The 60259-nt window shown below is 41.4% G+C and overlaps 5 protein-coding genes across 7 annotated transcripts; 1 reads left to right on the top strand and 4 right to left on the bottom strand.

The window, feature by feature from the left end:
* Nucleotides 1–2750: 2750 nt before the first annotated feature.
* rap1gapl (RAP1 GTPase activating protein-like) lies at nucleotides 2751–13205 on the bottom strand. The gene is made up of 19 exons (XM_072679174.1): nucleotides 13141–13205; nucleotides 12992–13024; nucleotides 12678–12771; nucleotides 12455–12490; nucleotides 12299–12346; nucleotides 11044–11241; nucleotides 10392–10489; nucleotides 9750–9828; nucleotides 9594–9647; nucleotides 9420–9503; nucleotides 8276–8376; nucleotides 8074–8203; nucleotides 6670–6840; nucleotides 6099–6170; nucleotides 5704–5790; nucleotides 5277–5432; nucleotides 3665–3748; nucleotides 2997–3007; nucleotides 2751–2850 (listed from the first exon to the last, which is right to left on the bottom strand). The coding sequence occupies exons 1-19, from the start codon at nucleotides 13203–13205 to the stop codon at nucleotides 2751–2753; spliced, it is 1701 nt and encodes a 566-aa protein (XP_072535275.1).
* Nucleotides 13206–15455: 2250 nt separating this feature from the next.
* LOC140555599 (uncharacterized) lies at nucleotides 15456–19776 on the bottom strand. The gene is made up of 2 exons (XM_072678876.1): nucleotides 19486–19776; nucleotides 15456–19214 (listed from the first exon to the last, which is right to left on the bottom strand). The coding sequence occupies exons 1-2, from the start codon at nucleotides 19605–19607 to the stop codon at nucleotides 17546–17548; spliced, it is 1791 nt and encodes a 596-aa protein (XP_072534977.1). The 5' UTR covers nucleotides 19608–19776; the 3' UTR covers nucleotides 15456–17545.
* A 585-nt stretch (nucleotides 19777–20361) lies between these two features.
* On the top strand, nucleotides 20362–34175 carry phc1 (polyhomeotic homolog 1). The gene is made up of 15 exons (XM_072679910.1): nucleotides 20362–20553; nucleotides 21632–21752; nucleotides 23258–23368; nucleotides 23768–23845; nucleotides 24483–24626; nucleotides 24975–25157; nucleotides 25333–25414; nucleotides 26090–27051; nucleotides 27159–27300; nucleotides 27395–27564; nucleotides 28999–29083; nucleotides 29186–29273; nucleotides 29521–29692; nucleotides 30033–30273; nucleotides 32021–34175. The coding sequence occupies exons 2-15, from the start codon at nucleotides 21633–21635 to the stop codon at nucleotides 32170–32172; spliced, it is 2730 nt and encodes a 909-aa protein (XP_072536011.1). The 5' UTR covers nucleotides 20362–20553; nucleotide 21632; the 3' UTR covers nucleotides 32173–34175.
* Nucleotides 34176–35365: 1190 nt separating this feature from the next.
* Nucleotides 35366–46734, bottom strand: styk1b (serine/threonine/tyrosine kinase 1b). 2 transcript variants are annotated; one of them, XM_072679908.1, is made up of 10 exons: nucleotides 46225–46734; nucleotides 40123–40181; nucleotides 39174–39362; nucleotides 38755–39090; nucleotides 37696–37877; nucleotides 37521–37598; nucleotides 37046–37254; nucleotides 36426–36466; nucleotides 36206–36302; nucleotides 35366–36084 (listed from the first exon to the last, which is right to left on the bottom strand). In XM_072679908.1, the coding sequence occupies exons 2-10, from the start codon at nucleotides 40178–40180 to the stop codon at nucleotides 35889–35891; spliced, it is 1386 nt and encodes a 461-aa protein (XP_072536009.1). In that variant the 5' UTR covers nucleotide 40181; nucleotides 46225–46734; the 3' UTR covers nucleotides 35366–35888. The 2 variants fall into 2 exon arrangements, with proteins under 2 accessions (XP_072536009.1, XP_072536008.1); XM_072679907.1 differs by having other exon boundaries at nucleotides 46249–46734.
* A 125-nt stretch (nucleotides 46735–46859) lies between these two features.
* On the bottom strand, nucleotides 46860–54668 carry gstk1 (glutathione S-transferase kappa 1). Of its 2 annotated transcripts, XR_011979720.1 has the most exons (9): nucleotides 54416–54668; nucleotides 54250–54321; nucleotides 53495–53576; nucleotides 51053–51181; nucleotides 49933–50072; nucleotides 47706–47822; nucleotides 47501–47594; nucleotides 47119–47220; nucleotides 46860–46962 (listed from the first exon to the last, which is right to left on the bottom strand). XR_011979720.1 is itself a non-coding variant. In XM_072679909.1 (8 exons), exons 2-8 carry the CDS (start codon nucleotides 54319–54321, stop codon nucleotides 47171–47173), a joined length of 684 nt encoding a protein of 227 aa, XP_072536010.1. In that variant the 5' UTR covers nucleotides 54416–54668; the 3' UTR covers nucleotides 47112–47170. The 2 variants fall into 2 exon arrangements, 1 of the variants encoding a protein (XP_072536010.1); XM_072679909.1 differs by lacking the exon at nucleotides 46860–46962 and having other exon boundaries at nucleotides 47112–47220.
* Between the last annotated feature and the right edge of the window lie 5591 nt (nucleotides 54669–60259).

Below are 60259 nucleotides of genomic sequence, written 5' to 3'. Positions count from 1 at the left end.
CACTTCAACTATGAGAGAAAGTCCAGAAAATCACATTGTAGGATTTTTTTTTTTTAAAGAATGTAATTTATGGTGGAAAATGTATTCATAAGCAAGATTTCTGAGTCTCAGACCTGTAACTTGTTGAGGAAGCTCTTCTGTATAAAAAGGATTGGTAGAATGTGGTCAGATGAAACCAAAATAGGACTTTTTGGTAAAAACTCAACTTGTGTTTGGAGGATGAATGTTGAGCTACATCCTGAGAACGCCATACCTACTGTGAAGCATGGGGGTGGAAACATAATGCCTTGAGGCTAATTTTCTGTAAAGGGGGCAGGATGACTGATCAGTGTTAAGGAAAGAATGAACTGGGTCATGTATTGAGATTTAAAGCCAAAACCTCCATCAGTGAGAGCATTTAAGATGGAATGTGGCTGGGTCTTCCAGCATGACTATGATCCCAAACGCACTGCTCGGGCTACAAAGGAGTGGCTCTGTAAAAGGCTTTTAAAGGTCCTGGAGTGGCCTAGCCAATCTCCAGACCTCAACCCCATAGGAAAATTGTGTTGCCCCCAACATCACTGCTCTAGAGGAGATCTGCATGGAGGAATGGGCCAAAATACCAGCTACAGTGTCTGTAAAGACTTGCAGGAAACGTTTGACCCGTCATTGCCAGTAAAGGTTGTGTTACAAAGTATTGAGCTGAACACCTACAATGTAATTTCCTGGATTTTTTTTCTCATTTTGTCTCTCATAGTTGAAGTGTACCTATGATGAAAATGACAGACCTTTTTCATCTTTCTAAGTAGGAGAACTTGCACAATCAGTGGCTGACAATACTTTTTTTTTTTGCCCCACTGTAGCTCTTACTAGGAAGAGACAGTAGGGGGTGCCCATTCCTGGATGTTGACCTCCAAGAGTACAGCTGTAACACAATACATGTGAAGTTGTCTCCTATAGATTAAGCATGATTGCTCCCAGGCTTTATTATGGTCAGCCCTGCTGAACCTAAATATGACCTCCACAGCAGAGTAAAGTAGGCTAGAAAACCTCCACAAGAAGCAAACTATGGGGAAATCCGACTATAAAAATGGTGTCTAGTGGAGAGCTTGAAGGCAAAAAACACTGCTAACACAAAGGACATATAGCATCATCTCATTTATTTCCAAAAATAAAAGCCTTAATGACCATGACTCTTTCTGGAATAATGTTCTTCTGACATCTGCCATAAAGCTATCACAGATTTCACAAAACAGAACAGCATACTATCATGGTACTACCATCACATCATGGTGGTGCTCCTGTGATGGTAAAGGGCTGCTTTCCTTAACTACATTTGTGGTAGTGGTAAAATGTTTCTTCTCAGTAAACCCCATGCCTTTAAATGTGGCAAGCAATAATATAACTATATTAAACAGTAATTCAGTGAAATATTGGCCCTTGACTCACCCTGTGCCTCTGTTATGAATGAATGAAAGAGTAAAAACTAATCAATACCATCTGAAAATCAAAGTTTTCCATACATTTACGTTAAAAGCCTGAACAAAATAAAAAGATATAAGAAATATATATTTACTTGTTTTATTTATTTATAGGTATTAGGTAGGTGTTAGTAGATAAGTAAGTGTGTTGGTTTGGGGGGGGGGGGTGTCTGCTGAAGGAGATAATTCTGAAGGAGAATCCCGCAGGACCTGGAAACGGATAATTTGGAGTGCCATTATTGTGACTCCAATAATGCCTCTCAACCAATCACACGGACACTGGTTAGAACTAACCAGAGTCATAATGGACTATTATGGACCAATAAAGATAATGTTACTGAAATGTGAATCACTGCTCGTGAGTTTTCATTGTCAATCATGGACCGCAAACTAAAACAGAGGATCTTCTCTAGAAATAATATTTTCTAAAAGAATGGATGGGGAGTCGGTTAGGGTGAAAAGACTGTAAACGTCCATGGAAGGGTGAATGAATGAATTTTGACTGGAAATACAGCTAAAGGAAGTTCATGCAAACAATGAAAACTCAGCAGCTAGCAGCTGAACCCTTTGTTACAAACATGCATACTCCCACACAACATTCCCACAGTAGTTGAAAATCTAAATGACTTGCTGATGGAAGAACTTTGAGGTGCATTTTAGGCCAGCTAGTTTTAAATTAGCCTAGCCTTGTGTCACAGGGATTCCAAACGGTGGTATATGGTAGTATGGTAGTATGAAGAGAACAGAGCATGAGTACCTAAGAAAAAACATGGAACCAAAGTTTATAGACATCTGCTTATCCACTGTTTTCTCTAAAATCAAAAGCACAAATAATAGTATGTCCTGATTTGCTGCAACAACAGCCTGAGCTTTAGTGAGGTCAGGTACTGATGTTGAATGATCATTTCTGGATCACAAACATTACTCCACCAAGGGTTTGCTGGTGTGCATCACTCCACAGAATGACATTCCACAGCTCCACAGTCCAGTGGTAAGTAGGGGGGCCCTTTTTTTTCATTAGAAGGGATATCTACATACTTGTGTGTACACCATGGTTTATTTATGTCCAGGGACAAAAAATTGTGTCTTACTATGCTGGATCTGCCTGTCTAGATTTTCAGCTCAATATATTTTATTATTTTGTACTGAGCTACAGCTACAAAACAATGGAGTCTCTATGATTCTGACTGTGCTTCGCAGATATGCATACTCCTCTTTTGGTGAGTTTTCCATGTCTAGTCTATAGTCAGACAAGGCAGATCGTTTTGGTTGGGATCACCAAGCAGCATGCTACATGTCTTCCTGGGGGCTTGTGTGACCTTTGACATCTGTATAGGCCAGGCTGTCGGTCGGCAGCAGGCCAGGAACAGGTGTCTTCTGGCCTGACTCGCTGTGGGTCACAAAAAAGACATAAAACATAGGGTAAGAATTTCACCAAACAGATATGCCTGGGAGAGAGGGCATATACAGCCTTTGTACATAACACGGCACAGTGTTCAGTGTCAACAGATAGGCAGATAGGGAGCCATTGCTTACCTTTCTCCCTCCTGATCCAGCACATGGGAATTTTGTGGGGGGGAAAAAATATATATTGTAGGATCATGTAAATTATAGGAGAGTAATAATTTATAAAATTCTGTATTTGTATATATAATATATATATTTTTGTATATATATAATTTTTTTATATTTTATGTATATATATGTATTTGTATATAAAAGAAATATATATATATATATATATATATATATATATATATATATATAGTAAGTAAATTGGAGTATACCTAATAAATCATTTTTCTTTATTAGAGCATTCAACATTTGAAATAGAAGCCGTGCCTTGCAGGTTCCCAATCCAACACTAATACTGCATGTTGTTATCTCCAAGCTTCAAAATTACAGTATGTTACAATGTGATGTACTTACAATATAATGCATCTCTAATAAAAAACACAGTACAGTCACATGTCCAGTCTATCATTCTCTATGATCCAAATATGTAAAGAATGCCTCCTCCCCAAATAGATATATGGTGAGTGACGGAGGGTAAAGTTGATCTTGGGGTTGCTGAGGTTAAGGTTAGAGCTATGTTAGGTGTGGCACAACACCATTTACATACGTTTAAGGAACAAGGAACAAGGAAATGTTCCACATAGACATATGTGTGTGAGAGGGAGAGAATGGTGTGTTTGAGAGATTACCCTTTGCTTCTGGGTTCCTGCCCCTCCTGTCTTCTTTGCACCTCCCAGTGTGTCAAAAGAGTGACTGCGCACCCTGATGGCTCTCTGCAGGAGAGATAGGTTGTTAGAGTGAGGAAAATGCAAATGATTTTGACTCGAGTTTCTATTTGTTGAAGCAAACTGCCTTTGTGATTCTCATAGTGCCACCCCAAATGCCATGGCCTTATTCTTATTGTATGTATCTGTGACATGAGCAGGTTGGAATGGATTTGGGGGCTCACAGGATATGAAACTGTGTTTAGTTTCTAATGAATGTCAAACAAACTAAATGATTACATGGTTTCTTACACTCAGGGGTGAAGATTCGGTCTGCCAAATTAGAAGACGAACACAGGCAGAAACAGCCTACATACAGCAATTTTGCTAGTGCCGACCACACTTATCATTCACAGATCATTTTTGGTTGGAAGTTCAGGTTGGCTTTCCTGTGGTCTGTGCGTGAAGTACAGTAGGTCAATGTAAGTATAATAATATACAGAATACAATTAATTGCTAGGCTCAGTTTGAAGCAAGTGTGTAACCAATTAACCAATTAGGGGCAGTGGTGGCTCAGCGAGGGGCAGTGGTGGCTCAGCGGTTAGAGCGCCGGGATATCGATAACAGGGTTGTGGGTTCGATTCCCGGGCTCGGCAAGCTGCCACTGTTGGGCCCTTGAGCAAGGCCCTTTACCCTCTCTGCTCCCCGGGCGCTGGAGTTGGCTGCCCACCGCTCTGGGTGTGTGTGTGTACTCACTGCCCCTAACACGTGTGTGTGTGTGAGTGTGTGTTCACTACCAGATGGGTTAAATGCGGAGGACACATTTCGCTGTACAGTCCACACTGTACAGTGACGAATACGTGCACCTTTATCCTTTACCTTTTATCCTTTAAAGCATGGGATTTTCACAGTAGGGTGAATTAGCCTCATGTGGGGCATTTCTGCATTAGGGGTTCTTCCTGTTTGAAGATCGCTCTACCCTAATCTAAGATTCAACATTTGAGCATCACAGCTTTTGTTAACCAATAGTTTATTGGCTTTTATTTATTTGAGGAAGACCTACATTAAATAAAGCTTAGGTGTCCCACATTAAAGCAGCATTATGTAACATTTTACCTTAAAATAGCAGCTTCAACATTCATCATTGTGATGCTCCACTGACCTGAAATAAGAAGAGGAGTACCTCTATCATCTCTATCATTGCTACTCTGTGCTCGGCACGCCGCCAACTGCATTGTGTAACTTTGGTGAAATTGGCACAATGCTCGCAAAAACTGTGAAGTTATATTTGTGTAAAATCCTGTAATATTACTCTACCGCATCAGTCCCCATGCTTCTATCACTTCAGAGCCCTCAGACCTCTGAGCTTGTCCAGAAATGCATGTGTAAAGCATGTCCTTTAGGTATGGCTCAAAGCGTGAATTCCCCTCCTCGACTGTAGGAAGTCCAGGAAAAAGAAATGTCAGTTTTCGCACAATGCTGCTTTAAGGCAATTCACCCCACTAATTGACAGCGATATTGTAAGCTCTTGTTACTTATTAACTGTAATTAGATTTGTAGCAGAAATGTAGCTTAAACAGTGAGGCATCTGTCTCACCTTAAAGTTTTCAATGAAACCTCCTCCCCCTTCTGGAGCTGCCCTCACCCCCTCACTCAGAGGGGCACCAGTCTGTGCAGGTTCTCTCAGCATGCACTGGGAGCGGGAGGACAGTTCTGAGCGCAGCGCCTCCAAGAGTGAGGAACGTGTGCGCAACTTACAAGTTACAGAGAGAGAAAGAACACCTAATAAAAATGTTCAGTTATGTAGACTGTATGCATGTACACTGTCCTTTATTTGTCCAAAATTTTATAGATACCAGCTCATCAAACATATCTGAAATCAAGAATATTAATAGGGAGTTTGCCATAACCTGACAAACAATATGTAGCAGCTCCAGAGCATCTCATTCTATTGCCCATTCATTTCTGTGGAGATTATACCAAGTCCAAATGATGTATAAAATGAATGTAGTTACTTTTCTTACCTCCAATCTACTGAACCGTTCAGCCTTGTAACAGGAAATCTCAGCGTTGATGAGTTTAGTCAAGAGAAACTCCCGAAACACAGAGCCCTACAACAGAAAAGTATTCCTTTAATCTGAGAACAATCAGTTTGGGTAATACCAATCAAAATCTAAAGCCAGGCTATGCCTTTAAACATTGCCAAAATGATTTTAGTTCATTGTTGCAGAAGAATCTCAAGTTTCTTGTTCTTCACTTCACTTGTTATTTGACTTAGTAAGCTGCAAATCTCGCAAAAGGAGATAATGCAAAGGCATAAGCAGCTATCTCTGGGCCCACAGTATCTCACCTGCCTTGTGCATCTTTACAGTCAGGGGTAGAACAGTGATTAATACAGCAAGTTGACCTAAGTTCTTACCTCTGTAAAAATAGGAGGGCTGGGTAAGGGGGGTCCAAACGGAGGTACGTCCTCCCTAGCAGTGATGGACACCTGCCAGTCCAAATAAATGGTTTAATAAGAGTTTTATTTAAAGCAGCACTATGTAGCATTGCAATGCTGTACTGAACTTTAATAGGGAGAACAGCGGTGCTACTCTGGGCTCGGCTCCCCATTCACTGCTCTATGTAACTTTAATGAAGCTGGCAGGACAACTCACGAGAACTGGGTAACGCTGCGTAAGCAGAGTCAAATTTGTGTAAAATCCTGTGTAAGCAATTACTCTTCTGCAGCAGTCCACATGCTTCTTTAACTTTCAGTAAACGTTCTGTATCTCTCGTAAAATCTCGCTTGTAAAATGAATGTGTAAAGCATGCCCTTGAGGGGTGGCACAAAGTGCGAATTCTACATTCACATAATGCTGCTTTAAAAGTTGCCATTTCAACTGCACTGATTTTGGACAGTATAAAAATTATATTCTAATGTATTTACTACAAACAGGACTTTGTTTGTAGTTATAAAAAATATTTGGTCAGAAGTTTCTCTGACTCACCTGAAATGCCCCTCCATCACCCCCATCTGCCCCATTCTCCCGCTTCACTCTCCTCACAGCAATGAAGCAGTGCAGGAAGTGGGAGCTGATGACATCACAGATGAAAGGAGTGTGACCCTCCTGATAAACCACAGCGACGATATCATTCCCAATGTGTCTTTTCCTCTGAAGCTGAGAATACAGGAAAAAGAGATAAATCGACTGAAATTACTTCCATTGCTGGGATAGATAGTAATGGCACATCTTTTTTTTCATAAAACATATATAGTCCACATAGCCTGATCAAATGTATGCCCAAATGTTTGTGGGCCCCTTCTAATGAATGCATTCAGCTACTTTAACTTGGACCCACTGCTGACACAGATCTGCAAATGCACACACAGTTTGTCTAGTCCCAATAGGATAAGACTCTCAGGAGCAGATTATCATGTACGTCTTGGCACCAGGCCTAATGCCAGATGTGGCCTAGAGGGGTATAAAGCCCCCAGTATTGAGCTGTGGAGCAGTGGAATTTGTGTTCTCTGGAATGATGGTGCTCCATCCAATACTTTTGGGATTACTTTGGGATGAGGTGAGGTGATGATCATCCAACATCCTGACATCACTAACACTCTTGTCGCTGAATGCAATTAAATCCTCACAGCAATGCTCCAAAATCTAAAAGAAAGTCTTCTCTGGAAAGTAGAGACAGTTACTTCAACAAAAGCAGAATACACAGAATACCCTTGATTTCAAAAGAAACAGTGAATGAGCAGGTGTCCCAATACTTTTGTCCATATAGTTTGTATGTTTCATACTCTCTTTCACATTTTGATCATTATATTATTCTAATGGCTATGGGTGGTGGCGTGTTTTGAGGTAGAGAGTGTGTGTGAGGTAGAGAGGGTGTTTCCATTTAGTAGAAGGCCAATATTTCTGTAGTATCTCATTATTTGACAGTTTGACTGATATTGGTAAATTAATTGATTGACTAATTGACAGAAAGATCTACCTTGTAGCTCCACCTTAGTTGTGTACAGCTAGAGAGTGTAACTCATCTGTTGCTGCACAATTTGTGTTAGCCATACTCTAACCTTTTATGATAAATAATTTGCAGAATATGCAGTCTGTATTAACTCCAGTCCTGGAGGGTCAGAGTCCACCCCACTTTTTAGGCATTTAAAGTAATAATAAATGTGGGGTGTCATAACATTTTACACACGGGAAATATGTTTTTATGAATTACATTTTACAAATCATTTTATAAAAGACATTTCTTCAGTTTTATGAGTTTTGTTAAGTTCAAATGAAAATCGAATGTCTATATGTTTAAAGTTTTCATGGTAAGTCATTTTTTACATGACTGTACCGTAGCTGGACCTCGTGAGGGGCCAAGTGAGTGGAGGTAGAGCGAAGGGGCATCACCTGTTGAGCATCTCCATCCGTGAAGGGCAGTTTGGTGGCAACATGGAACATGATCTCTCTTCCATGGAAGGAAGTGAACACCGCCTCACTTCCCGTCTGACCGTGAGAGACGTCCAGTCCACCTCTGAACCTGAGAAAGAGAGAGGATCGTTATTATTCATTTCCATTTCCAGACCTTTACAAGCTTGCTGATTCCGTTTACCCTAAGAATCCTCGCAGTTTGACAGTCTGTCCCAGTATAGAGAGAAAGTCCTTAAATTCTTCACTCTCTTCATTGTTACTGAGAATGTCCTCTTCAGTCAGCTGTAAAGGTGTAGAGTGCAATATTAAAGTGAGCCATGAGTAACTCTGAAGAAAACTGTCATTAATGCAGTGCCCCCTTGACCTGGCAGCTTTGGTAAAGAATAAGGGCAGGTGTGTTTAATAAAAAATAAGGTCCAGTTTGAGAATTTCCTCAAGCCAAGATCTGATTGTTGCGCTATCCATCGCTATGTCCTAGCCATACAATTTCTTTTTTTTAAATCTTTTAATGCGTTTTCTAAGACAATTCTGTTTTTCTGTTTCATACAGTCTGAGCTTACGGTTAATATTTGTGTTCCAAAAAGTGTAAACTGCAAAAACTATTTCCTAAAACAAAAAAATATTTCTAATCACCTGAATTACGTGAATTGCCCTGTTATAGTCATTAATGCAATCCAAATATTTGTTCTATGCTGCTGCTGGGAGCATTCTCTGATATGATGCTTTTTTTTGGAAAGCACCTACCCACCGGTTTATTGAGCCAGCTTTACCTATAAATAAACACTATGGTAGCATACCTTGACCAGGTAGCACAATCGACAGAACACTGGAAAATCATAATGTCTTTCATGCATAATGAACCATCGCCATATCCTGTACATTGAAGTAATGCGTGAATAATAAACATGTACAAGTCCACTCCTCATTAAAAGCTCGGTTCTCTCTTTTCAGAGCGCTGATTGGCTCTCTTCTCTGACCACACTCACTTAGTCGAGTCGGAGCGCTTATCATAATACCCATATCTGATTGGCTGAGTAGCGTCACGTGCGCTACTTACAACGCATGTGATTGGTCTGCGAGTTTCCTAACCCGCCAAACCTGTACTGTAAATGAAACAGCTCTGGGGTCCCGACCTGGACTGTGGCTCGTGACGTCTGAATTAGGGTTTTGCTTTTAATAAAAAAACAAAAAACCTTAAGTATAATTTATATTTGAATACTTTTTAAAATGATATTTAATTATTTTAACTAATACTTTTGAAGTGTATTCTAAAAGATTGTCGCATTTATTTAATTTATTTAATTAGAGTCCTCAGAGTTGCTTACCTGCCCTTCCTTCTGATACAAGACACCGAACTTGAAGTTCTGAGACACCCTGTGTTCATCAAACGCTGTTATGAGCTCCGGAGCCTATAAAGGGGGAAGGGGGAAAATATAAACAGTTGTTACATTTTAGTAATAATATCTTCTTAGTGCTGACCTGATAGACAGAAGGGTTACCTTAAGGTAGCTGACCACGTCAAAACTGGACACACTCACACTGGCACACAGCATCTGAGGATGGTGAAGACTACATTTTACGTATTTGTTTTTATTTGTGTTTTGTTCAAATCATTTATTAGCCTTTATGTCAAGTCTCAGGCTCCCCTGAAGTACCTTTGCCAGCTCCACGGCCGTGGGGAGGTGTGGAAAGAGAGAGACAGAAAATGTGCCGTGCAGAGAGCACTCGTTCATCCTATGGAGAAAAGCCAGTGTGGGTTAGTGTGTGGTGTGTGTTAGCCCAGTAAACCATAAACCCATCCACCCCATGTCATCTGTTAATGGGGAGTTTGTCCACTTTTGCTGCTGTAACAGCCTCTGCTCTTCTGGGCTTCTGGGTTTTACACTGCTTGTTAAAAAAAATGCTGTTTAGATTTGATTGCATTTAGACACAAGAGCATACAAGATCATTATTGAGGTCACAAGCTAATCTTAGATGATTAGTTGTGGACCACTTCAGTGTTGCATCACTTCAGAGAACCCAATTCCACTGCTCCACAGCCTATTGCCTCTCTCTCTCCCTCTGATGGCCTTGGGGGGGCTTAGGAATTGTGGTTGTCTTTGGTTGTCTTTGTCTAGGCATGGCGATTTTCAATTAATGTGAAGCTGCTCCTCTCTCCATTGTACTGACAATGGTTTTCTATGGAGGTCAAGCTGTATAAATGTGGAAATGTGAAGGCCTGTTGAATTACAACAATCAAGTCAGTGCATCACGATGATTAAAAACATTACAAAAACGAGAATGATGTACAACTTCACCTCAGGATCACCCTCAGTTTGTTCTCCTCATCCTCCAGACAGATGGACAGAACCAGCGGCCCCAACAATGGGTCCACAGCAGTGAAAGACTGATGGAACTGAGGGGAGAGATAGGGAAAAGAATATTCTCTTTTAGTATGCACATCCGATGAGAAGACAGGATTGTGCTACATACAGGTAACGGGTTAATATTAATGAAATTCTATCATTTTAAACTCTTAAACACTAAGATTCAATTGACAGGCCCAGATTCTTACTCCTAAAGCTACCTTCTCACTAATTAGTTTCACAGTTCTAGGTTGAGGGCAGTTCAACCCCCAAAAATGTGGCTCTGTGGTCATTAACTGACCAATGATCAAGTCAAGTCAAGTCAAGTCAAGTGGGTTTTATTGTCATTTCAACTACATACAGAGTACACAGTGAAACGAAACAACGTTCCTCCAGGACCATGGTGCAACATAGACAGTGCATACAAGACACAAGTGAAGGGTTAGGTACATCACACATAGATCAATGTGTAGTTCAGGATTACATTTAGGCTTCTGAACTCACTTTGTAATGTAAAGCATTATTTTACACTTCAAAAGGGTATCAATATATTTCTTCATCAACGCATTTCACTGCTACGAGAGAGTGTAAAAGGCTGACTGACCCTGTGTCGGAAGAACTCCTGGTATATCTTGGCCTCACTGTCTCTCTCCATGATGTCATAGCTTTCCAGGCCAAACGCAGCCTGCGACATTGTGGGGCTTGTCTCCACGCGTTTGTCCAGCGGGGGGTCAATCCAGTAACCCCCAGATTTAGGAGATAGGATGAGGGGTAAGCCGTCCCCGATCCTCAGTAGTCTGGACTAAAAGAATGACATACAAATGCATCTTTAGAACTGCAAGGTTTTCTGCAAGGATGCTTACACTATTTTTTTTCATAATTTTCCATATTCTAGAATAATAGAATGAATATAAGAGCCCTCTTATATCTAGATATAGCTATACACACACTCTGCATTTTCTCAAGCAGTTTATGTTCACTGCAACTGAGTACGCAGTATGAAAATGCTACAACAACAGACACCAGCAATGCATTGCTCAGTCAGGCAATTAGGCATTTAGTGCTAGTGCAGCTGAGGGGATCTATGGAGGTGAGTGCACTGCAAAAGCATGAGTTACAGCCACAGATTTCAGAGCTGTTTTATGAGCAGTTTTATGATTATGATATGACTATTCAGGTGAGCAGAACTGTGCCTGTGTCAGTGGTCATGAATATGGACACTAAATGATTGTTTAGGATGTAGTAGTAGCAGTATTGTAGTGAATGGGAGTCATAAGCTTATATATATATATAAGTATATAGTATATTATATATGTACACATATAGCATGTGAATGACTTTGTATATATTGCTTAGGGGTTCTGTACAGAGTTTTGTGTGCTGTACAGCCATGATTTCAGAGCTGACAGAAGCTCATGATAAACGAAAGTGCAGATACTCAGGCATGGGGGTCTTTTCTTTCCCACTAAGTGTGTAACACACATGTGATGCTTTTCCAAGTTGACAAATTTCCACATATGGTCCCTGTCATGAAAAACCTTGTTTTCCACTTTTTGACATAATGTGTCAACATTTCATGAAAAATTAACCAATAGAAAGACTCCAAAATGACTTGGAATAAAATCTTTTTACATTGACTTTCGTTAAAAAGTCAGTAAAGTTGGCGATATGCTGAATACTTGTGGGACATGCATTGGCATCATAATCTCTATTTATCTTTGTTTTCAGATTCAAAAGTTTAGGAAACACATATTCAATCAAATTTGCCTGTTGACTGGTACTCCAACTCCATGACAACATACAATACAATTATACAACATACAATATATTTTTCAAAAAATGACAAGAACAGCTTTTACCTTAAAAGGTGGGGGGAACTCGCAGCGCTGCTCATCTAATCTGCTGCCCTGCAAACCAAGAAACAGATAAAAAGTGAAATTTGCTTCTAGGTGGGAAACTCATGCAAGCATCTGGAGACGGAGAAGATGTGAAGGAAAGAATAGAAACAGAACTACCTGCAGCTTTTCAATGATCTCAAACAGCTCCGTCACCTGGTGCAGTTCGGAGACGAAGGCATGGAAGAGGGAAAGAGAAAGAGGTGGCAAACAGAGCTTTACTGCTGCAATGCAGTTAATATGACGTAAATATGACTTATTGTGGATTCATGAACCACTGCCAGTCTGATACACAGAAATACTGTTTATAAAATATCCCAGAGAAGCAGACGTAAGTCTTTACCTTCTGGTTGGAGTTAGCAGGGACAAAAGGTTTGGTCTCATTAGATGGGGAGTCCAGGATATCCAGAATGCTGTGTCCTGTGGACTCGGGCCGACTGGAACAAACAGAAACTGCAGTTCAGACGACATTTCAGAAAGAAGTTTTCAGATAATTTGAATCCAAAGATGCTCCTGTCCAATAGAAGGAGATGTTAGAGACGTTCCTATTGGACAACCCATATCTTCAATACATTACTGTAAAAACGAAAACCCCACCCCTTTGTTTATGAGCTTAGACACACTTAATGAAAATATTCAGACGTCAAGGTTTCATACCTGCTCTCATTGCCACTGATGAATTTGTCAATCCTGTTGGAAGGAAAGCTTTGTTATTTGAAATTATTCCAAATGAACGCTTAAATTCATAATGAATTGATATCTGATATTAAGATAAACAGCTTAATGTCTGGTGGAATTTGGCTCACCCTCCATAGGCTCCAAATGTGAAACTTCTTTTTCTTGAGAAAAACTTCTCATTCCTTTTTTCCATCGTCCTGTTAGTGACCGAAAGCTTCAGTAATATACCAACCAGCCATGGAGCACGTCAAAGCTTCAGACAAATTAAAAGCCTCTGCGTTTTCACTCTCTCACTCTCTCTCTCTCTCTCTCTCTCTCTCTCTCTCTCTCTCTCTCTCTCTCTCTCACTCTCCCTCTCCCTCTCTGTGCCCCCTGCCTCTCTCTCATTTAATCTCTCTCTACATCCTTCCTTGTATCCCGCTGTCTGTTGACTGACAGCAGTAACTCTTGTGTGCACATGGTTTGCCACGTTTGGCACACACACACACACACACACACATACACATCCAGGTAAACAAGAGCATTTTGATTGTGCGAGTTGATGCATATTCCCACAATAAAATGGACTGAAATGTTTGTGAGTATCCATCGATAGAAAGCACTGCCCTGAGGGAGAGAGGCAGATGTGAATGGGCAATAGACTCCTCCTGTAGACCTGTTACCCTTTCAGCCAGCAAGAGTCATCAATTATTGACAAGGCTGACTGAGAGGGAAGAGGGCAAGGCAGCAGGGGAGAGGAAGAGAGGGAGAGAGGGGTCAGGAGACTTCATCGGAGGGGAAATAAAGAAATTAAGGTGCTCTTTGAGTCCAGTTTTGCATAGTAACTATTAATAAAATAGAATATTGACCTACAGGTAGTTTTACAAAGAGGGCTTGTGACTAGTGGCATGAAAACAAACAAACAAAAGAATAATTTTGCTTTTATCTTTTCAAAGGATAAGATTCAAAGGAAAGGTATGCATTTCAATATAACAATGATATCAATTACATCCTGTTACTTTACTTCTTCAATTATTACTAATTATTACTAACTATTACTTCTACAAAATATCAACCTCACAGGAGAAGATAAAAACCTTCTCAACTTCCAGTAAAAAGTCAGGGTGAAAAGATTTCACTGTGTCACACAATGTCACTGTGGAGCGTTTCTATAGGTCCATTCATCCTGAAATTGTTACACAATGTAAAGAACAACTGCCAGAGTCACGTTATGTCACATAATATGTGTCAAAACGTGATACACATCAGAACAGTGGTGCTACACTATGTCCAAATGTTTGTGGACAGCCCTTCTAATGGATGCATTCAGCTACAAATTGCTGACACAGATGAGCAAATGCACACACACAGCTTATTGCCAATTGAGTAGAATTCCCTGGAGCAGATAAACATGAACCTATTGGCACCATGCCTAATGCCAGGCGTGATTGCCAGAGGGGTATGAAAATACTTTTGGAGATGAGGTGGGGTGGTGATCATCCAACATCCTGACCTCACTAACACTGTTGTCTTTGACTGCAAATCCTCAAAGCTAGTAGGGAGTCTTCCCTCGACAGTAGAGACGGTCTACTGTTAAAAGTGTAAGATCCTTGAAGAACATTTGGAGGTTCATCAGTTTGAAACTGTGGAGGAACCTCTTAAGGTGCTTTGAGGGACCTTTTGTCAAGTCAAGTGGGTTTTATTGTCATTTCAACTACATACAGAGTACACAGTGAAATGAAACAACGTTCCTCCAGGACCATGGTGCAACATAGACAGTGCATACAAGACACAAGTGCAACACAACAAACAAGTGCGGACAGACAACACAACACAGTACAGACCAGAGAATAATAAATAATTGACGGTAGTGTGCAAATTGTGCAATGTGTAATAAATAGAGTCCAGTGAGGTAGTAAAGTTATTAGTGCAAATGCTTGTGCAAAAAATGCTTCCCATGTTATCTCGGGTAAATGGTTGGAGAGAGAGAGAGAGGGAGAGTGTACAGGTACCAGAAAGATATCAGTTCAGAAGTTGAGTTGTGTTGAGGAGTCTGATGGCTTGGGGGAAGAAGCTGTTGCAGAGTCTGGTCGTGTTGGACCGGATGCTGCGGTACCTTCTTCCTGATGGCAGGAGGGAGAACAGTCTGTGTGAAGGGTGGGTGGAGTCATCCACAATGCTGGTTGCTTTGCGGATGCAGCGGGTGGTGTAAATGTCCATGACGGAGGGGAGAGAGACTCCGATGATACTCTCAGCTGTCCTCACAATGCGTTGGAGGGACTTGCGGTCAGAGGCTGTGCAGGTCCCAAACCAGGCAGTGATGCAGCTGCTTAGGATGCTCTCTATGGTTCCCCTATAGAAGAGGGTGAGGATGGGTGGAGGGAGACGGGGCTTTCTCAGCTTCCGGAGGAAGTAGAGATGCTTTGGAGGTTCTTCCACAGTTTAGAATGGAAGTACCTCCAAATGTTCATTAAGGATCTTATACTTATACGCATAACTCAAGCAGGATAATTCTTTTTTAATAACCTTGATTTCAGAAGAAAAAATGTATGAATGAGCAGTCCCAACACTTTAGCCCATTTAATGTATACAGTTCTTTCATTGTGCGATACTGCCTGAATAGCAATTATAACAAGTAGATGCCATTTGAAAATTACAGACATAATTCTATTTTCCTATTGAAACCAAGCAGTAATTATCCAGCTAAAGCACAGAGTACAGATCACATCCATTAAATTCCTTTACATCATTATCTCTGAACTTTGAACATCTTGAAATATTTCACTTTATAGCAAAACATTATTACTGCTTTATTCTTCTTTGCCTGTGTTTTTCCACCAGAAATGTAATGGATTTATAAGTTATTTATCTGAATTTCTGTAGATGCATTCTTGGGCCTGTTGGTTACACTGCATTTCATTGAGATTTGCCAGTTAATCATAATTTGTGTTCACACTTATATAATAATCATGACCCATCTTTATTCTTGTAGCACAAACAAAATCTCAAAGTGCCTTACATGAGAAGATAAATCAAGAAATATCAACAGCATGATTGCTAACAATGGAAATTCTAATTACAAAACAATTACATATTCATACAATATGATATCACACAAATAACATATGACATATCACAGGTGTTTTTAAGGGATGTTGTGAAGGTACCCGCCACCTACTTCCAGTGCAATGTTTTAACAGTACAAGTGCAGTTCATGTACGTTCCACTACAACTCAGCTACTCCATGTAAAAACAGAAAGGGTGCAATGCACATCCTGCAGATGGTCTCTTTCAGCCAAGACCATTTCTAAGTGTAGCCCTGTCTTCTTACAATATAGCAGAATAAGGTGCTATTTTTAATTTTCTAGGTGAAAATAAAACATGTGCCAATGTTGGCAGAGGAAACACTACCTGTACATCCTGTAAAAAATGAAAAATGAATGATCATTAAAACATGCAGAGATTGGTGGTATCACACATCATACCGCAACCAGCCAATAGGGCGATAGACATGTGGTTGTTTCAATTTTGAGAGACATTACACTGTCCATGTTTTTCTATAGTCATTGGCTTGACCAGGAACATGGCTCTCTACCCTTTAGGCTAGGCATGACCCTTTCCCTTATTGGATTAAACCTTGCAGGAAAATTGTTTAGAGACAAAGGCTCAGGCCTTGTTCATGATTCCTCGGAATTCAGCAAGTGTATTCTGCTGAGACAGTAGTACTCCTACACACCAGATACACAATAGAGGACAGGCAGGTTCCACCACTGTTCTTACACTGTTAAAATCAGGTTCCTTTAGGATCCTTAGGTTCTTTCATTTGAACCTTTATAGAAACCTCTTAAACCTTTAAAATGTTCCTTAAAAGCACTGTAAGCACCACGCAGCCTGACAGGAAAAGTACGCCTTCCTTGGATTTAAACATGCAAAAGGCATGTATTAAATCATGGGTGTGTTTTAGGTGTAACATGCAATAAACCAATCAGCCAGCCAGGTGCAGTCGGATTTTGGCTATTTCGATGGCGCAAAGCAGGGGTGTATGTGTGTTGGGCACATGCCTGTGTTGACAATTCACTGCCAAGATAGTAGTGATAGTAACATCTGACTGTTGATTTCTAGGTTGCCTAGGTTGTTTTCAGTCAGTGGTACACCTGTGTTTACTGTTGCCAAGATAGCAGAACGATACACCAGAAATTTACCGGAACACACCTCATTTCGAGACCACCATGCCAATCGTTGGCGCAGATATATTCAGAAGCACTGTTGCTATTTAAATGATACTGGCGGAAGGCCTGAAAATAGATTTGTTGCCAGGGTGTAAGATAGCAATGAGCATTGCGACGCCTTGCACAGGAACTGAAGATCCTTCAAAAGTTCCTCAAGGACCTTGTCCTTTTAACTGTGAATACTGAATCAGGGACATCAACTGTTTTTACGAGCAGTGACAGCCCAGTGAATATCCAGGACCGAGTGTGTTTGTTATGACGCAGTGTCCCTAGGCAGTTGTGTATTCTCCCTAAAGGTGGCACCAGCCCTTAGGGTTAACAGTAGTCATGGTTTTCCCAACATATCAGTCTCTTTCTGGTAGATGAGACTGAGCACAGCCAGGTATCGAGCCAGCACCTCCTCTTGACAGTAAATTCTCAGCCCATCAATTTGATGCTTGGTGCGATCTTCCTTCAAGTAATTCCAGTAGAAATCTCTTGGTCTGCTGCCATCGCTGTGGTAATGTCTGACCACCATCACAGCTCTGACTGCAGTGGGAGTTTGCACCACACTTTTCAGTATGTACATGTAGGCCTGTGTTTGGTACCAGTAATCGTGGGTCTCAATGAACTGAGCTTGGCGACTTCCATTACTGGGCTTGGTGAACAGTTTGCCCACCATGTCACCAGCTGTCTCTTTACATTCAATTATAATTTTGCCAGTATGTGGTGCGCTGGATTTTGTGCTTTTAGCCGAGTCTGAGCTCTTGGGCCTGGCCTCCACTAAAAAGTCCAGATTTCCTGTGAGAAACCCAAAATCCACCTTGTTGCCTTTGGTGTAGGTCAGTTTTTCGTATTTCGATGTTATCTCACTTAGCTCATGGAAGAATTTGAGACATTCAATTTCATTGTTTGGGTTTTGTAAAAAATTGGCAAACCGCTGAGGACTGCTCTGTGCCTGGTTAAACTTCGATTCATCAGAGAATTCAATCTTCTCAAGTTCTTGAATGTTCACCCTTTTACCATCCGTGATCTTTGCCAGATCTTCTCCTGGCTTCAAATATCTCCAGCTCCTTGTTTCTGCAGTGGCATACATGGTAGGTGTAGAGACAGGTGTGGTCTTGTATCTGTCCCTCATTCTAAATCCATGGCCAGTATTGGACACATTTCCCCCCCAGTTCGCCTTTAGGGTTTCCTCTGAATCTTTGATTTTTTCGAAAAAAATTATCTTAGTAATTTCCTGAATGTTCCCTCTCCTTTTCAGAATCAGGGCATGCTTAACCTCACGGCATCCCAGACGAGGGGTCGCAATAAACTTAAGTTTGAAGCTTTCCAGGTCTTTAATTATAGCTTGAGCATCCTGGATGACGTTTTGGTCTGTAGAGTGTTTGATGACCTTCTCATTCAGCACTCCATTGGGCAGGTTAATCTTTAATAACTTCAGGAGTTTCAGATAGTCCTCAATTCCCAAAGACTGTTTACTTCCAGTTCGAACAAGTTTTTTCTTTACCTCCTTTCCTCTGCTTATTCCGATTTCTGTAGGTTTTGGTCCAGTTTTTAACAGCTGAATCTTCTTTTTCTCCTCTTTGCCTTTCTGCAGAGTCATCTCTCCATCTCCATCTCCTTTTGTCGATCCTCTGCTAGCCTTTTCTTTTTCCTTTGTGATTCCTCCTGTAGCGTCATTTTTCTCCTTTTTCTCTTCTGCCTCTCCGTTGGTTCTTCCACCTCCACTTAGCTTTTTCATCCTTGTTCTCGGTACAAGCTCAGTCACACTTTTATTATCATTTGGTTTCCTGCTTTTCCCCACTTCTCCTTTCCTTCCATGGCCTGTTTCCCCATTTGCCTGGATTATCTCTTTTTTCTGCTCCTTTCCAACAACCTTGTCCATCTTTATCCCACCTCTTCGTACTTCTGGTTTTCCAGCCACATCTTTTCCTTTCACCACTGGCTCCTTGGAACTTGATGGTTTTCTTCTGGACTGACTTTGTGAAGCATTTGACTCCATTATTTCTTGACTGTGGAAACAGAAACCAGAGGGAGTGACAGAAAAACTGAAACATCATGGGGTGATTAATAGCTGATTCATACTGATACTTCCTCTAAATCAGTAAAGAAATGGACTTTTAAGTAAGCCTCAACAAATCTGCTTCCTGTCTTCCTCCTGTCACCATTTACATTTATGTCATCATGTCCTTTAGTAGCATACCACTCTAAAATCAAATGCTGATCATCAGGAAGCTTGTTATAATATATAAACAACTTAAAATTAAATATGAGAATACTCACTGTTTGGTCAACGCTCCTGCTGAAGTGAGATTGAGCTGGTTTTGATGGACATGCCTGGCTGCGCTGTCAGCTGGTACAAACCAGTGTAGCAAGAATTCTTCTATCTTGCAACACCTGTACATGCATTACATGTACAGGAGGATTGACTCCCTCCCATAATATTTCCTTGCTCCTCAACCCAGACATATTTTGGATATGTCACTCCAATATTCCACTCCATATAATATCTTATATGTATTCCATAATGTAGAGAAATTAGATGTATCCCAAAAAAAAAAACCCGTGGTACTGATGTAGTGGTTCGGGTTTATGAGTCAGCAGTTGAAATCACTTTCAGTTTCTATTTTAAGTGAAGCTTCAATTACAGATAGAATTAGTTCAACAGCTGAAGCAAACTACAACACCCACCACCAGTGCCCCCCCGCCCCCTTCACAAAAGGGAAATACACGTGACTACGCCCATTGAAAAGACGAAAAAGTCCAATCGCTTGACGAGAAAAAAGACCACGCCCCTCGAAAAAGGGTTTATTCACTGTTACGGCCACAACCCTGGACGTCGTGACAGTGTAATTTGAGAGCTTTCACGATAAAAGATATTTAGCTAACATGAAGCGCTGTTAATATAGCTATATTAATAAGTGAAAATGAGGATGCTAATGACCTGAAACTACTAAGCCACGCCCCCTGAAAAACATACTGGATTTTTTTTACAAAGCTCCTGAATCCACAAATGTGCACCTTTCAAATGCAATAATAAATAGCTCGAAAAAAAACTTTAAAAAATTATTTTGAATGATTTTCACCCTAAAGTCGTGTTCTCGCGCGCTTTTATTTTTCAGAGCGTGCTTACGTCACGGCTCGCGCCGGAAAGAGCGCCGTTGGTAAGTGTGGAGGGGGCGGGGTTTCAGCGCGCTAACGGACTATAAACACTAAATTAACATAAAGAGAAACAAACCAGTAAACAAACACCTCCACACTGCTGCTGAAAAAACTGCAGTAAAACATACTGGGCCGACCCAGGTACTGTGTCCGAGGGAAGAGCACCGGATCCCAGGCGACAGATCGGAGGTAAAATGTGTGAGTGCGCTGCTCAGCTACACAGCTAACGGCTAACGGCTGAGAGACCACACGAGACAGAACCACTCAGATTAACTGATAAATACTGATCAATACAGCGCGCATGATGAGGGTTATTGACTTTAACCAGTCCCTCGTGCTGCTCTGAGCGCCTCAGGTTGTTAAGGTTGTGACAGCTGGTTCATCCAGATTTCTGCTCACTTTCCAAAGACTTGTCCTCATTAGTTTCTGTTGTTCTCGCTCTCCTTTGCAGACTTCATGTAGGTCAGTATTAGCCTCTGTGCAGCTTTTAGACTAAATACTCGCTTTAAGTACGATTTCTTTACACTAGTTGCAGTAATGATGACAATTATCAAATATAGTACAGTCGTAAATATTGATGGTAATAGGAATGCTTGAAAAAGTAATGAGAATAATTATACCCGGCATTAGGGCTACACCATATCATATTAGGGAAAAAACGGTCATTGCAAAGTTTATTTATTTATTTATTTTATTTATATTGCGATATTTAAAAATACAGGAAATTTCAAGTCAACATAGCAGAGATTGAAATAAAATTAATGATAATGGAAAAATAAATGATAAATGACACTCTGGAAAATCAATCATGGAGAATGAGAGCAGTGCAAAGTTTGCAGAAGTTTGCTTTTATTTGTGACTATATGACTGTTGCATGTGCAATATTGATGCTGAAACTATACATTTTACAGCCCTACTCTGTAACTATACTGAGAGTATTCGAAATGTGCTGTATTAATGACAGCAATAAATAAAAAAAAAACCTCTGTATTTTCTCCTCCACACTGGTCTAAAGTTCCTGAGTAACACTATACAACAAGTACAGTCTGAAACGTCTATGTTAGCATTGCTGTAAAATGTAAAAACGTGCTGTAAAGTCATGGGAAAAAAACCTTAAGGCTCTGTAGGGATTTAATTCACAGTCATATAAACTTTTGGCTTATTTTAATGTTCAGATCCATTTAGTATACTTATTGATGTTTGTCATTTTTAATGATAGATTTTTGGTTTCTGTTCATCTGTTTCCCCCAATGTTGATTAACTGCAGCATGGAGCAAGCAGAGGAACAGGGCAACTCTGGCTCCACCAATGGCAGCGCTCCATCAGGGGGCAACTCCCGCCCCCCTCAAATTGCTCAAATGTCCCTGTATGAAAGACAAGCTGTCCAGGTGAGTGTGTGTTACTTACAGTCACTACATCAACTAATTTGCTTGTAAATGAATCTCTTTCTCTCTGTCGCTGTGTGTTCAGTCCTGTATGAAGTGCAGATTTCAAAAAGATTTAGTTTTTTTTTTTTTTTTCAATTAAGAAATAAAACATTCTTTTTTTATGTTTTATATGCCCCTCCTTTCTCACAGGGGGCTTGTAATTTCAGTCACTTGGAGATGACTGGATTGAACTTAATCTTTGATTATCAACCGTTGGTGGCTTGATTAATGGTTGGTAGTAAGAGCAAGGTTTCAGTTTCAGGTCAGATCAACATCAATTAGGGGTGTAACGGTACAGAAAAGTCAAGGTTTTGTCCCCACCACGGTTTTGACCTCACGGTTTGGTATGAGTATGACACAATAGGGGAAAAACACAGAACTAACCCAGGTTTCTTTTCATTAAATCTAAACAGACCGTCGGGCCATCTAGTGGTGTATAGCTCACCCCTGAGGTAGTTAATACAGTCTGAAGTGTGTTAATCAAGTGGTAAAATGTAAACATTAGAATGTTCCAATATGTTTTCACACACATTCATAAATGCAGACACATTGTCCTCATTTAATCCACCATGATTTCATGATGTTAAAAGTTAGAATTTCAGGGAAATACTTGTTAATTTTTAGTCGTTTCAATTCCAAAGGTGAGAACAGTGAGTGAGAGAGAATACAAAGAATGAAAATGAGCACCTGAATCTCCACATGGCAGCGACTGTGAGAGGGACTGTAACAAACAAGACTACAGTATATCAATACACGTAAACCACTACAGTTCCCCACAATACATTGCAAAGCCAGCAGCTTACATCTTGAGATTTCTGGGTTGGACACGCTTTTGAAATGATGAAATTTACCCTAATAGCGTGCACCATGTATTTTCTGTGTGATTTAATGGACCATGATTTAATGCTGTTACTCAGATATATTTTTCAGTAGAGAATGTCAAATAGGGATCTAAAAAGGTTGGTCTTATCATGGAAATTACTTATAATCTAAAATCTCCATCTACAAAATTTCATAGTTTTATACAAACATGACTAGTAGGTGGAGATCACGCCTAAATATTGTATCCTTTATTGTATAGATTATTGTTCAGCATGCTTGTGTTGGTGCAACCATCTCCCCCAGGCACTGTAATGGTTAGAAGTTAGTAAGTAAAGTGCCAAGAAGAGTCAGCTTTTAATGCATGTGTAATCAAGATGTTCCCAATGTCAGAAGGATCAATCTTCCCCTCATTTTCTCCTTATATCCTCAGGCTTCTTACATCCTCATGTTTATTATTCAGTAATTACTTGATACCTAATGCAAACTTGCTGAGTTTCTTGACTTGACTTGACTTGTGAAAGTGAGTCATGGAAGCCTGAAACCCACCATTAAGTTCTGGGTGTTTCCTTTTTCAGTGTATAGAAAATAACGCTGTCAAATACAATAGAGTTGAATGTTGTATCTTAACTGAAATTTGTTAACAGGCGCTTCAGGCTCTGCAGAGGCAGCCCAATGCAGCTCAGTATTTTCAGCAGCTGATGCTCCAGCAGCAGATCAGCAGTGCCCAGCTCCACAACCTCGCTGCCGTACAACAGGTGAGAGGCATATAGATACCACAAAGCAATATGGATATAAAGTATAAAATATATTGTGGTAAAGAATGTCAAAATTAAAATGTACATTTGAAAATTTGTCCAATTCAGAAAAATTCTGAATATAGGAAATGTTCATACTATATTAAACACGCAATTGCTGACCATAATTAAAATAAACACAACATTACAGTCAGTGCAAAAATATATTTTTCCATTCATTTTCATTGTTTTCTATTGGATTTATTACATGACATTCTGATACAATTAGATAACAGTGGTCAGGTTTAGGTTATGTGAAAGTGATTTTGCACAATGTAAAAGGTAATCTCCTTTGGAGAAAAGACCTGTATTTTCTCAGCCCATGGTCTGCTCTGAGTTTACTCTATTTATTTTTTGCAGGCCACACTTGCCGCCAGTCGCCAGTCAAGTTCCCCTAGCAACAGTGTCTCTGTAGCCAGCAGCACGGCTCAGTGCACGGTAAGTATTTACGGGAATGGTTCAGGGAAAATTCATATTTGCACAGTGTGGCCCTTACCTCAAATGAGGCTGTGCAGACTTGTTTAGATGCTCTAAGACACTGATTGACTAACTTGTCCTGATTCAGTTATTTTACCTCCCGATCTGTGTCTTAATGCTGAGTATTAGACAATTTCGATCTGATGTTAATGATTATCACTGCAGTGAAATCACTTTGTGTGATACGTGTGTGTAGTGGTAAAAACTCTTAACTGATATCTGTTGTTGTTTGTCGACTACTGATGTGCGAAAGCCACCTCCTCTAGTTTTAGCAATGTTTTTATATAGTTTCAAACATTAGCCTAGGTTTCACACTGCAAACTGCAAAAATAAATAAAAAAACTCCTGAAACCGCTATTCAGCGATGTGGACTGTGAACAGTGTCTTTTAGGGGAAGCCTTCAGGATGCCAGAGGGTTCCTCTGAACACATTGCTAAAAACAGAATTGGAACTGGAATGGACTGATACACAAAAGCTGATACCCAATCCGTTAAAACATGCCTGAATCTTAACTATTGAAGCATCTAGTGTGATATGACATTAATCATGTGCTGAGTTGAGTTATGTTATGCATACCAATCTGCTGTTTCTCATATAGGTCAATTTAAGCACCACTGCTGGGGGTGGGATCATGACAAATCCCCGCCCAATGGGTCCTGCAACATCTGCAACATCATCAGCCCTTAGCCAGTCAGTGTTACTGGGTGGGAACTCAGCTGGACAGGGTCAGATGTACCTGAGAGTGAGTATCTCTGTCATAATCCTAATAAGCAAACATTTTGATTCTAAAGTCTTATTAATGTGGTAATATTAAATATTATTATATGGTGCTTATTATATGGCGCAACAGATAACACCACTATCTGACAGTGAGCTACCACAACATGTAGGAGACCAGGGTTTGATTCCTGGTCTTGGTGACTTTGCTGCGCTACATCATTTAGAGTCCTTTGGCAAGACTCCTAACACTACACTGGCCCACCTCCTGTAATACGAATAACCTCATTATATAAGTCACTCTGGATGAGCGCATCAGCTAAAAATGTGAATGTATTAATTATTTGGATATCTCCCTCCCTCTCTTCCACAGGTGAACCGTTCTCTCAGGGCTCCTCTCACCTCTCAGCTTATCTTCATGCCGGGTGGCACAGCAACAGCTGCCGTGGCAACGGTCACCCAGCAACAACCCCAGCAACAGCAGCCCCAACAGCAGCAGCAGCAGCAGCAGGAAGTCCCTCCCACGTCTTCAAATAACCAGTCAGACAATGACCAGGTAAGATTGACATGTGCTCTGTTCAAAGCTGTTCATACTTAATAATACTTACATACAATATTAGTAAAAACATGAGCAGGGTTTTGAAATTTTTTTGTTTATTTATTTATTTTATACTTGTGGACGGTTCCATGTAGCTTATGGCTCTCACTCTCTTCTCCAAACCTGTCTATAGGTACAGAACCTGGCCATGCGCTGTGTTTCCACCCCCCGGGTGGCTGCTGTTAAGACTGAGTTTCCTGACAGGAAGGATGCTGGTGAGGGTCCTTTTATTACAGTACATGGTTTACTGCACCTTAGAGTGACCAGTAAATATTGTGCGGTGGCCGTTGTCTAGTATTTAGTTTGATTGAACCTGTTGGTTTTAGCTTGTGACATAAATCTGCATACTCATCTAGGGCTACAACAATTAGTCAGCACAGTCATAAACATAAACATAAAATTAAAATATGGAATAGTGCTGTAATGTTTAAAGCAATATTATTATGCCAGAATTGGTACTTATTGCTCCTGGGCTCCCGTTCCAGTCAGTAATAGAAATTAAAAACTTTGTTATGACAAATTGCTATAAAGTACAGTAAGTGACAGTTGTGCTGTAAAAGAAGAAATTGCATTATGTGGTAATGGTGAATGGGGATATTTTATGACACAAAAACAAGGGAAAAGATTTTGAGAGAATATTTTGGATGATTTTTATTGGACCATTCATCATAAAATTGGGATACAATGTTTTTTTGCCAATTGCCAATCCATGCAAAATGGAGCTGTTTTTGATATGCATTTTTTTCAGCAGTACACTGATGAGGCAAAAATTTAAACCAAAAGCAACAATGTAACATGAGGACTCTCCTAATAGTTAGATTAGTATTAGTGAGTGTTAACATACCCACAGTCTCTCACTTATTCTTTTTCTGTTTCTTTTTCTCTCCCAGGGTCCTTTTCTCTAGGCCAGACTCAGCCGCAGCAGCAGTTTGGTCAGTCGACTCAGCAAATCGCAGCTCAACCACAGCAACTTGCTAACACAAAGCTTGCCACTTATGGCACCACCAACAACGCCACGCTGGCCGGCATCAGCGTTAAGGCTCAGAACCCAGCCACCTTACCCACCCAGCAGCCAGGTGGCGCTGCTTCAGCTGCCTCCTCCTCGTCCTCTTCCTCTCCTTCGCTCCCTCTTTCTCAGCTCCTGCTCTCTCCGTCTGGACTATGCCAGGCACGGGGCGTGACCGCTCCTGCTGCCACAGTAACGCACATCCTGGTACCCACCTCCAATGTGCCCACTTCCTCGCAGGGTTACCCTGTGGGTTCTGTGGCACCCAAATCCAACATGGCAGCTCAGACACTGGTGGTTCAGCCACTGCAGCAGTCCAGCGGAAATCTCGGCACGGAAAAAGTGACGCACGGGACGGGCCCGGTGCCCATCCAGCCCAAAACTGCCCAAAGTCATCGGCTTCCTACACAGATACCCCCACGACACCCTCCCCCCATCCTACCAGCGCCGCCCAGCAGCGGGCAAACTGCGCACCACCCACCTCATGTGCCGGTCCAGCTGGTGGGAGCCAGACAGGGCACGCTGGGAAATTCGCAGCCTTTAGCCGTGGCCCAGGCCCGCAACTGCTGCTCCCATCAGGATGGCGCAGCAACGGGTGCTGTCCCCATTAACAGCTCCGCTAGCAATGTGGTTACCGTGGTGGCAGCCATGGAAACAGGCGGAGCAGGGGTGTGCCTTAAATCAGCCCAAAGTGCCCTCCCTGTATGTCCAATGCAAACCAATCAGAATGCGACGTTGAATCAGAGTGGTTCCTCTTCCGTCGGTCACTCCACTGATGGGCAGAACAACAGTGGCGCAGCTAGCACAGCTGAAGACTCTGTTTTTGAGCAATCCAGTACAGCCCAGGTTAGTATTATAAGGGGATATGTTAAGATTCTGAGACTGTGCTCTTGTGTGAAGTGGGAGAAAATGCTAAGCTGGCTCTCTGTTCTGTTTTCATTCTTATGTCTTAGACAAAGCCTGTGATTGGATCCTTGAAAAGGAAATCGGAATCTGATGTAACCAATGAGATGTCGGCAGAGGCTTCTGCCCACTGCTGTCCGTCAATAACTGACACTGCCCCTCCCCTCTCACCAGCTCCTTCGTTGGACACTGGTGAGTGTGGTAATGTGTGGTTATGGCAGATAGGATGACCATATAGCACCATCCGCTTTAATATTCTCTCTCGCTTGTTCTCCCTTGCTCCTAGCTCCAGAGGTAGCATTCTCCACTCCGCCAACTCTATCCCTACCTCTGCCTCTGCCTCGAGGTGGGGTTCAGGGTGATCGAGCCCCTCTTCCGCAAGCCGTGGTTAAACCACAAGTGCTCACTCACCTCATTGAAGGCTTTGTCATCCAGGAAGGAGCAGAACCATTCCCTGTGAGTCTCTCATCTTCTGCCTTTAAAAATGTGCATTAGTAGACTAAGGCACTGCCACTGTGAGCCGACGATCGGGTCATACTGCTTGCCGTCAGCAGCCAGAGTCAGAGAGGGTGCAATTAACTTCACTCTCTCAGGGGTGGGATGATGATACTTCCTCGCCACGTAATTAGTGTGATGTTGGTCAGCACGGGCGATTGTGAGCTGCTGTAAAAGAGCAATGCTGCATTAGCAGCAGTTTGAAAGGAGGTGGTGTCTGGCTTCACATGTGCTAGTCTTCACTCTCCGTTGGGGGCATTTCTAGTAATAAGGTTCACATTAATTTGGGTAGTTGGCCTACACTAGACACAAAATGTAGTTACTCCATGCCACAAGTAATGTTAATTTAAAGCAGTATTATGTTTTAATTTTTTTTGTTGCTTGGCTCTTCCTGCAGTTGGGATGTGTAGTTCACTTTTACAGGACAGGGGAGTGAAAGAACTGTCGCTGTAGAGTAACATTACAGGAGTTTGATTAGGCAGCGTTACGCAGTTCTTGTGAGAGGTCTCATCCACCAAAGTTGTGGAGATGCCATTCTCCCTATTACAAGTCAGGGGGGCATCAAAATGGTTATAAATCTATGAATATAATGCCAATTTGCTCTGTAAAAGCAAAAGTAAACTCAAAATATTTTTCACATACATATTCTGTGTATTGCTGCAACAAATGACTAATCTACTGATTATTGAAACAAATAACTTAAATAACTTTTTTTGCATTTGCTAACAAACTGTGAAGACAATAACGATGAATAACTTATTCATTAAGTCAATGTTTAAATGTTTTTCCTGCTCAGTGATTGACACTCTCTCTCTCTCTCTCAATAGTAAAGCCAAGTTATGTTTAAATCTTGGCATTTGAATCTACTGTTCATTTGTGTTTTTAACCATTTTTAGTTCAAGCGAAAACACGTCTGATGAGGTCACCAACTAATCGATTATTAAATTAGTTGCCAACTAATTTGGTTGTCAGTTTTAGTTGATTAAGTCAGTTAGTCGTTGCACACCTAATTCCTGTTGGGTGATTTGGGTAAAACGAGTGATTTGCCCAACAACAACCAATTTATGCTAATAAATTACAATGTATCTGTATCTGAATGTTTTTGCTCCTACTGGTTGTCCCAGTGACATCTGAAGCACAAAAGTTTCTGATTGGCTGCTTTTTACCACGCCTGCGCCTCACTAAGCCCAGTCTCCACACACTTGTTACCACCCCCCTAGAATGCTTTAATCAAAACAAGCAGCAGGCCCGCTGATATTAAGGGTGGAATTTACTCTTTACACGCATTGCTCTGAATGCTAGACTGTGTATATGTGATGTTTATAAATATCACAGTACGTTTCAATGAAATGTGAGCTTGGTCAAGGTTTGAAATGTGTCTATTTTGACAAACAGGTGACGGGTCCTGTAAAGGAACGGGCAGAGGGCGTTCCTGTTGCTATGCCTCTCGCCATGCAGTCTGAAAACAGTGCCCCCTCGGGTAAGTGTGCGCTTGCCGCTTGTTGGAATTGTTTGTGGATATTCATATTCCTGTCTGTGAAAGTGAGCTGTAGCTGTCGTGTTCATTCGTCTCCATTCACAGTGCTGAAGTGTGAATTCTGTGAAAGCTTCGCTCCTGCCAGCCAGTTCAGAGGGTCCAAGCGCTTCTGTTCCAAAACTTGCGCTAAGAGGTACTGAGTCGTATTAAAGCTTAAATAAGCTGCGGCTGGTCGTGTTACATGACACCCAGTATGTAAATAGATTTTTTCCCGTAATTATGTCATCAGATAATTACATTTACACAACAATAGTGCAGCAAAATAACAGTAATAACTCTACATGTCTTAACCACTGTGACTTCACCTGTGCCCATCATTCTGTATATCATTGTGTTAGTAAGTGTACTATGTTTGACTGTTCTGTAAACCACCATTTCAGGTACAATGTGAGCTGCAGTCATCACTTTCGCACCAGTCGGGTCCGCAGCGTCGGAGAGCAGCAGCAAGCGGCCGCCGTGGTTCAGGACGGGATTGCCAGACGCAGAGGTCCTCGCAGGAGTAGCTCTGAGATTGCCTGCGCTAAAATAGCGAGCAGGCACCTGTCAGTGAAGGTGAGTCCTGAACAACAGAGGGGAGCAAGGGGTTCGGTAATAGTGCACAAGCTTAGAGGGGATGTATTGTGCAGCTCCACAAAATGTTGTACAGTAGTAGTGCAGTAGCTGCATTCTGGCCTGGGGTGGCAATGACCGAGACGCCATTCTCCCTATTACAGTCAGTGGAGCATAAGAATAATAATTCATAGTATTTACTGATTGATAAATTTAAGTGTTGGCCTGCGGTTTAGGGGCTATTTACAAATGTAGCTCAACAGTTAATTACACATATGTTTACCTTTTTAAAAGATGCTTGCTTTATAAAATAATAACGCTCCTTTTTATTTTTTTTGTTCAGTGCCGTTCGGAGTCCAGTCGATCGGAGGACATCTCCAGCTGTGAGGGAGAGGAAGAGGAGGAAGACTCTCTCTCCCTGTCCCCAAGCTCTTCCTTCTCATGCCCTCGCCCCGCCCACTGCGGCCCTCAGTTGGACGACACTACTCAAGGCAGCCTCCCTTTAGACGGGGACCAGTTTCTGTCTGCTAGCCCTGCCCACTGGAGCGTAGAGGAAGTGTGCCGGTTCATTTCCTCTCTGCAAGGTAAGTTTTACATTCAGCACATCAATCCTCATCAAACAAGTGAACGGTTCCGGACTGTCATGCATGTCATGTCTGACCTCGCACATGGCTGTAGAAATGCCCTGTTGGATGTAACGGTGTCTTACCATAGAAAAAATGTTGTTAATAGCTAATAACTTGGAGTGTTTTGCCATCTGTTTGATTTGTTTTCAAACAAGGGAAAAAAAACAAGTTCAACATCAAGCACACCAAATTCATCACAACAAACCACATGAGATCGTTCTCTCCTCTTATTGGTCAGACCTGTCTGGGGTGGGAGCAAGAAAGTAAATACAGGAAGAAGGTTGTATGCTCTGGACTAGTGCATTTTTCTGTGTACTTTAACATGAAGCAACGTCAGAGATGGCATTTGTTTATAGCTGTAGTATTTATCTGGGCGATATGCCAGGTTTCACCTGGAAATGGCAGTCATTTATCTTAAACTTGCGGCGTAAACATGATAGCTGGGCAAGCTTGAGTTCAGAACATACAAGGGTACTGCTTAGTCTGTAATAAAATGCAGCTCTAATACGTACAATGACTTTAGTATCTGAATGGGATCAGGTTGACATGTCTGTATGAAAGTGACATAAACAGCCTGGACCATAGTGGGTATTGCATTACCATGATTTAGCACTGTCACAACTGTACCTTTTTACATTTTTATCAGCTGTCCCACCTCTTTGCTGCCTGATAATCCTCTTTCAGATTGTACTGTACCTGGGAGTAATGATTGATGGGTACTCTTGTACTTCTTAACTCTATTCTGTAAGATGTGCAGTGTTCAGTAGCCATGTTCTCGTTTATTGTATATCAATGCAAAATAGTGTAAACTTTTTTGCATAACTGAAATTTAGTTGGCCAAGGCAAGTTGTGTTTGCTTCTTTGGTTTTTCTCTGTATTAATGGCATCAAGTTACATTATAAATGTCCTCAAACTGAGGCTTGTACGATGTTCATATTGGCTAGGAACTAGCAGCAGATGCTGCACTGTGATATTGACTACATTTGGTAGCATGTGGTAGTGTACTATGGTAGTGTACTATCTCAGACAAAAAGCCTTTTACTGTAAAGTAGGTGGGTTAATACCATGTTGGATGTTGAAACCCACCAGCTGCTTTAACTGTAACTGTCTAACTTCATAACTGTGTTAAAGGTGGAATATCTAGGAGGGAAGACCTTTCATATGCTGACTTGATGCAACATTGGCATCCTTTTACAGAACCACACTAGCATTCAGTGAGCTCTTTAGAGCGACCCATTCTTTCACTAATGTTCGTAAAGGCAGACTGCATGGATAGGTGCTTGATGAACATGTAGCAATAGGACTGAATGAATTCTCCTAAATTCAGTGATTGAGGTGTCTCAGTACTTTTGTTCATATAGTTTATTGCTCATAATCTGGGCTATGCAAATGGAAAGTAGCTTTTTTGATACTTTGTTGCAAAGCTGCTTTTTCTCTTTGGAGATTAATGTCAGTAGTGCATGGTTCCTGACCAAATAAAGTTAATTAAAAATTCATTACTAGCATTATGTCAGCCATGCTGTTAGCTATATTTTCCTCCAGGGCTAAGCTAAAGATGCACACTCATCACACCAAACATGTCTTGTTTGATGAACTACATTTAGTCTAAGCAGAACTTCGATTTTTTTGCAAAACCAACAGTGTACACCTTCCATCTCAACAATTCTAAACTCATTCACCTCACCTCCCTGATGTGCATTTCCAGGCTGTGAGGACCTGGCGGGTCAGTTCCTGTCTCAGGAGATCGACGGACAGGCGCTGCTTTTGCTCAAAGAGGAGCATCTCATGACCACCATGAACATCAAACTGGGTCCTGCCCTCAAGATCTGCGCTTCCATCAACAACTTGAGAGACTGAAGGACACGAGAGGGAGCAGGGAGGGAGGGGCATATCCAACTTTTTTTTCTTTATTTTTTTTATTCTTCCTTTCCTTTACCAGCATAACAGGTATGATGTAGGATGAGGAGAGCGAGCTGTAGTGTCTGTAGTGAGAGCATGGAGAACTAATTTAGCCTTCATCAGTAACCTTACAGACAGACCAGTGGAAAGAGTGACCTCCATTAGCATGAGAAACTGAAAGAAGAGACTTGTGAAGACATGCAAGAGTTTTGCGGCTGTGTGAGAAACTCACCTCTTCAGTCATACGTGGTCCTAACTCTGGTGTCGGCTGACCTCCACCTACAGGTTAATGGTGTAACAGAAGTTTAGCCCATTGATTATACCAGTGGTACACTCTTAAAAATAAAGGTTTCTAACTGGCTCTTGGCATTAGGTGTACACCATGGACTTGACATAGGACCTTTACATTATGTAAAAGTGTTTCTTCTGTGGCATCACTCCAAAGAACCTTATTGGTTACCTTTAATTTGAAGAGGGCGGCTTGTGTTTGGTAAGATATGAAGGAAGGGATCAGGGTTGGGCGAACTGGGTTTGGACCTTTGACAGAGATTTTACAGAGAGAGAGAGAGAGAGAGGAATAGGGTAAGATTTTATAGGGTGACTTTCCTGAACGTTGAATGTGCTGATTTTTTTTATTTTATTTTATATATATATATATATTTGTTGTGCAAGTTGAAGCGATGATGAATGAGTGTATGATGTAAAAAGCCTCAGAAGATGAGTGTGGCTGCTTGTGTTTGTTACTTATGATACTGAAATGTAATCAGCGTGTGATTGTTGATGCGATGACTGAAGGTAGTTAGTTTTATCCTATAGTGCAGATGACCAGTAGAGTCTGACCCTGACTAAGTTGCCTTACTCTGTACGGTAGTGCTTTGTGTAGTTTTATGGGTGTGGGTGGTCTTTTTCAACAGTGGCTATACTTTCCAGTGTTACTCGCTGCATTTACAAATAATCTACACAGACTTACAAATCCAATTTACCCACATTTTTTCTATCCCAAAGTTCCCTTCTTTTAGTTTTGCACCAAAGCTACGAGGCTAATGTAGCTAAGAAATAGAAGCTGTAATGGAAGCCCAGCAGTTCGTGTTCATCCAATCCTAAATCATCACACTCCATCACTAAGTTGTTAAGTAATCTGACTCTGTATAACATAGCTGCTATTACTGTTTTTAGCTGTGAAACACGCCTCTGTCCATTTGTATAGATAACCGTATGTTGTACAGTGTCCGCACAAGTCTGCTTGAGATCTGCTAGTAAGTGCTTTTTGAGGTGAGTGTGTGGTGACGCTAACCAGTGGGGTATAAGCTTCTATTACATGTTAGTTACATCAGCCTACGTAGCCCAAGTAAAACTTTTGGCTGATTGAATAACTACATTTGGGGTGAGGAGGGTAAAGTTTCTGTTGCTTTAAGTAATACCAGACTGTTACTATGGATCAATATACTGGTTTTGTTTGTAGTATCCAGGATATTTTGTCTTTGAATGCTGTTCAGCAGAGATCTGTGGAAATGCAGCCGCTGTGAGAGAAGACGGTGAAAAAGAGACGCTCCACATTTCATCTCACTAGTCAGTATTAAGGAGTAGCTTTTTGTACTGCAGACAGTTAGAGGATGACTGGTGTCAGATATCCAATCATAGTTTTTAAAACACAAAAGCTATTTTTTTTTCTACAGTAGCTGATGTTAGGAGCTTTTTTCCATTTGTACTGAGAAATAAGAATCATTCTTTTTTTTTTTTTTTTTTTTTTATTTTATGGGGGGCATTCAGTTTAAACTTTACGTAGGTAAGTATCCGTAGTTTGACCTCTGAGCTTTGCAGCACCTGGATTCAGGTATGAGAGCGACAGAGAGGGAACACCTGGAGGTGCTCTGGTGGCGTCCTGAACTGGCCAAAGCTGATATAGTGGCCTAGTTTCTTTGTATCCAGAAATACCAATAAAACAGGTGCTATAACAATGATCTCTGCGATTTGTTTTGTTTCTTTATTCCCTCTTGTTGGCTTCGGACACATGATCCCCTTTCGCGAGAAACTAAAGAGTTGGGAAAGAGTTGTCTAAAACCGCACATCAGCAGGAACTTTTTACAGTGTACTGTATTTTAGAGTCTGTTTAGACCAGGCATCACATGCATTTGTGGATCTGGTCAGTATCTAAATCTACTTTAAGCACATTTTGTTTTTCATTTGTCACTAAAATGCATCCCCAGTGTGACCAGATGCGCTTTGATTTTTACTTTCCCACAGAAAACTAAACACTTACATCATTTCTGTTTCATGTAGAACAATATATGGTTCTTGTGTTCCCGTAACGTCTTTATCGCAAACTGCAGTGGACTATTTAAACCACAAGGAAACAAAAACTCTAATACTGCAAGCAAATGGCAGTAATACACACACACACCGCATACACACAAAGGAAGATTGGGAGAGCAAGAATTGTTTACACTTCTGTTAAATGTAGACAATATCCAAATGTGGATTGAGTGTTCTGAACATAATCTGATCACAATGCGTCTTGGGGGTGTTTACATCTGGCCTTTCATGCGGACAAGTGAAATCCGAACAGGTGGCAATCCGAAACGGATGTTAATGCCAGGTGTAAACAGGCCTTAGAGTTAAATTACATTAAAACAAATGTGTTGAGCAGTAAATATATAAAGATATAGCCCTGTGTAAAACCTGACTTAACATATCATGTAGTATATGATGGATGAGTTAGTATTAGTACTGTCTATTCTAAACATGCTTTTAGATTAAATAATTCAGAAATATCTTAATGTTTTTCCTCTTATTTAGCTCAGTTTCATGTGTTTAGGTGCAATTCCGAGTGATTTTTACTTCAAGATATTTTTTAGTGTTAACAGTGATTTATAACAGTATAATTTTATCGCCATTCAACATTCTGCTTCTCTGCTCCTCACACCTCTCGGTTCAGCTTTACCATTTTTGTTTAGACCAAAAGAATGGCACCTAACGAAAACAATAGTAATAGATACGTCTTAAGTTTCTCTGCAGTTCTTTTGTTTTTTGGTAATGCCGTTAAATCTTTATTTCACCAAACAAGATTAGGCTCTTTCATAAAATTCTGATGAAGACTGCAATCTTAATGTTTCGATGACCTTATAAACAGATGAGGGATATTTAATTAGTAATGATATATAGTTTTATTTTTCTCCTCAACAAGAAAAATACGCTCACATTTATGGCACTGGGGTAAAAATGCAACATGACCCATTTAGATGAGTGTTGATGTCTAATGGCATGGGGCAGATCTACTAGCAAGGTAATAAAACCTCTCTTTAGTCACATTATCTTGGTAAACAGGTCTTATTCTTTTATGTACAATAACAAACCATCCCTCAGAATAAAAAGAACGAATCATAAAAAATATATATGAAAGTGATTCCAGAATATATTATCTCTCCTTAATAAACTGTTAGGCTGTAAACAAGATTCATTTATGAATCAGTTAGAATGACAGTCTCTTGCTCTCAAAACATCACGACTACTAGTTCCGGTCACCCCATCCAGTTAATATAATACAGTGTGATTTCCCCAAACCAAGTGGCCATCTCTGGTCTTGAGAGGGTGGGTATAGGACAAAGGTGTCAGTCTGTGATGGCCGACATTTAACTACCAGTTATTGTTATGGTAGTATTTCCTTGTTTCTGGCCTCAGAAAACAGTGTAGCTGTTGGACTCTCCATATCCCACGTCCTGCAGGTAGCGCTCAATGTTGATTGGCTCAGGCACCCGGAGAACATTCTTGTCATTGGCACTCTTCTCTGCTGACTGGAGCTTGCGGCTGATCTCAGCCAAAGGGGTGCGGTCTTGTTCCTTCCAATGAGAGCAAGCTTTGATGATGGAATGTCTGGAAATATAGACAGAGAAAGAGTAAGGTGTAGAGATTTTACAACAAAAAAATGAGCTATTATTATGCACCTGAATATTTATTTAGGATGTACACTATATGGAGGATGATGGATATTTACAGAACATTCGAGCAGTTGTTTGGTTTCTTCAGGGTCTTTCCTCGCTGGTGATACTGAAGTAGTTCCTGCACAGGGATCTCAGCAAACGGAGCATCACCTGCACAAAACCACCAGGTAAGACAGGAGATATGGGAAGATGAAAAGAGGGAATCTGTAGGCCAGCTTGTATTTGCTTTTGTACTACTATTATTCACATAATTTAATACAAGATGACACGTACCAAGAGTCACCATCTCGTACAACAGCAGGCCAAAAGACCACCTGGACGAAAAGAGGAGAAATCAAATGAAAAACCCAGAGATTCTTTACTAAACTATAAGGGTGTAAACTGCACAGGTACCTTGTGATAGAACTGCATTGAATTTGGAATGTTATAACTTATCAAAAACCCAAGAATCTTTGGCCCCACATGTTATTGGATATTTATCATAATGTCACTGTAGACATAGCTTTTTTCAGGAAAACTGAGATATTTAGTTTTACTGAAACAATCCAGGTTGACAGAAATACAAATAAGAATAGGAAGACTATATTATTTGTATACATTCCTGAATGGTGTGTAAATTTCTCCTTATTATAATGACGACTAATAGAACATTTTAAGTATTTTTCCAATTGTTTATGGCTTCTTTGTGTTTTTAAAGAAATAATTCTCATCATCCCAAAAAATCTTAGTTACGCAACTGCTGGTAAAATTAGAACTAATTTAACTGTTGTGAGGTCAAAAATGTATCACTATAACAGACAGACCACTGACTTGTATGGTACAGTACAGTATAGTGCAGTGCCTCATAGTCTCCTTATTCTTTTCTGTCACAGAGATGAGGTAAAAGGACATACACGTCACTCTTCTGGCTGGCTGGCCTCTTGGCCAGTATCTCAGGTGCCTGCCATTTTCTCCTGCCGGGATCCTCTGTGTAATTGGTACCCTGAGTTTTTCTGTCATAGACGCCATTCAGCCCCCACAGCTTGGCCGTCAACAAGCGGCTGATTAGCACACTATGAGCCTTAATGTTGCCATGGATGAGATCTTTGGAGTGGAGATATTCCTGTTCAGGGAACAAGAGAAGACAGAAATTGGTGCAATCAGTGGGATGGAAGGGAAGGGAAGAGACTGAGCCATCAGTAGAATGGAAGGGAAGAAACTTAAACTTGGAATGGAAGAGACGGGACAAAAACTGAGCAATCAGTAGAAGGGAAGAGAAGGTGGCATCAGTGGAATTGAAGGAAAGGAAAAAGAGTAGGGTATCAGGAGAGAGGAAGAGGTTGAGCCGTCATTGGAATTGGAAGGGAAGGGAAGTAGAGAATCTCTCACCAGAGCAGAGGCCACCTGGGATGCCATGGTAAAGATGCGCTTTTCTGTCATCTCACAAGCATCTGGTCCTGCGTTTTCCTGTTGAAAAAAAGCAGACTGGAGTACTGATAGCTAGAACAGGCCTCACTGTTCGAGCTGAGTGTGAATCTGTTCTTCCTTTGTCATTTTACCATACCTGCCTGCATTTCCATAGGAAGCTGAGCAGGTCCTGGTTCTCCATCTCCTCTATGACTGTGATGAGAGGAGCACGTAAGGAGACTACGCCAATGAGCTCAGGCAGAAAGGGGTGTGGCCCCAGCTGAGACAAGAAGGAAGCGAATCCTAGGAAAGACTGACACTCACTGGCACTTGCTGAATCTGAGAGAAAGGAAGGAACAAAATAAACGTAAACAGACAATATATGCTATTTATGGCTCAGTTTCCTCAGAATTGGATTAGAATTTCAATTCAGGATAGAAAATCTAGAGCACATAATCAAAAAAAGGAGGATGACTCCTTTCTGATGTATCCAAAGGTGGGAGCAACATTTAAACAACTACATTCACATTTAGGGCATTTAGCAGGCGCTCTTATCCAGAGCAACTTACAAAAATGCTTCGCTATTTACCCAAGAATAAAAATTCAAATTCAAAGATATCTATCAGTTTAGACACTACTAAATAAAGTCAATATGGAGACCATAGTACTCTACTACAAACTACAACTACTGTACAAAGCATATAAAAAAAGTATTGGGACATCTTCTTACTAGTTGTTTCTTCTGAAATCAAAGGTAATCAAGAGTTTCTTCTGCTTTTGTTGGAGTAACTGTCTCTACTGTCTCAACAAGCGTGCCAGTGAGGTCAAGATGTTGGCTGATCATTACCCCACCTCATCCCCGACTTATCCTAAATGTACTGGATAGAGAACCACTATCATTCTAGAAAACACAGTTCCACTGCTCCACAGCTCAATGCTGGGGGTCTTTTTTTCTAGCCAATGCCTGGCATTAGGCATGGTCCCAATAGGTTCATGTTTATCTGCTCCAGAGAGTCCAATTCTATTGGCAATACTTTTCTAAAGGGACTAGGCAGGCTGTGCGTGTGCATTTGCACATCTATGTCAGCAATAGGTGCAACTTAAAGTAACTTAACACATTCATTTGAAAAGATGTCCACAATCATTTGGCCATGTAAGACCAGTTTGCTAGATAGAGATTAAGCCTAGTCTTTGACTAATAGATGAGCACTCTTACCGTTGAGCACTCTCAGGACGACGTTCCTGTTTTCCATGCGGGCTCTGTACAGAGACACTGAGCTGTCAGACTTCAGTGAGTATGAGGACAGGAGAGCGGTCACTTTGTTGAACTTTTCAGGCAGCCGCTGGCGTGGGAGCTCCCTGGGATTTGCCAGAGCAGAGCCTGCAGTGCCAAAGGTGCCCCCCTCAGCACTGAAGGCCAGATTATCGACACCGAGTGAGCGTTCAGGTCTGTAGGAGTAACGGGCAGGGGGTGCACTGCCGAAGGTGAAGTAACTGGGAGCAGAGTCCAGTGCTATACTTTCTCCCTCCAGAGCATTCAGACCCTGAGGAGCTGCAGAAGAGACATCATGCTCCTGAGCACAAGTGAATACTGAATAGTATTTTGAACCTTTAAGAAGACAGAAACTGTCTTACCATCTATGCCGTTTAGGATTCTCCTGCTTTTGGGCGGCGGGCGGGTGGAGCCGAGACTGTCTGTGGGCAGCAGGCATCTCGCTTTCTCAGGACAGAAATGGAGCAGCAGCAGAATGGCCAAAGTGACCCCAAAACCCATCAACATCAGCACAGGGACCACAATCACCTCCTGCTCATACACACGGATCTCTGCGGGAACAAAACACAGCAGTGAATACTTCAGGACAGGACAGCTCCTTTTTGTTTCAGCACTTTCCACATACTTGGTCTACATACTGTACAACCACCTTCTTTTTGGTGCTGATATTTCCGACTAGATTTATTAGAATACATAGCTTGAATATTTACAGCTTTATAACTGTACATGGCTTCAGTATTTTGACCTTTAGAACTGTACACCTCAGTACTAGGAACATTTACATTATACACCGATCAGCCATAACATTAGTACATTAGGTGAAGTGAAAAACATTATCTTCATCCACAGTGGGATCTGTCAAGGGGTGGATGTATTAGGCTGCAAGTGAACAGTCAGTTTTTGATGCTGATGTGATAAAAGCCAGACAAATGCGAAAGAATCGGAGCCACTTTGACAAGAACTGAATTATACTATCTCCAAAACATTAGGCAGGTCTTTTTGGGTGTTTGCAGTGTGCAATGGTGAGTGCCTACCAAAAGCGGTCAAGGAAAGGACAACCAGTGAACCGACAACAGGGTAATTGGCTCCCTATGCTCATTGAAGCAATCTTAAAGGACTTAAAGGATCTGCTGCTAACGTCTTGGTACGAGATATCACAGGACACCTCCAGAGGTCTTGGAGAGTCCATGCCTCATATTTGGTTTACATGTACTAATGTAATGATTACATATATACATATCCTCTATATTTCAGGTAAAACCACAGAGAAGGAGAAAGGCATGAAGGTGTACAGTGATGTGGTTTGCTCACCGCAGAGTGTGTCTCCCGTCTTACACGCTGAATACTGACTTGCTGTTGTGGATGCCATCCTGCAGAGGGAACGTCATGCATTTAAGTGGTGTGATAAATGGAGTGGTAAGGCATACAAGCTAGGCAGTTTTTAAGACTGGTGATGTGGAAAAACAGGATTTGCCTCCTGTTTGCATTTGTGCATACACCCTGAATGTTATCGCTTTATCAAAGAAGAGGTCTGAACGAGACAGTCAAACAGACCTCAGCACGTATTCTGTTTACCTTTTAGTGGCTCATTTTAAAGCCATGCTGTTTCCATCATCTTCATCATTTATTTAATAGTTCTTAAGGAGTTTTACTCCACTTTGTAAAAACTCCTATTTAAGATTTAAGATCATTGGAAGTGTTTTTAATGAAACCGCAGACCTCAGGAAACCGTCAAGCCCTTCTTTCAGCGTTAACCCTCTTGACCCTGGATGTAGACTCACAATTCTGTTCTTCACTCTCATAACTCCACTACGGTAATCATTTTAAGCCGTTCTATATCCTGTCTGAAATAGAACCCTGAGGGACTCCAAGACACTAAATATGCTAAACTAAATGATTACCAAGTAAGGTAAAGGTTATACAAACCTTTTACTCAGCAACTGCTAATGGTTTTATCTGGAAGAAGTTATGATCCATAGTGCTGATGCACAACCATTCTGAACTTTTGGCCTTTCTGCATTTACGATGACGGAATGCTTGTTTCAGGATGTTCTGCGTTACTTTAGCTGGGTTCTGTGATTCAGTTTTGAGCTACGAAAACTAAAACATAAAGCAGATCAGCAGGCCTCGCTCAGATGGGCAATCTGGCTGTCAGTGCTTTGGAAAATCCCACAATGCTAAGGTCAGTGTATTCCAAAGCCAGAACATTACTCATATTCATGCAATTTTTTTTTTTTGTATTTTATAGGTCCTTTCATCATGAGATTTTGACACAAAGCAAATAACAATCTTGTAGAACCCCTTCCCTGAATAGGAAGGACAGCTACATCAACAAATTTATTTTATTTTAATATTTAATTTCAGAAGAAACAATGAATAAACAGGTGTCCCAATATCCAGTTAACCTGTAACTGACAATATGCAGTAAACCGGGGAATAAAAGAACTGTATGAACAATTTTAGGGTTTGTTGCTTTTGGAAAGATGAACATTAGATATGACTCTCATCTCCTCAGTATTTACTAACTGGTTTTGGATTCACCTGTTCTGTTCATTTCTTAAGGAAGGACTACAAGAGGAGGGTTACTATTTATTCCAGAGACACTTTCATGTATAAACACAGAAAATGTTTTTTAGTTTGTTTGTTTGTTTGTTTTGCATAAACAGTTCAGGCAGTACTGTCTTCATGTTGGAATTAACCACTACACTAAACCTCTTTTCCATACAGTCACATATACAGTTGTCAGACAAATTACAGTCAAATTACTGATCAAATTACATCTGGTTTACAGCAGTGAAGTGTTGTGGTTTTTGTGAGGTCCGGTGGTGTTACACTGTTTGATTTCTGATCTGATCTAGCAGGGTGGAGTGGATTAAATTGCTGATATGATATAATAATGCACGGCACCGTGCTGGGCATTAAAGTGCTATCACATATCCTTTATGTTTGCTTAGCTCTGACTTAAAGGGGACAGGGCACTTTTGTGGTGTCACAAATCCCAGTCATGGGACTCTGTTCGGGACCTTTCGGCCCTAGTTTCCTCCTATAATCAATCTAATCACGCAGTCCTTATCCTCCATAATTGAATGTCTAATCTATGCTTCTGCTGGTGCATAGTTATTAATTCAGGACTGAACTCCTTAATGGCTCATATTCTCATACATTTACCTGTCTGCCCCATATTGTCCTGTCCTACATACACCATTTAGAAATGTACACACACACATAGCTTGTCTAGTCACTGGAGAGAAATACTGCCAATAGAATAGGACTCATGCTTGGGAGTATGAAGCCCCCCACCCCCAAGCATTGAGCTATGGAGCAGTGGAACTCTGAATGATGATTGCGCTCCATCACATATTTTTGGGATGAGGTGGGGTGGTGATCAACCCACATCCTGATCTCCTCAATGCTTTTGTTACTGATGCAATCAAATTCTCACAGCAATGCTCTAGTAGATCTAGTAAAAAGCCTTCCCTGGACAACAGAGACAGTCACTCCAACAAAAACACTTTTTTTAATACATAAGAAACTATGAATAAGCAGGTGTCCTAATAATTTTGGTTTGCTCAATGATAGGCGGGCATGGTGTGAAGGGAAGGTGAAACCTGTATATTATTGGTTAATATGATCTTTTCTTCACCCTCTCGTTCATGCTGGTGCATCATCAAAAATAGAAAAATTTCTAGTGGGTGAAAGTCATTTCATGTTGATGGAAAATTACAAGTGTATTGAAACTTGCTCCTAGTTGCACTGAAAGTCTGGAAGAACATCATCTTATTTAATTGTATACCTCAATACAGTTTGGATGACAAGTCTCATATGTTGTTTACCTGCAGTTCCTAGTCTTGGTCCCTTTTAACTTTGTGATTTCTAGTTGTCATTTCTAGTTTCCTGGCAATCTGTACTGAAATCCTAGTAGTTTTGTGGTGATTGAGTCTTACTGCTTTTTCTGTCCTTAGATTCTAGATATGATGACACTTCCTGCACGTTCCCTGACCCAGCTGTTAGTTATGATTCTAAAGTTCTGATTTGTGTCAATAAACAGACTCTGCTATACATTCTCCACAGGACTGACATCTGTTTTTCATGTTTACATGAGTAAATAATAGTTAGTAATAACAGTAATAAAAAAAGGTTTCAACATATGCAAAGTCAGTTCATGTGGCTACTGCTGGTCAGAGGTCATCACGCTGTACTGGAAAGGCAATTACAAAGAAGATAAACACAGAGTAACAAATGGACCATGGGAACACTAGAACAGAATGATTAGAAATGAGTGTTTCTATTTTAATACCTAAGGTTGACCATGAGTTTATAACTCGAGTGCCATAACGCTGAATGATCGGCCATCAGTAGTAACTAATCTAAAATGTAGGTACAGACAGAATACCACTACTACAGGAGACCTAAGTGACCCAAAGGTTTAAGTTTAGGTGCTTGAAATGTGCAGGACAGTACGAGTGAGATAAATTGACTGGTGCCAGACTGTGTAGAGATTTGTACAATAGCATGAGGGCCCTAAACTGAATATGTTAGGAAGGCCAATGACAAGGTGTTGCAGTAGCCTAAACAACTATAAAACTACTAAAACATATAACACACACACAAAAAAAATCCAATTAATATTAAAACACCAACCAAACTACACAGAGTTTACAGAACTTTATATAGAAAGAGAACCATAATAAAACAAAACTACTAAAAATTTGAGTTCATGATGAGCCTGACAAACTGGATCTCCAAATTCTGCATTCAGTGCTGGCATCAGTTTGATCGTCAGCTGATGATTCCATGAATCTTGTACTACAGGGCTCAAACATCTCCATCACAAAAGCACTAATCTAGATAATAGCTGGCTGGGCGAAACCAAAGTGGCAGCCAGGCTGTGTCTGCCCTCTCACCCTTTCAGGATCAGTTTACAAAGGAAAAAATACAGCAGCCGAGTGAAAGCCAGCACAAACACCTCATCCGTGCTGAACAGCAACAATGCAAATGAGTTCAGGTAAAAAGGCACTGAATCCAGCGTGATGGATTATGAGCAAGCAATACTGATAAAACTTCTGGATGCAGCTCAATAAACATTCTTCCTAATCTCAGACATTTTGATCTTAAAAGCTTGAAGCTTAAATGCCAGAAATGTGCTTCTACACTCTTAAAAGTAATGGTGGTACAGAGGGTTCCTTGAGCGATGCCATAGAAGAACCACTTCAGGTTGTTTAAGGAGTTTTGTTTAACACTTTTTATTCACCGTTTTGATGTCCTCACTATAACTCTAAAATATAAATATAAAGGCCAAAGTCCATGCTTTTGACTGGACCTGTAGACCTAGGCTTCAGGTAACATGAGCTTGGCTTGTAAGGTAACCAAGTGTGTAATGGAGCCTAGAAAAGTTCTTAAATTCTTATACGATCCTGCTGTAGCCCTCCGTTCTTTCTAGGAAAAATGACACAAGAACACGCGCCTCAAATTGCCTGTAAGAGGACGAGATTCAAAGATGCAAATGTGGCAAATGTGCTTCTGCCTTGTGCCTTCTGCTCACCTGTACAGATACACAAAGAAAAACCCATCGCAACTCTCTGTGCAATATGATCGTGCTTACTTAGCTTCGCAATAATAGACACACCCTGGCTTAGGGACTCCAATTACAACACAGCTGCAAATCTGCACTGCTTACATGTGTGTCTGAATTTTAAAAAAGGAACACTACTGGTGTGTGCATGTGTAACAATACAGTACCATAAACTGTCCAAATGGGGCAGTCACGTCCTTATTGCTGTTTCCAGCACACGCGGAACACTTGTAGTCTTTTCCCGTTTGTTGTGCTAAGACAGCTTAACCCGTCTGTCTACATTTTTCTTTATCCAAGAAACGCAGTGACGCCTCACACACTGGTTCAACAGCGTAGAAGTAAAAACAAACATCAACCCTGATTTCTCAAGTGCAGCAACATTTGCTGTCTCAGACTCAGGGCCTGGGGGACAGTAGGTTTGACTTTCACGGTTCCTTTTCAATGTACAATGTAAGATTTTAGTCTAAGTAATTTTGGAGCATTTCTCATGGTCCATTCATCAAAAAGTTTTGACACAATGTAAACAACAACTACCAGTCAACAACTACCTTCAGGTAACATGAGCTTGGCTTGTAAGGTAACCAAGTGTGTAATAGAGCCTAGAACAGTTCTTAAATTCTTATACGATCCTGCTGTAGCCCTCCGTTCTCTCTAGAAAAAAAATGTCAAATGTGTTTCTATTACAAAACAATTTACTAAAATGTTCATCAGAATGCCTTCTGATTCTTGCTTTTCTTTTCCAAACTATCGTTAAAAGCACATCATAAATATCTTTTGCTCCAAAGGTCCAGGTTTAAACATCTGAAATGTACTGGCATCACAAGGTGCTGAGGTCACAAGGACTAGATAAACACAAGGACGTTTGTCAGCAGTCCTTCCAGTTGTACAGTTTAAAAGATCTCACTTTTTAACTTTTTAGCAAACTAGCAAAAACTAGGAAAAGTAGGTATTTGAAAACTTTTGTCAAACAGTTGACTTCAAGTGTAGCATTTTCCTTTTTTTCCTTTAGGAATTTTCTTTAAGGGTCAGAGATGCAATACTCTGTACAGTACACTCTGCTTGCTCTGCTTTTTAAAAAGTGGTAAAAGTAAAAAGTGGTAAAAGTGGTTTTCCTTTAGCTCACAATGGGGCTACTATATTACTATTATACACATTCGTGCTACTATACACACTAACTATACACACAGTCACCCCGTCATGCAAAATAGAACTGTGCTTTAGTTTGGGGACAGAATTATACTTAATGGATTTTAAGTTAGCTATCTGGCATCCTTCTGTTTTTGCCAGCTAGTAAAACATAATCGTATTCTCTGTATCAGCAGCAACCCCTTGTAATTTTTTTTAAATGGTTCTCCCACCTTTAAGATACCATCAGAAGGTATTTTTTCAGTCTTTACTGGAAAATCCTGCTCTCTAACCTGCTGTGGCACTACTGTAGGAGGCAAGTAAGGATGTCTATCACTGATGATGGTTCGTTTTATCATTTTGACCAGAGTGACCCTTTAATGGTCACATACACATTAGCGCAACTATACACATATATACAGTGTTCTCCTAATTTACATAGGCCTATTACACACAACCAGTGTCCTATTATACACATTTAAAATAACTATTATAGTACTACTGCTATACACACTAGCATTATCATAGACATCCTATTATACACATATACATACAGTGTTGTTCAGTATTCAACACAATTTGAAGCGCGTGGTCTGTTGTAATTATACAGACTGTTACATAATTACACAAGGAAGGGCTGTGTTTTTGCGATGTGATGCAAACAAGTATGCTCTTAAAACATGATTGTTGAGTGTGTACACACATATCCTGCTCACCTAGTACATGAAGTGAAGCCTCACCTGCCTCATTTGTGTGTATGCAGTCACTTTCCAGTCTCACGGTTTGTCCGGAGCTTACTCCAGTTTCAGTCAGCCTCCTCCATTCAGCATTTTGCTCTGAGTTTAGTCCCTCTTACAGTCTGACAGGGTTTCTCTCACCCTACACCCTCTTCTCCCTCTCTCTCTCTCTCTCTCCTTCCCACGTTAAGCTTTGCTGTTTGGTTAGGTCACACCTTCATTAGTGATTTAGCCCCGCCCTCTCCACTTGCCAACTTAAGCAGCTCATGACATGGTGAATTATTAACAATTTCCATTCGTCTTTATGACCGTAAACCCGCCAGTACCTTTTTTTTGGTCAGTTTCTTCTCCGCAGATACAGTTTTAGTGCTGATCCCTAGCTCTTTGCACGTTTCACTATCACTCTGACCTCCACTCCTCCAAGATTTCTTCCACCAGCTGTCAAGCCCTGTAATCTTTGATCTTCTCGTTCCTGTTCCAGGATAAGACCCTCCTTGTGCCCTGCCTCTTCTACTGTCCTGCAAAACTGGTCCCTCCACCTTTTGTCTGGTTCCATTTTTCCCTGCTCTTCTCATTTTAGCATATCTCAAATTCCTATTCTGTCTGTTTCTCTGCTGCTTCCGTCCACATGCCCTACTCTGCCCGAACTCAAACTGGAAATTCCAGCTTTCCAAGCCTAGCAGAATGGCACAGATCCACCCAGCTTGCCTTCAATCACTGTCAACAGAGTAAACAGTTTATTGCTTTATTTCATTATTTTAATTAATCTGCAGTGCTAACAAGGCCATCTGACATAATTAAGGCTTACGATGTATGTAAATCAATAATCAAAACCTGCTCAGCTTGTAAATGAGACTGCTTGCATGTCGATACCTTAAAAGACTTTTATTTAAAAGACATCACTGTGTGTGGCTTCAAAGATGCTTCACATTTTGGCCATGGGTTTGTCAGGTTGAGGTCCCAGCCACTTTTCTCCTGAAATATGACCCAACAAAGCCCTTTTAGTGTGACAAATACATAAAAGCAAAAAGCAAAAGTATGTGGACACCTCTTTTAATTAGGGAGGTTGGCTACTTCAGTCACACCCATATTTTTTTCAGTATAGATGAAAGTCTCTCAAGAAGGCTGGAAATTGTTATATCATTAAATGAAAGAACAATTCTGTTTGAATGCCTACACTTTTGGAATGAGATGTCCCCAAACTTTTGACCACACAGCGTATGCACATGACCAAATACAACAAATGTGCATTTACCTATGAGGTGAGCAATGAGTTCAAACCGGTCAGAGCCAAAGAAGGCCTCTTCCTTTCCGTCTATGTGACACACGGTAAGAGGGAGGCCGAAGGCCTGCATGGAAAACAGTGGTAAAAAAAATGCACTGGTTAAAACCACACTGTAGCAGTGAAAAATGATAAAGACCTTCAAATAGAAAAAGTTGTTAATGAAAAAGATGTTAACCAAGTGATTCATCGCATCATTAGTGGTTTGCTTCAGTTTGTCCTTGATCAGTTGGGATTTGGCCATTTTGAGAAGTTCTTCCACCTCACTGGCTGACAGACCAGCCTTTAGTCCTGCCTTAGAACAAAACAAAGAAATGCACAGTGTCAGATATTTCAATTTAGCTTCATTTTACATACAGAGCATATCTGACACCCCATACCCCAACCCTAACCCCTAAATGAGGAAAAGGAGCAAATGAACATTGCTTTTTTTCTTTTTTGCTCCAAAGGTGTTTGAAAGCTTGGAAGCAAAGCCTAGGAATATTATGCCTGGACTAATTAAGCAATTGAACACAGCTGAGTAATCATAAACACACATGAAGCCAAATGTTCCAAACATTACGGTACCCTGAAATGAGGGGGTAGTGTAAATAAACAAAAAGAATTAACATGTGTAATTTCGACATGTTTTAAACATGGGCCCATGGGACATAAGACTGGCCCACAGGGAAATTTCCCAAACTTTCCAATGGCCAGTTTGCATCTGCCTACACCAAGTGCTGAGATGTTTAGCAGAGAGGCCCTGTCCAAGTCCTCGCCCTAAGTCCCTCCTGGAGTTGTCCAAGGGTGGGTAAAAGGGGTGTGAGCTTTCAAGGCATTAGAGGGTTTAGAACAGAATTGGGACACACTTTGCCGGACATCCCTTCCCCTGTGTACAACAGCTTAAACGTCCAACACCGCAGCTGCCACAATGCTGGGTTTAACAGTTGCTACTGTTTCGGCTCTGCTGCTGCTAAAATGAATAAGTGGCCGACAGCAGAGAATCATTTCAAAGATAATGAAACATTAAAATCACTATGGCCCTGTGACAAATTGTGCTGTTTCAGACAGGGTCATACAGGACCCGCAAATCCATTTCAATCTTGAGAAAGAAAAAGATGATAGCTACCCTTTGCTTAGCTACAGCTCCACCAAGTATCACAAAGCTCAGAGCAGCTGCTCTGCTGACTAACTGCTGAGCTACTGACAAGTTTTGCCGATAAACTACTGTGTTTGGACTTGTAGCTGGGTATCCAGCTTAGATAAGTTACCTAGCAAGCTAAACACCACAACACAGACTGCGTTCCAGCTAACTCAGGTTCAAATCACACACGTTTAAAGAATAAAGTGAGTGAATGGTCTTGGGAGTGTTTGCGACTGTTTTCAGGCACATTGAGTAGATTGAGTGGTTTATCCTTACTCTGTCTTTCTGTCGAACTCAGCTTTACTAAACATGCAACGACGGTAGGCTTGTTTGTTTGTTTTTTTAACCCACTGGTTTTCAGAACGTGATATCACCAATCAGTCAGCACCCACAGCGCCTCCACCCTGTGGCTCTTTTAAATGCACATGGGGAATGAGCTTATTTAGCCATGTACTAAACACAGAACAGAAATCTGACACATTGAACATTTTGTCATTTTGAAATTCCGTCCTCAATCTGAGATAGATTTTTAAATACTGCAGTATACAGCATTACCATAATACTGGCCAAACCTAATCTCTGCCTATGTTATATGTCAACTATACAGGTGTTATATTACAGATAGTAACCCATTTGTTGTCAGGCAAAGTTTGTCAGGCTCTTCATACTCTATTTCAGTCCTGGTCATTATCTGACTTTCTAATCATGTGACCACTGTTGGCCAGATATTATTTTAAACTATTAATAACATGGCAGTGAACCAGACACTGACATTAAAGTGTGTATGGGGCTGGTACGAGTATATCAAGCGTGTATGTTAAACACAAGTGTCGCTGCAAGGCTGAGAGTTGACCACCACCCAAAGAAAGTCTCTCCCAAGAGCAGCTCTGTGGTCAAAAACTGACTAATAATGAAGGACAAGAGGATGACTTACACAAACTGCATAAACAAATGAGCAACAGTCTAACTGTACACTTGTGGGGCTACAGGGCTAGAGTTTTTAATAAAGTGGATAATTAGTGTATATGGACTGCAGTTACAGTCTGCTTTTTTTCTACTGTACCTGTTGTGGGACACTCCTCTGCTACACATGGGGATTACTCAAAAGCACAGTGTCTGTAGCCACTGAATGGGATCAAACCTGTGTCTGAATGGCTCGCTACCAAGCCCTCTGACAGTTGGCGTCAACCGGCCCATGCTATATGGGTGTGTGAAGGAATGGTAGTACTGGTCTGATCTGAGGAGTGTAGCAGGATGTGACACAGCAGGTCTCTTCATGTACCTCTGAGAAAGAAGCTGGCTCAGTAATGTCCTGGTCATTACTCCAGATGCGTTTCCAAAGCTCTCTGGACACTTTTTCCAAGTGTATATCTCCTGACTTCTCGGCCACTGCTGTCAGAAAACGCATTGCATTGAGAGTGCCTGAGAGACAGAGAAAAAGGAAAAATGTGACTTTTCTTTTATTTATGTTCAAATTACAGATTTAATTTAAGTTTAAAAAAAAAAAAGAAAAAAAAAAAGAAATTTACAGGCTTAGAACAAAACGGCTCCCTATTACATTTTAGGGCATGAATGAGCATGCTGTTAATTTTTTTCAGAGTGTGATGGGAGGCTTATGACACAGTGATAGAAGACTGACCATTGGGTTCTCCTGATACCTGTGTCAGATTAGCTGCCCACACTGTTTACATGGACACTAGCTATTTGCTACTTATACCACCATTAACCATCATCATTACTTTCACTTTACTTCCCATTTTACTATGATTATATTGTTATATTTTATTATGCCTACATACAAGTACACCTAAACAGAAGAACAGTCTTATGTGGTGGTACAGTGACGTTTTTTAAAATAAATAATTTGTAGGTAGTTTTGACCAGAGGGGAAAGGGCCCCCCTTTGTGCAAGTGTTGGTTCCTCCTACAGTTTCTTCCTCCAGCTCTATGGGAGTATTTCACTTTGCCACTATTACTTTACTCTTGTAAAACTGCTTTGTGACAACCGCAGTTATAAACAAGCTCTATACAAATAAACTTGAATTGAACTGAATGAAGTTTCCAAGCAACATAGCAACGATTATTTCATGAACAGCATAATGCTTTACTAACTTTAATTCAGAATTCACTTCATGGCTCAGTCACGCATGTTTGTTTATGAGATGTTTATGTGATGGTAATGAGCAAGTGCCCATATTCACCTGTATTTTTAGGACTACTTAGTAAACTAAACAGTCTTGCCTATAAAGCACAATACTAATGTGGGAGTGGGGATCCATTTCGTTATAATAGCCTCTTAGCTCCATTCCTTTAATTAGCATGTTGATTTATGAGAAACTGAAATTAGCACAATGAAAAAATATGATTTTAGTTAGCGCTATGAGGAATGAGGAAGAAGAGTACCTTTCTCAAACATGACCACGAAGGGGTCTGCTGGATAGCGCAATGGCACATTGAAGTACCGAGATAGACGGTTGAGATCTAACTGCATGTGCTGAGCCTTATTCGGGACCATTGCAGGTGGTCTGTTACCTGCAAAAGCAGCAGGTTAGTCATTTCAAACAAAGGCAACAGTAACTGATGTTGTTTAATTTACAGGGTAAAGAGAAACAGAAACAGTAAATAATACATAGATATACCAATGGGAAATAATGAAGAGACTAAAAAACATATGATCAACATTTACCAGCGGCTGGAGTAAGGCACACACATGCAAGTCACAAGTCTCGAGTCTTAACCTGCAAGTTCAAGCCTCTGTCCAAGTTTAAAGTCTCAAGTAAGTTACCACTCGAGTCAAATCGAGCCCCTGTTATGAGTCAAGCAAGTCTCAAGTCAAGTCCTGCAAAATTATAACGCAATCATAAAGAGCTCTGAGAAGGGGTTTAAAAAGATCTCAATTAGAAAGCCTGTCCACAAAATAAAATTAAAAAAAGTGAAATGGTCAGGTCAGGCCGTCCTAGCAAGCTCAGACCAAGAACAGACCACATGATGAGTAAAAAAAAAAAAAATCTCCAGCAATCCTAAAGTGTCATCATGGGACCTACAGGTAACTCTCGCCACAGCTGATGTCAAAATACAGCATCTACCATCAGAAAGAGACCAAACAGGTCAGATCTTCATGGGAGATGTGCAAAGAGGAAACCCTCACTGCCCAAAACAAAACAGTTGAAACACTGGAACCGTGTGCTTTGTTGTAACCTGATTTCTGTCGTTTCAGATTGCTTTCGAGGCTCTACAATCTCCTACAGTCAACCAGGATCTGATTTCTAGTGCACATCGAAGGTCACATCAGCTGAATGTGGATCAGATACTAGGTACTATGAGACGTTAGTCCTAAATAGACTTTGCCAGAAGTTGTTGATGACTCTCTCCTCTGGGTAAAGAGTAAAAGCAGCTGTGTACAGTTAAAAATACAGAGACCCTAGATGTATATACCTCGAGGTTGCGTGCGCCAAAAATGAAGCTCGCGGTGCTCAGGTAGAAACGCTACCTGTACTTTAACGCAGCCATGGGACAAGAAATAAATATAGTGCCTAATGTTTTTCTCTCTCTCGTCGCTGCACTTTTCAAAGCTTTACATTGTGTGTTCTTATGAAAAACTTCTGACTCCCTCAAACATGAACGCTGGTCTGTTCACGCAACTGGTGAAGCATACACAGGTTGATTTAAAAGTGTCCATATTCAATTTATTGATTCAGTTTATTTAGTTTATATGGGTGAACTAAACATATCCTCCATATATATTGCATTATTATTATTATTATTATTATTATTATTACTATGGGTTTGAAACTCTATTTTTGCCTGCAGCCAACAAGTCAGCTAGTGCTAGCTAGCTAGAGAGCCGCAGTCTCTGTGGGTTTTGTGGTGACAAAACAGATAACATGGGAAGCATTTTTTTGCACAAGCATTTGCACTAATAACTTTACTACCTCACTGGACTCTATTTATCGCACATTGCACAACTTGCACACTACAGTCATTATTTATTATCCTCTGTCTGTACTGTGTTGTTCTGTCCGCACTTGTTTGTTTGTTTGTGTTGCACTTGTGTCTTGTATGCACTGTCTATGTTGCACCATGGTCCTGGAGGAACGTTGTTTCGTTTCACTGTGTACTCTGTATGTAGTTGAAATGACAATAAACCCACTTGACTTGACTTGACTTGGATGTTGCGGGGGTCGTGTCATTGATTTATGATGATCTGCAGACCTTGCAATAGCTGAGCTCTTTTTACTGCTGTCAATGATAGCATAATTCTTAAATCCACCCCCATGACACCGGGTACCTTTGTACTTTGTGCTCTGCTGGTCTGCTGCGCGCTGACGGGTTCTGGCGGGGTGCCAGGATTGCGCTCATTGCAACAGAAAATCATGTTTTAACAAAAATGCAAAAAATAAATGAATAAATAAATAATTTTAAAAGAAATACATACATACATACATACATTATATATATATATATATATATTAATTAAGTCACCTCGAGTCATCTGTCTCAGGTCTAGTCTTGTATCAGTGTTAGTCAAGCCTAAATAGTCCTAAATAGTCACGTGACTGGTGTCCCCCACCTCTGGCAATTACACACTGTAATCTAATCTCTCTAGGAGTTAAACCTCTATGTGTATGAACCCTCTTTAAGTGTGGCAAGTCCCAGTTTTTAACTGGATACACTGTTTATTGACTCTTCTGCACTCTTCTAGGCATGTAATCCATCATGCATTACCATATTTAAGCAATTCATTCATGAACTTAAAATGTCTAGTAGGGACACTCAAACATACAATCTTGTTGCGTGGACCTGAAATTGTTTTTTTACAAACATGCCGTCACATTTCAGACTTGCCTGACTCGTGCATCACTCCCCCTAGAAATGCAGGACGAAGCTTGAGATCGATGTTCCAGACGGTTCTGTAGCGACATAGTACCTGGCCAGAGCATCAGAATCAATATAAGACTAATCCTATGCTGCATATCAGTATCCAGACATTCACTCAGTAAATCCCGCTACTTTTAGATTTCTCTCTAACAGACAAACATGAATGGGATGCACTGGAGCAACTGAACATGAGCCTAAGGTCACCAAGCCCAACGCCAATCACCTGCTAGAGGGGTATAGAGGCCGCTGTACTGGGCTGTGGCTCAGTGGGAACTGTGTTCTCTGGAATACTGGAGCTCCATCCAACAACTTCTGGATGACCTGGAGAGGCGTTTATGGTCTAGAGGTAATCACCCAACATCAGTACCAGACCTCACTAATGCTCCTGAGGCTGAATGCAATGAAATCCTCTCACTAGTGTCCAACATCCAGTGGTTATACCTAAATCTAAGCAGAATAAGCCTCAATGTAGACCGCAGTAATGTCAGTTTAGTCAGACATTTATCTTAATCCAAGTCGTGGTTGCTAAGGTAGTGATGTGGGCGTAACCAACGCCACCTAAGCAACAAGCTTACAAGTTTTATTTCTTTATTTTTAATTTTTTAATTTAAAAAAATTCAATATAAAATAAAATAAAATAATTTAGCTGTGTTCTGACTAGAATCCGATCTGAATCGTACATGCAAATAAATCATTAAACTTTACTGAACCCAGTGACTAACCTCGAATCCCAGCCAGCAGTAGGGAGAAACCACGTCGTAGAAGAGCTCGACCACTTTTTTGGAGCTGGACATCTGCACATGAAAGAGGTCTATCAGTCTGATAATGTCAGTAACAGCAGGCGCTGCGGTTAGATCTCTGCATTAGTGCATTAATACATATCGTTACCGTGTCTACAAGCGTTCCCGAGCCACAGTACCACCTCAAATGCCCTTCTTTGCCGGGTATGGTAAGCGGAGGGTGGAGGGAGGGTGAAAGTTCAGCTAAACTATGGGCTGTTTACTCTCACAGCAGAGTGCCTCTCACTGTGCAATACTCTGAAATAAGATTTACACAGGTTTTAAATGCGCCACTGGCAGCTCATCTTTTAGGAAAATAAACTCATACCACAGTCGTTGTTCATCGTCTTTTTTTAAGCCAGTGAACTGAAGTCCGCCGTCTTGTGGTGTGGAGAGTGTGTTACAACGAGCTGTAGTTTGTGTAGTTTTTATATGCTGACGATCAACAGCTGGCTGAAGTTTCTCCACATGGGGCAATAGTGCTCAGATAGCTCTCAGCGCTTAGCATCAGTGACACCGTGTTACTGGATGTTAGAAATAGGATGATATGTTCGATATTTCAGTAGGGATGCACCTGGCACGTTTTACAGCAGCTGGCACACAGACCGGCACATTCTAAAAAGCACCCGACACAACAACCAGCACAAATTACAGCAGCCAGCTCACCAACTGGCACATCCTAAAACAGCGGGCACAAAAAACAGCCCATCTTAGAGCAGCCGGTACACCAACCAGAACATCCTACAGCAGCAGGTACACCAACCAGAACATCCTACAGCAGCAGGTACACCAATCAGAACATCCTACAGCAGCCGGTACACCAACCAGAACATCCTACAGCAGCAGGTACACCAACCAGAACATCCTACAGCAGCAGGTACACCAACCAGAACATCCTACAGCAGCAGGTACACCAATCAGAACATCCCACAGCAGCAGGTACACCAATCAGAACATCCTACAGCAGCAGGTACACCAATCAGAACATCCTACAGCAGCAGGTACACCAACCAGAACATCCCACAGCAGCAGGTACACCAACCAGAACATCCCACAGCAGCAGGTACACCAATCAGAACATCCTACAGCAGCAGGTACACCAATCAGAACATCCCACAGCAGCAGGTACACCAATCAGAACATCCTACAGCAGCAGGTACACCAATCAGAACATCCCACAGCAGCAGGTAAACCAATCAGAACATCCTACAGCAGCAGGTACACCAATCAGAACATCCTACAGCAGCAGGTACACCAATCAGAACATCCCACAGCAGCCGGTACACCAATCAGAACATCCCACAGCAGCAGGTACACCAATCAGAACATCCCACAGCAGCAGGTACACCAACCAGAACATCCCACAGCAGCAGGTACACCAATCAGAACATCCTACAGCAGCAGGTACACCAATCAGAACATCCTACAGCAGCAGGTACACCAATCAGAACATCCCACAGCAGCCGGTACACCAATCAGAACATCCCACAGCAGCAGGTACACCAATCAGAACATCCCACAGCAGCAGGTACACCAACCAGAACATCCTACAGCAGCAGGTACACCAACCAGAACATCCCACAGCAGCAGGTACACCAATCAGAACATCCCACAGCAGCAGGTAAACCAACCAGAACATCCTACAGCAGCAGGTACACCAACCAGAACATCCTACAGCAGCAGGTACACCAATCAAAACATCCTACAGCAGCAGGTACACCAATCAGAACATCCCACAGCAGCCGGTACACCAATCAGAACATCCCACAGCAGCAGGTACACCAATCAGAACATCCCACAGCAGCAGGTAAACTAACCAGAACATCCTACAGCAGCAGGTACACCAATCAGAACATCCCACAGCAGCAGGTAAACTAACCAGAACATCCTACAGCAGCAGGTACACCAACCAGAACATCCTACAGCAGCAGGTACACCAATCAGAACATCCCACAGCAGCAGGTACACCAATCAGAACATCCCACAGCAGCAGGTAAACCAACCAGAACATCCTACAGCAGCAGGTACACCAATCAGAACATCCTACAGCAGCAGGTACACCAATCAGAACATCCTACAGCAGCAGGTACACCAATCAGAACATCCCACAGCAGCCGGTACACCAATCAGAACATCCCACAGCAGCAGGTACACCAATCAGAACATCCCACAGCAGCAGGTACACCAACCAGAACATCCTACAGCAGATGGCACAACAACATGCACATCCTACAGCAGCGGGCATACCAACCAGAACATCATAAGGCAGGTGGCACACCAACATACACATTATAAAGCAGCTGGCACACCAACCAGCACATCCTAAAGCGGCTGGCACACCAACTGGTACATCCTAAAGCGGCTGGCACACCAACTGGCACATCCTAAAGCAGCCGGCACACCAACCAGCACATCATAAAGCAGCCGGCACACCAACCAGCACATCATAAAGCAGCCGGCACACCACCCAGCACATCATAAAGCAGCTGGCACACCAACCAGCACATCATAAAGCAGCCGGCACACCAACCAGCACATTATAAAGCAGCCGGCACACCAACCAGCACATCATAAAGCAGCCGGCACACCACCCAGCACATCATAAAGCAGCCGGCACACCAACCAGCACATCATAAAGCAGCCGGCACACCACCCAGCACATCATAAAGCAGCCGGCACACCACCCAGCACATCATAAAGCAGCCTGCACACCAACCAGCACATCATAAAACAGCCGGCACACCACCCAGCACATTATAAAGCAGCTGGCACACCACCCAGCACATTATAAAGCAGCTGGCACACCACCCAGCACATCATAAAGCAGCTGGCACACCACCCAGCACATCATAAAGCAGCCGGCACACCAACCAGCACATCATAAAGCAGCCGGCACACCACCCAGCACATCATAAAGCAGCCGGCACACCACCCAGCACATCATAAAGCAGCCGGCACACCAACCAGCACATCATAAAGCAGCCGGCACACACCACCCAGCACATCATAAAGCAGCCGGCACACCAACCAGCACATTATAAAGCAGCCGGCACACCAACCAGCACATCATAAAGCAGCCGGCACACCACCCAGCACATCATAAAGACATTTTACAGCACAGTAAGATGAAAAGAGCATTTATCGTTGAGTGTACTTCAGTTTTTCCTTGCTTTGCGCAACGTGCGTAAAAACGCACCAGACGAGTAAAAACGCATAAACGCGTACATGCGCACCAGACGCACCAAACTAAAATCATAGAAGCTGTAGAGAAAACACACGCGTGACTACATCTCAGGGGTAGATGTGGGACCTTTTTGGCACACATGAGAACAGTCCACTTACTCTGCTGATAGTTTTACTAGTAACGGATCTTAATCTACATTTAAAGTGAACTCAGAACGTCGCACTGTCCTAAATCTGAAGACACACTACTGCAGAAGACACCAGGGTTTATTATATATTTTCTATATATAAAAGCTGCTTGTTTGATTTGTACGCTTTGCTTTACGCGCAGCTTAGACCGGCAGTGGTCTATTAGCAGACGTTCAAAGTAGCGATTTGTGATCGTAAGAGCTTTTAACTAATGAAAAGGCTCTATTCCAATGTGGTCTCCAAAGGTTCTTCCTAGAATACTGCCACCACGTGGCGATTCATTAACACTTCTCATTAAAAAGGTTCTCCGCTCATATCTCCTATCCCCTCCTTGCAAAAAGAGGTATTGGATTGGTATAGTGGTATAGTGGAGCCCTTTTAGACTTCCTTTTAAAGATTCTTTTAAGAACCATTTACAAGAGAGAACCATTGGAACATTGGTATATATATACAATATACAATATATATATATATGGGGCAGTGGTGGCAGTGGTGGCTCAGCGGTTAGAGCCGGGATATCGATAACAGGGTTGTGGGTTCGATTCCCGGGCTCAGCAAGCTGCCACTGTTGGGCCCTTGAGCAAGGGCCTTTACCCTCTCTGATTCCTGGACACTGGAGTTGGCTGCCCACCGCTCTGGGTGTGTGTGTACTCACAGCTCCCAGTTCACGTGTGTGTGTGTGTGTGTGTTCACAGATGGGTTAAATGCAGAGGACACATTTCGCTGTACAGTGACAAATATGTGCACTTTTACCTTTAAAATATACCTTATAAATATAAAAGTATATTTAAAATATAAGTGTACTGACAGACCCAAAATAGATTTGTTAAATCTTCATTGCTTAACTTATAGAAGCTACAGTAGAAATACATTTGAAAATAGGCATGATGCTTTTTACTGAACATGTATTACACAATATTTACATCCAGGCAAACTACATTTGGTTGGCATTGTTTTGACTTACATTTGAATCATGTAACCCAGGTAGATGAGTGTAGTTTTAGGAGTCTCTTGCTCTTTCTGGTGTAGTGTGGTGTCTGTTTTTGTCTGATCAGGGAATCAAACCCGAGTCTGCCAGAGACTAACTGCACATGCTCTTGTAGCATTGTAGTACAGTACAGTAGTTGTTAGTAGCCTTTACACATATTAAAAGGCAGCGAACATCAGTACAAATGTTTTGAGATGTGTATAGAGGTATTACTGTAAATCCTTTCCCATAGGTCCAGATATTAGGGGGTGTTCAGCACCATTTAAATAATCTGACTTGTTTTAGATGCTCTTTGTGTTTTTATGTCTGTTGTTCCACCTATAATTTGTGAAGACCTTTTACTCCTTTATATACTGAACTGCTTAGTAACATTTGTGGGGAAAAGGAGAAAGTTTCAGTGGCAGACGTCATGCCTGCATCTCAAGAAAAAAAACATATACACTGTGTGCAGAATTATTAGGCAAATGAGTATTTTGATCACATCATCCTTTTTATACATGTTGTCCTACTCCAAGCTCTATAGGCTTGAAAGCCAACTACCAATCAAGTAAACCAGGTGATGTGCATCTCTGTAATGAGAGGGGGTGTGGTCTAATGACATCAACACCCTATATAAGGTGTGCTTAATTATTAGGCAACTTCCTTTCCTTTGGCAAAATGGGTCAGAAGAGAGATTTGACAGACTCTGAAAAGTCAAACTTTGTGAGATGTCTTGCAGAGGGATGCAGCAGTCTTGAAATTGCCAAACTTTTGAAGCGTGATCACAGAACAATCAAGCGTTTCATGGCAATTAGCCAACAGGGTTGCAAGAAACGTGTTGAGGAAAAAAGGTGCAAAATAACTGCCCATGAATTGAGGAAAATCAAGCGTGAAGCTGCCAAGATGCCATTTGCCACCAGTTTTGCCATATTTCAGAGCTGCAGCGTTACTGGAGTATCAAAAAGCACAAGGTGTGCGATAGTCAGGGACATGACCAAGGTAAGGAAGGCTGAAAAACGACCACCTTTGAACAAGAAACATAAGATAAAACATCAAGACTGGGCCAAGAAATATCTTAAGATTATTATTTTTTTTTTTTATCTTAATTTTTCTAAGGTTTTATGGACTGATGAAATGCGAGTGACTCTTGATGGGCCAGATGGATGGGCCCAAGGCTGGATCAGTAAAGGGCAGAGAGCTCCACTCCGACTCAGACGCCAGCAAGGTGCAGGTGGGGTACTGGTATGGGCTGGTATCATCAAAGATTAATTTGTGGGACCTTTTCAGGTTGAGAATGGAGTGAAGCTCAACTCCCAGACCTACTGCCAGTTTCTGGAAGGCACCTTCTTCAAGCAGTGGTACAGAAAGAAGTCGGTATTGTTCAAGAAAAACAGGATTTTCATGCAGGACAATGCTCCATCACATGCATCCAAATACTCCACAGCGTGGCTGGCCAGTAAGGGTCTAAAAGAAGAAAAAATGATGACATGGCCCCCTTGTTCACCTGATCAGAACCCCATAGAGAACCTGTGGTCCCTCATAAAATGTGAGATCTACAGGGAGGGAAAACGGTACACCTCTCTGAACAGTGTCTGGGAGGCTGTGGTGTCTGCT

Source organism: Salminus brasiliensis, chromosome 5 (genome assembly GCF_030463535.1).
Source record: "Salminus brasiliensis chromosome 5, fSalBra1.hap2, whole genome shotgun sequence".
NCBI lineage: Eukaryota > Metazoa > Chordata > Actinopteri > Characiformes > Bryconidae > Salminus > Salminus brasiliensis.
This window is presented reverse-complemented; position numbering and strand designations above follow the sequence as displayed.

Bases quoted from the DNA above. Each gene is read 5' to 3' on its own strand.
- rap1gapl (XM_072679174.1), bottom strand. From the start codon at position 13,205: ATGGAAAAAAGGAATGAGAAGTTTTTCTCAAGAAAAAGAAGTTTCACA. The intron at 11,242-12,298 runs GTAAAAGCTGTT...TCATTCTTTTAG, and splicing joins AGTTCCCCCCACCTTTTAAG to TCCAGACTACTGAGGATCGG. The intron at 5,433-5,703 runs GTAAGAAAAGTA...GTAACTTGTAAG, and splicing joins AACGGTTCAGTAGATTGGAG to TTGCGCACACGTTCCTCACT.
- LOC140555599 (XM_072678876.1), bottom strand. From the start codon at position 19,607: ATGTACAGGTGTTGCAAGATAGAAGAATTCTTGCTACACTGGTTTGTA. The intron at 19,215-19,485 runs GTGAGTATTCTC...CTGTTTCCACAG, and splicing joins GCAGGAGCGTTGACCAAACA to TCAAGAAATAATGGAGTCAA.
- phc1 (XM_072679910.1), top strand. From the start codon at position 21,633: ATGGAGCAAGCAGAGGAACAGGGCAACTCTGGCTCCACCAATGGCAGC. The intron at 25,415-26,089 runs GTGAGGGTCCTT...TTTCTCTCCCAG, and splicing joins TCCTGACAGGAAGGATGCTG to GGTCCTTTTCTCTAGGCCAG. The intron at 27,301-27,394 runs GTGAGTGTGGTA...CCTTGCTCCTAG, and splicing joins AGCTCCTTCGTTGGACACTG to CTCCAGAGGTAGCATTCTCC.
- styk1b (XM_072679908.1), bottom strand. From the start codon at position 40,180: ATGGCATCCACAACAGCAAGTCAGTATTCAGCGTGTAAGACGGGAGAC. The intron at 39,363-40,122 runs GTGAGCAAACCA...TTGTTCCCGCAG, and splicing joins GACGGGAGACACACTCTGCG to AGATCCGTGTGTATGAGCAG. The intron at 37,599-37,695 runs GTATGGTAAAAT...TTTTTTCAACAG, and splicing joins TCCTATGGAAATGCAGGCAG to GAAAACGCAGGACCAGATGC.
- gstk1 (XM_072679909.1), bottom strand. From the start codon at position 54,321: ATGTCCAGCTCCAAAAAAGTGGTCGAGCTCTTCTACGACGTGGTTTCT. The intron at 51,182-53,494 runs GCAAGTCTGAAA...CTGCTTTTGCAG, and splicing joins GGGAGTGATGCACGAGTCAG to GTAACAGACCACCTGCAATG. The intron at 47,221-47,500 runs GTAAATGCACAT...GTCATATTTCAG, and splicing joins ACTCATTGCTCACCTCATAG to GAGAAAAGTGGCTGGGACCT.